We start from the raw sequence: 72,089 nt of genomic DNA, 5'->3' as shown, positions 1-72,089 counted from the left end.
TGTGACTTTTCATGTGTTTTTCATCTCAGGATGTATTTACCTAATTTGAAGACGTTTTAAGGACCAGATATTTTATATTATATCCTGAATCCTGATATGTAAAACCAAAGAGTTCAAGCAGGGTGTACTTAGATTTTCTTATGCCTGTATAAACTCTTTTTTAGTGCGACTACGATCCACACTTGCGCACGAGATGTGCCATGCTGCCTGTTGGATAATCGACGGTGAAGGCAGAGATAACCATGGCCCGTTATGGCAGACTTATACCAGAAGGGTAAATGACATCCATCCCGAGCTGCCGGAAGTGACGATGTGTCACAGCTATACCATCAGCTATAAGTACAACTACCAGTGCTCCCTGTGTGATAACAAGTAAGTAGATTTGATGATTCATCGCGTCATGAAACACAATCACCGTGCAGAGACGTCAGGGCGGTTCTGTTGGTATAAGGCTTTTATACTTTACTACTATCAGAGCGGACTGACGTCTGGGGACTGTAGGGCTTAGGATGCTACATGTTATATTTTCTGTGCTGGGGCCAGTCCTTAATATATTGGTTTCAATTTGTTCTTTTTAACATGATCCATGGTATTAACCAACGTTCATTCCAGTCTGGTAACCAATATTTCTCTTATCTTTGTAGACTTGGGCGTTTTCAAAGAATAGCTGATAATAAATCTTATTGCCGCCGGTGTGGAGGCCGATTACGTCAATTGTCCATCAGCTAAACATGTAACTATTCCTCAGAATATTTAGTCTCTAATTTTGTTTCTTTATAATTTAAAGTTCAGATACTTTTATATATTTTCCCCTGAGTAGCGAGACAATGAGTATTTGTGCTCATCACCAGCACCAGCGATTAGCAGCAAACATTCAGAATCCATCCTCATAGGTTACCATATTAATACTGGATACATTTCCATAACTTGCTGGATATGGAACGATTGATAATTTCCATCAATTATCTACAATGCTTTTGAAAACCTTTTATAATTCCAAGCTTAGTTGGATGTAATTATGTTTCTTTATATTTTCAGGTTCACTATTTGAACTATTTGAACATTGAGATTTGTCTAAATATCATCATCTCATCTACCTAAGATGAAGGTAAGAAAGAAGCCTCCACTATCATCAACAATCAGTAATAAGCTATTTTTAAAATATTGAGAATCTTAAGTCTCTAATTTAGTCTCTTATTGCCGGATATCATTTAAAGTGTAACTACTTTTATATATTTAGCTTTTCTTTCACCACGTAGGGAGACAATCAGCACACGTCTTCATCACGAGCAGCTAACAACAAACATTCAGAATCCACCTATCCTGATTCACACAAAGCTTCCAACATGTATTTTCCAGGTAAATATTTTGTTTTTCCTCCATGACTTCTCTTTAGTTTGTTTTATTTGATAACCGGTATATATTCAAAATTTTTAAAAAAACATGTATTTTAATTGTTTTCAGATTAATGAGAAAGGCGTCTTATTGTTTCTATACAGGCATGAGACATCTTGTTAGAAAGAGGTGAAGACCTGCACCCACCTGCGCTGACAACATGATCAGAAGCAGTTTCCAAGACCTGGAGAATCTCTACATGTGTTTTTTCAGAGCTGCCCAGCAATGGATATGATGGATATGGTGTGGAACATTTGAACATTGTTTTTTTTTTTACATTTAAATATAAAAAACATAAAAAAATATATATATAATTCTTTCTAGTTTTGGATTTTTGTTCTGGAAAGCGATGGTTTTTGCTAAACATATTACAATCAATATAAACCTAAAGAACTTCAACTTGGGTTACTACAACTATCACTGTCATTCATCCCTCCTTTTCAAGTTACCTTGCTTGAATTGTATGTATTTTTTTATTATATTCTAATAAATATATCTTTTAATCATGTGGGGATGTCATTCATTTTGGTTTATATTTATTTCGTCAAAGTGTTTTCCCAGTTACTGCTATGTGGATCCAGTTTAGGATTTTTTCCTTGTTGTATATTACAATCAATACTGTCTACATGTGTTATTCAGCCATCATCTGCCTCTAACAGCGAAGCTCCGTCTCCGTCTGTTAAATGCTGCTGTCAGTCTGTGACAGCAGCATTTAATGCGCGCCGGCAGGGGGGCACACTATTCTAGGCGCCCAATGGCCCCCCCGAGACGTTATCATGGCGCGTCAATGGGTTGCCATCATGGTGGAGAGTCTGCTGAAGACTCACAGGCCGGTCATGATACAAAAGTTCAAATCACCTGTTTTCCCCCGTTAAAAATGATGAAATATAAAAAAATACACATATTTGATATCACTGCGATCATCAAAGTCCATCTATCAATGTATAGAATAAATTATTCCAATCAGTAAATGGCAAGAAGAAAATCAAAACGCCAAAATAGCATTTTTTCAGCCATCGCAACAGCACAAAAAAATGTAATCAAAACATCCTATCCACCCCAAAGTTATATCAGTAAAAACAATGTCTCGGAGTACAAGAAACCAGACCTCGCACAGACCCAAGTCCTGAAAAAAGAAAATGCTGCAGTGCATACAGCTTGAGGCTGATGTTGACGTTCCGGAAATGGAGGGTGAGGAGAAGGTGCAGGAACTGCTGTAGAAGGTGGGGGCAACCCTGATTGAACCAGGGCCCGCAATCCTCGGTGTCGGTAGCACATGTTCCGTCCCTTGGTTGACTGGGTCCCGGCTTCCATAATATTCACCCAGTGTGCCGTCAGGGAAATGTAGTGTCCCTGGCCACAAGCACTAGTCCACGTGTCCGTGGTTAGGTGGACCTTCCCAGTAACTGCATTGTGAGGACACGGGTAATTTTATGGGACTCGTGCTTGTGTAAGGCGGGGACAGCACACCGGGAGAAATAGCGGCGGTTGGGGACCGAGTACCGAGGGACAGCCGCCATGAGGTTGCGGAAAGCTTCTATCTCCACAAGCCTAAAAGGCAACATTTCCAGTGCAAGCAGTCTAAAATGTGGCAGTTTAGTATTTTGGCCTGTAGGCGAGTGGTTGCGTATTTGTGCTTGCGTTCCAAGGACTGGGGTAGGGACAAGCACTTGGTTGCTGACCATGGTTGCAAGTGCAGGTGGGAGGCATCTTCACCTGCATCATGGACAGGGGATTTGATAGAAGAAGAAGCGCATTCAGCTGTAGATTTGGTGCAGGCTGAATAGGATACTATCCTCAGGTAAGGAAATAGATAACAGCCGTACTCAAAGGTAATTTGCAAAGTGGAAACAGTTTATTCAAATATATACATTCACCACACCGTTGAAAACCAACAAGGAGGAGCTTAAAGCGATATGCCGTGATGTATGTACATAGATGACTATAATTATAAAATTGTTAATTCAGCAAGAATAAATAGGGGAGAGAGTGAAAAGGGGAGGTGGGGGTATGCCCTGAAGTTCCCCGAAAAAACGTGTAATAGATGGTGTGATGGATAAGGGTACGAGCTCCAGACCTAAAACTGGCTCCAAAGTGTGGGTCGGCATGTCATGAAGGGCATCTTTTCTGTACTTGTTCTCAGGTCATGATGTCACGGTTTACTATTTAATGCTGGAGGCTCATCAGTATATCAGCTCTGTTCTTCACACACTGTTTTTAATTGTTTTGGTTATGGTATTTATTATATATGTGCCTATATGTACTTAATAAAGATTTTCTACATTTTTTATCCTTAAATCCTCCCTGTTTCTCCTGTTTTTCTTAACAGGGAGAAATGTAAAGTCCTACATCTGGGCAAGAAAAATGAAAAAAAAAAAAACATATACAGAATGGTAGGAATAGGGCTAAGCAACAGCACATGTGAAAAATACTTGGGTATACTAATAGATCACAGACAGAACATGAGTCAACAGTGTGATGCAGCAGCAAAAAAAGACAAACACAATTCTGGGTTGCATTAACAGAAGCATACAGACTGGATCACGTGAAGTAATTATCCCCCTCTACTCCTCTTTGGTCAGACATCATCTGGAATACTGTGTTCAGTTCTGGGTACCACATTTTAAAAAAGACATTGAAAAACTGGAGCAAGTTCAGAGGAGAGCTACCAGGATGGTGACAGGTCTACAAACAATGTCCTATGAGGAACTGTTAGAGGATTTGTGAATGTTTAGCTTGCAAAAGAGAAGACTGAGAGGAGACTTAATAGCGGTCTACAAATATCTGAAGGGACGTCACAGTGTAGAGAGATCATCTTTATTCTCATTTGCACAAAGAAAGACTAGAAGCAATGAATGAAACTGAAAGGGAGAAGATACAGATTAGATATTAGAAAAAACCTTTTGACAGTGAGGGTGATCAATTAGTGGAAAAGGCTGCCACGAGATGTGGTGAGTTCTCCTTCAATGGAAGTTTTCAAACGGAGGCTGGACAGACATCTGTCTGAGATGGTATAGCGAATCCTGCATTGAGCAGGGGGCTGGACACAATGACCCTGGAGGTCCCTTCCAACTCTAACATTGTATGATTCTAAGAGATGGATGGAAAGCAAGCAGGTGGAGAGGTGTATATAAATGACTAGCCCCACCATGAAGCACTGAGCAGTGGAACTTGGTCTGAACAATCATCCTGTGCTGACAGAGTCCCTTTAAACTGCTGCAACATGGCTAACTTTTATTACAGCAGTTAGTCTTGGGTGTCGGTTGTATAGCAGCACAGCTGGCACCCACAATATAGTATAGAGCGCGCTCAGGTTCTGAACCCACTCTATTAACAGTGCACCCAACCGCTATACAAGTACGATAGATGTGGCAAATTACAGATGGGCAGAGTGTGCCCCCCTGGTGCCATAGTTCCCAGCTCTTGCCTGGGTTCATCGGGGGCTGGCACTGGGTATGATCGGGCACAAATATAAAATTGGTGGTAGTCCAACTGATTGCTAAGACATCTCTGTAATACCCGTCACTGTGACTACTGAATACACAGTGTGCAGGTCATTGCCCTTTTGCCTCACCTTTAGTGAAAGGTTATTGATATTATTATTAACCTCATCTTGTTTTTACTTTTTTTTTTATCTTCAGCTCCTCCCCCTCCCCGAACTTTGTTCAAAGGGCCATCACTTTTTTGGGGGTGGAGGCTTTTAGTGCGGGATGGGATATTTTTTTCTGACATTATCATTTATTATATAATGTATCAAAACACAGAAATAAACACATCAATTCTGCCCATCTTTTGTGAATAAAAATTTACAGTAGAATTATCTTTATTCTGCTACTCTGCACGATTATAATGATGCCAGATTTGCCATAGTTTTTGTGCTTTACTGCTTTTACAAACAAAATTGTTTGCACATTTTTTTTTAATGTGGTTGTCCACTATGTGACAACCCCTTGTTAATAGGCCCAAGGAAAAAATAAGAGAATATACAGTATACCAACGATGCTCCACCATGCGCAGCACTGTGTCTCCCGCTTGGACACAGTGTGAACATTGCAGCCAATCATCACCCACTGCACTGATTGGCTGCAGCACACATGGGACTCAAGTATTGAGGTCTGACGTCAGACTGAGAGGTATAATTTTTTTCTCTCATCTCCCAGGATCCATTATTAGGGCGTTGTCCAGGAGAGGACAACCCTTTGATTTGTGTTGCAATTTTCTGAGACACATAACATTTATTTTTTCCATTGATTGAGGTGTGCGAGGGGTTGTTATGGCAGGGCTTCACAGAAGCACAATGATGGTAAATATATGGGCTTTCAGTAGGCCACAGATACCATGACAACTCATTGGCATCTTGTAGTTGTGTCACGAATTGGGGGTCAGTGGGGTGACAGAGGGCGTCAGTGCTATGGTGGATTTTGACAACTGTATCTAAGGAGTTAAACAGCTGCCAAAGAATTTAGCTCTTAGAAGATAGAAGTGGGTGACAACTGTATAACGCAGCCAGTCCGCCATGCTCAGCTTCCGAGCCTGATTTCTACACTAACAAAAAAAAAGGCACCCATGGGCTCACCATGTTGTGGGCCGAAGGGACCAAGTGTGCGAGAGTGACTCGCCCCCTGGGCCGCGTGGGGAACACGGAGCCGGGCCTTCTGTTAGATGCTGGGGGTTGTAGTCTCCGTGTGGCGGTGACTCGGTCCGTGCCCAGGGCGGTCAAACCAGTGGCAGTCTTAATGTTGTGACAAGTGTCCGACTACGCCACCCGTGGATTGCGGTCAATGGGGACCGCCGCTGCGCTGCAGACCGCTGAGGCTGGTGTTGTATGCGCAGCCAAGTATGGGATAACTCCCCACGGGAGAAGTATTGCCTCAGGGCAGCTAGAGTAGATGATGGGAGTGATGGTGTGAGCGTCCCAGTACTAATGGTGCTGGTGCGGCGATGAAACACAGAGACGTGTGGTTGCAGTTTCCAATGCTTTACTCACAGTTCTTTACTGGTCCTAGTCACCTCGGTACCGGCGGTGATTGCCCAAGCTGTGCTGCGTCCACCAGGCAAGGGGCTCGACCAACTCCCAGGCAATTCCAGAGCGTGGCACAGGACTCCCTTCCTTTCCTTTCTCTGGCCGTCCCCACCAGTGACCCACCTTTGTCCAGCTTCCTCGGGCCTTCTGTTGGCGAAACCTATCTCCGGTTTCCCTGACCCTATGCGGTATGCTTTCCTGGTGGATGTAGTGAGGGGTCGCACCAAGATGTGGTCACAACCTCCGGTTTTGGCTGAGGATTAGTCGCCTCCACCAATTTAGGTTCCGGTACCCTGCTCTGCCAACCCTTCACCCGTTATCTCGTGGGTTCTTAGGGTTCCTTCTTCACTCATGTCTCTGGGCCTTTCTCTGTGTTCCTGTTCCTTGCTTCCTTTCTCCTCTGTTCCAGTTCCTTTCTTACTTTCCTTTCTGTTCCTTCTCCTCTCTCTCTCTCTTGGGCCCCGGCCTCCTGACAAGGCCTGCCCGTGGAGCAGAGCCCATGCAGCAGCTCTGCTCCCTGTCACCACTCCTCTGTGAACTGACTCCTGACTGAACTGACTGACCTAAGATGGTGCCCACCTTTTATACCTCCCTCTAACACCCGAGCCCAGGTGACTTGCAACCAATGGGCTCCTACCTATGCCCAGAAACCCACACCTATCTGCTCCTACACCACTGGGTATTCCACCCCCCGCCCCACTCCAGCCAGGGACAGATGCTGTCATGCGTGCACTTCTGTCTAGTGGGAGCACCGTTGAGCTGTCCCTCGGAAATGGGGTGTGTGTGGTGTATGCAGCTTACTGAGCCCTAGTCCACACTCCATCCTTACCCGGGAGTGGAATATCACACCTCTGGTTTGAGGTGCAATACCCCTGTAGCAGCCGAGCCCTCGGGGTGCTACATTCCCCCCTGGTAAATCACAGCACGTCCTCGGGCTGGAAAAGAATAAAACAATTTTCGACGTACAAAATTTTTAGAATGCATTCGCATACAAGACATTTAACCAAAAACTCATCCCTTTATGGGAGGTGCTCTTTTCTTTTTAACGTTACTGGTACTCTTTTTCTTTTCTTTAACATTCTTCTGTCACTAGCTATGGTCAAAACTACCGGAACTCTTTTAGCATATAAAACATCACATAAAACATTTGCATTATTATTCTAGCAGCATATAAAACTTTTTGATTATAGAACACTTGCAAGGAAAACATTAAGGCATTTTCAAGTAAAACATTTTCAAAACATATTCTTGAGTTCTGGCCGCTGTGCAACTTGCGACCAGGTGTTCACTTTCTCTCAAAGGTGCAACAGTCCATTTAATTCGTCCTGAGGTAGACGTTGCAGTTTCGTATAAAACCAGTAGGGGGCGCTTTAAGAAGCGCAACTATATACAAGGGATTGGCCGCTCTCAGTCCTCGGCCAGTGGGGATAAGGGGGTGGCTGCTCACAGTCCTCAGCCTGGTTAGGGATAAGGGGCACACAGGTAACAGTCCCTTTAACAGTTTCACACTAGTCCCAACGGGGACCACACTTCACTCAGCAACAGTTCTTGTACCCTTACGGGTAACTATATACAGTTTGTGTACCATCACCTTTCAGTGGCGATGTCCTCCTTGCGCACCTTCCTCATAATCTTCAGACCGGTCCGGGCCCTCTTGGCACTCAGGGTCCGAGTGGTACCGCTCCTCCTCTTATCCTCTGGACATGAAGGGCATACCATCCCTCTAGGCCTCGGTGTCGGGCGTAGGACACCAAGTCTCCTGGAAACAGATCCCGTTCCGGATGGCCCTCAGGCAGGTGACCCTCCACATCCCTTCTGTCAACATGGATGTCTGTGGCGGTGGCAGAGTCCCGAATGAACCCCCACCCTTTCTTCAGGTGGAACTTCACCACGGTCCCAGGTGTTTTAGGACCGCGTGCTGCATGGGGGTTCCGGGGGGTGCGCGTCTTCTCCTCCGCGCTTCGGGCCTGCAGCTGCTCCCTCTTCCGACGCCGTGCCCGCTCCTCCTCCGGACCTGCCAATTGAGCATACAGGTCCCTGCCCAGGGGTGGTATGGCAGGGGGCCCCGGGTGTGGAGCAGCGCCCGGGGGCACTCGGCCTTGCGACCAGGCCGGTGGTCGTCTGTTGGTCGCGCCCGGGGGTGGCACCGCCAAGGCAGGGGGCGCTGGTGAGGCAGCGGCGCCCGGGTGTACTAGGCCTTGTGTCCCGGCCTGTGACGTCTCCTGCTTTACAGCATCCGGGTTCAGAGGGCACAGCGCGGGGCGTGTCAGCGACGCCTGCAGCCTGAGGCCTAGCTGGCGGTGGTGGAGGTGTGGTATCAGGTACGGTCCCCGGGGCTTCGGGTCCCGCAACGGAGGGTGGGGGCAGGCTGGTGGTCTCAGGGCTTGGGGTGATGACGTCCCCGTTACCTGCCTCGGCCTCCGCGGCGTCGTCCGCAGCCGCCGGTCCATCTTCTCCGCCCTCAGAGGCAGGCGCACTGCTCGGTCCTTGCGGTGTCTCCTGCTGGCCGGTTACGTGCTGCCGGGCCAACTCCTCTCTCCACCCGGCAAACACATCCCGCTGCGCCCGGACTATCCTTCTGTTCAGGTCTTCCAGCGCCGCACGCGCGCAGTCCGGGTCTCTAGGCAGCTGGGCCAGCAACTCTGTCAGGCTGCAGGGTGGCTCAGCTTGCAGCAGGCTGCGGGCCAGGGTGCTGGTGGGGTTCGCTGCTCCCTCCATCTCCGGGTGCAGTAGTTCCAGACTGATCCAGGCCGCACCCGGCCCCACAGTTTTCTTTCCTATCCACCCCCATGGGGGGTGGTCTTGGGGGCATCTGCTGACAATCACCTTTAGGGGCAGCCCCCCCACGTTAATGGACATCCCCACTGCTGTATTCATGGCTGGTGGGGGCGGGCTCCTTCATTGGCGCCATTCTGGGACCTGGCCCACGATGGGAGGCGGCTTCCTGCTGTCCTTTGGTGCGCACATCTTGGCGTCCGCTCTGCCAGGGCGGGAAAAACGGATGAAGATGGCGGGAAACGGTCCAAAATGGCGTCTGATGGCGGGAATCGGCTCCGGATGGCGGGAAACTTCTGGAAATGGCGGGAGACTTCTTTTCAAGGTATATGTACAATCTTCTTCAGGCACGCAATACCCGTTTGTGGCGGGTTGGTCTCGATCCTGCCGACTACGCCAAAGTTGACTCGCCCCCTGGGCCGCGTGGGGAACACGGAGCCGGGCCTTCTGTTAGATGCTGGGGGTTGTAGCCTCCGTGTGGCGGTGACCCGGTCTGTGCCCAGGGCGGTCAAACCAGTGGCAGTCTTAATGTTGTGACAAGTGTCCGACTACGCCACCCGTGGATTGCGGTCAATGGGGACCGCCGCTGCGCTGCAGACCGCTGAGGCTGGTGTTGTATGTGCAGCCAAGTATGGGATAACTCCCCACGGGAGAAGTATTGCCTCAGGGCAGCTAGAGTAGTTGATGGGAGTGATGGTGTGAGCGTCCCAGTACTAATGGTGCTGGTGCGGCGATGAAACACAGAGACGTGTGGTTGCAGTTTCCAATGCTTTACTCACAGTTCTTTACTGGTCCTAGTCACCTCGGTACCGGCGGTGACTGCCCAAGCCGTGCTGCGTCCACCAGGCAAGGGGCTCGACCAACTCCCAGGCAATTCCAGAGCGTGGCACAGGACTCCCTTTCTTTCCTTTCTCTGGCCGTCCCCACCAGTGACCCACCTTTGTCCAGCTTCCTCGTGCCTTCTGTTGGCGAAACATATCTCCGGATTCCCTGACCCTATGCGGTATGCTTTCCTGGTGGATGTAGTGAGGGGTCGCACCAAGATTCCGGTTTTGGCTGAGGATTAGTCGCCTCCACCAATTTGGGTTCCGGTACCCTGCTCTGCCAACCCTTCATCCGTTATCTCGTGGGTTCTTAGGGTTCCTTCTTCTCTCATGTCTCTGGGCCTTTCTCTGTGTTCCTGTTCCTTGCTTCCTTTCTCCTCTGTTCCAGTTCCTTTCTTACTTTCCTTTCTGTTCCTTCTCCTCTCTCTCTCTCTTGGGCCCCGGCCTCCTGACAAGGTCTGCCCGTGGAGCAGAGCCCATGCAGCAGCTCTGCTCCCCGTCACCACTCCTCTCTGAACTGACTCCTGACTGAACTGACTGACCTAAGATGGTGCCCACCTTTTATACCTCCCTCTAACACCCGAGCCCAGGTGACTTGCAACCAATGGGCTCCTACCTATGCCCAGAAACCCACACCTATCTGCTCCTACACCACTGGGTATTCCACCCCCCGCCCCACTCCAGCCAGGGACAGATGCTGTCATGCCTGCACTTCTGTCTAGTGGGAGCACCGTTGAGCTGTCCCTCGGAAATGGGGTGAGTGTGGTGCATGCAGCTTACTGAGCCCTAGTCCACACTCCATCCTTACCCGGGAGTGGAATATCACACCTCTGGTTTGAGGTGCAATACCCTTGTAGCAGCCGAGCCCTCGGGGTGCTACAAGAGCACTGGCAGCGGAAGATAGCAGGATTGACAGAGGCATCTAAATGATTAACAGCAGCGATAGGAGAACTGTTCTAGGTACATGCTGACTATGTAACACAGCCAGCCTCTGCCACGTATGAAGCAAAAATGTACGTCAAGGGTCGTTAAGGAAGCAAAAAGATGTCAAATGTACATTGCAAGCTCCCATCTCTGTCTGAAGGTCAGAAAGTTAGTGCAAATATAAAATAGATGTTATAGACCTGATGAGGCTGGAGTACTTACATATTAAAATTAGCATTTTATGAGTCCAGCTAAAGAGTGAGAGCCATGATTCAAAGTGTATGTAATCTATGCCCAGCCTGGCTGACAACTGTATCTTGTATTGAGCAGTGTAAAATTTCATCAGAAATGAGTTATATTGCCATACTGACAAAATAAGTACACCACCCTCATCGGGTCTAAGAAACCCATTTATTAATATATGCAGTTTTAATTGTGAAACATGTCTGTTAGTTGAGACAAAGATCTCAGGAACAGATTTACTTCAGGCTCATACGTGACTAGGACGGTCTGCCATTACAATTACATGACAGGGACACCTTTATTACATTCTTGGAGAACCCTTTTAAGTATAACCCCTTTCCAACATGTGAGATGTATTTCACACATTGGGTACAGGTATATGGAGCGAGGTCAGATGATTGGCCTGCCCCATATCTTGCAGAGGCCGGTTGTGTTATATAGTCAACATCAGCAGTAGCTCCGATTGCTATTTAATCCCTTCAATGCCATTGTATATCTCTGACAGCAGCAGTTAAAGGGGTTTTCCCACAAACAAAAAGGTCATTTTAATCAATAGATCTGTGAATAGTAATAGATTCCACAATAAGATAATCTTATAAATGTGCCCCTGCTATGTACTGTGTAATGGCTGTGTCTGACCGTACAGGAACATGGTCTGACCATACCACAAACTCATAAAAGGTAAACAGTCTCAGGAAAACAATCAAAATGCCAAATTTTCACATTTTTCAGTGAACCCCCCTCCTGCCCCAGCCACCACCAAAAAAAGCAATAAAATGCAAAGCGTTGTATTTACCCCAAAATAGTTATCAGTAGTGCATGGTGAGCTGTAGCATTTACTATCAATGAAAAAAAGAACGTTAGAGGTCTTCGGAAACGGCGACTTAGGCCAAATTCAGAATTTGCTTTTCAGCAGTTAAATAAAAAAAAATAGAAAATATTTATACAAGTTTATGAATTTCCAAATTTTTTTTTATAGTAAAACAAATAAAAAAAATACAAAACACAAGTTTGGTATTACTTGTACAATCCCAAAGAATCATATCGTCAGGTCAGGTCTAGTGTTGAGCGAGCATGCTCGACACTGCTCGGTACTCGCCCGAGCATCTCACTACTCAGGATGCTCAGCGAGCACCGAGCATTTTCAGGATTCCTCGGGTGGGAGCTCGGGTCTCCGCCCTGCATGTTTGGCGCTCTTTACAGAGCCAATGAACATGCAGGGATTGCCAGCCAGTCACTGTAATGCCGCAGCCATGGGTGTTGTGGGCATTACAGTGATTGGCTGGCAGCACAGAGTCACCTCGAGTATTTAAAACCGGGCGCCGCCGTCTTGGACACAGTTGCTCCGGATCATACAATGTAGGGAGAGTGCTGCTGAGCTAGGGAGAGATTTATACTGCGAAATAGGTAGTGTAGGGTCTCTAAAGCCTGCAAAATCAAACAAACAGTCCTTCTGAGGACTAATATCCATCCCAGATATCAGGCAGGCAGGCAGGCAGGCTGTAGGAGACGCAGTGGTTATACCAACAAACACTGCATTACAGTCCTGTGTGGTGCTGATCAAATTGCTAGACTTAGCCCCAGGTCTCAGGGGCCAGGAAAAATCCTTTTTTTTTCATCTAAATCCTCTTTTTTTTCTTTTTTCCTCAGTCAGACTGTACAAATACCCGTCTTATTAACCTTTTGGTATTTCCCCCTCCCGAAAAAAAAATAATTAAGTGTGTCTGTGAGTGTTCAGACACAAATATATCTGTTTAAAAGAGTCTGGTTTCGGCCAGATAACTAGAACTGTGGTTTTGCAGTTCCATGGTTCAAATCTCTGTATTATCCACTTTTATGCCTTTTTTCCATGAAAAAACAGTTTGAGTGTCTCGCTGACTGTTCAGACACAAATATATCTGCTTAAAAAAGTCTGGTATACGCCAGGAAATTAGAACTGTGGTTTTCCTCTTTCACGGTTTAAATCTGGGTGTAATCCACCTTTTTGCCTTTTTTCCATAAAAAAAACAGTTTGAGTTTCTCGCTGACTGATCAGACACAAATATATCTGTTTAAAAGATTCTGGTGTAGGCCAGAGAAATAGAACTGTGGTTTTCCTCTTCCACGGTTTAAATCTGAGTGTTATCCACCTTTTTGCCTTTTTCCATTAAAAAACAGTTTCAGTGTCTCGCTGACTGTTCAGACACAAATATATCTGTTCAAAAGATTCTGGTGTAGGCCAGAGAAATAGAACTGTGCTTTTCCTCTTGCATGGTTCAAATCTCTGTATTATCCACCTTTTTGCCTTTTTTACATAAAAAAAACAGTTTGAGTGTCTCGCTGACCGTTCAGACACAAATATATCTGTTTAAAAGATTCTGGTGTAGGCCAGAGAAATAGAGCTGTGGTTTTCCTCTTCCACGGTTCTAATCTCCTTTTTATTACCATTTTGCCATTGATAGTGCGAGAGTAAGCTATTTTACTTCATTTACAATAGGCAAGGCGCGTGGCAAGGGACGTGGAACTGGACGTTCTGGTGATGATGCGTGCAGAGGACGGGGCCATGGCCAAGGTGAAAATGTGCCACAACCAACAGCTACATCTTCTCTCTTCCAGTTCTTGACCGAATTACTAGGGAAGCACAGAACAACACCACTATTGCCAACTGATCAGTGTGAACAGGTTATTAATTGGATAGCAGATAATACTTCCAGTCACCTGAGCACCACCACCCTCGGTCTGTCTTCCACACGGTCAAGTCTTAGTAGCCGTGAGTCTTGACCGCATACTCCTCCTCACCCTGATGCTCCTTCCTCCCACCATGCAGAGTGTCGTCAGACAGCAACTGATCCCACAGTTGAACACTCTGAAGAGCTGTTCACTGGTCCATTTCCATATTTGGGCCCCTCACCTGCTCCGCTTGAAGTGGTGGAAGAGGAGATCCCTTGTAGCGATGGCCAAATATTTGAACAGCCACGGCCACAGAAAGGCGACGCTGGCAATTTGTCACAAGAGGTGGACGATGACGAGACACAATTGCCACGAAGTGAGGAGGAGGACCGTGGTGCGGAAGTGGAAGAGGTGGTGGATGATCTAGTAACTGACCCAACGTGGCAAGAGGACATGCAGAGCGAGGCCAGCAGCACACAGGGGGAGGGAGGCAGAGTACCCCAACAGGCAGGAAGAAGCAGTGTGGTGGCCACAGACAGAAGGCGGGCAACCATTCCCCGTAACAGCAACACGAGGGACGGTGCCAGTACAATCGGTAGGTCTTCCAGAGTCTGGAATTTTTTTAAAGACTCTGCTGATAACCCCAAAAAGGCCATTTGTACCACCTGCCAGGCCAGCATCAGCAGGGGTGACAAAACTACCAGCCTGACCACCACCAGCATGATCAGGCACTAGTGATGAGCGAGCACTAAAGTGCTCGAAGCTCGGGCCGAGCTCACAGTGATACTCGGGTGCTCGACCCGAGCAACGAGCCCAATGTTAGTCTATGGGAGACCCGAGCATTTTTGCGGCGGCACCCCCGCAGTCTGTAGAAAGCCTAAAAAGTGCCCAAAACAATAGTGACAGTGCTCAAATGACATTGGGACAACATGGGGATCGCCCCAGGAAGCATCTCTGACACCCAGGTCACTGCCTAAAAGTGTGCCCATCAGAAGTGATCCTTGCTGCATCAGAAGATGCAGACTTGTAACTATCCCCTTGCAAGTCCTTGTCTATCTCTGATGGATATTAGTCCTCAGAAGGACTGTTTGTTTGATTTTGCAGGCTTTAGAGACCCTACACTACCTATTTTGCAGTATAAATCTTTCCCTAGCTCAGCAGCACTCTCCCTACACTGTCTGATCCGGAGCGACTGTGTCCAAGATGGCGGCGCCCGGTTTTAAATACTCAAGGTGACGCTGTGCGGCCAGCCAATCACTGTAATGCCCATAACCAACATGGCTGCAGCATTACAGTGACTGGCTGGCAATCCCTGCATGCTCATTGGCTCTGTAAAGAGCACCAAACATGCAGGGCGGTGACCCGGGTTCCCGCCCGAGTAACCCGAAAATGCTTGGGCGAGTACCGAGCAGTGTCGAGCATGCTCGCTCAACACTAATAGAAACATGTCAGTCACATATATAATAAGTACAGTGACAGTGTTGGTTACTGTACTTGTCATTTAGTGTTAAAATAAAGGATTTATAAACAAAAAAAATTGGCGTGGGGTTCCCCATAATTTTAGTCTCTAGCGGAGGTTAAGCAGATGGCTGGGGCAGATGTTTAAAGCCTGGGAAGGGGGTAATATCCACGGAGCTTCCCAGGCTACTATTATCAGCCCCCAGCTGAATACCTAGCCTTTACAAACTATTAAAATGGGGGACCCCAAAAAAAATAACTTAGGGCAAAGGCTAGGCAGACAGCTGGGGGATGATATTAATAGCACAGGAAGGGTGCCATGAATATTGGCCCCCTCCCAGGCTAGAAACACCAGCCGTCAGCCGCCCCAGAAATGGCGCATCCATAGGATGCGCCAATTCTGGCACTTAGCCTCGCTCTTCCCACTGCCCTGTAGCGGTGGCAGTGGGGTAATAGGGTTGGGGTTGATGTCAGCTTATAATGCCAGCTGACATCAAGCCCAGGTTAGTAATGGAGAGACATCTATAAGACACCCCCATTACTAACCCCATAGTGAAAGTTAAAAAAAAAACACAAACACGCAGAATAAAGTCCTTTAATTGAAATAAAGACACAATTCTTTAATGTTCTAAATTAAACCCTACTTACCGTATCGCCCATTCCTGCTGAAGCCAATGATCTCCTGCAATAAAAGTAAAATAATAAACCAACCTCATCCTTACCTTTCCATGGTTCCCAGGACGGCTTCAGCTCTGCTACATTGATATGACAGGCTGGATCGCAGCAGAACGCTGCCATCCAGCATGCCATGCTGCAGACACTGAGAAGCTCCTCAGTGAAGCTCCTCAGTGTCTGGCTGTGACGGCATCCAGGTGAGCCGAGTTCATGTCCAATGAACTCAGCTTACCTCATGCACGTCACTGACAACGTGGGAGAATTCTCCTGCGCATGCGGTGTCAGCAAATGACGTCACCGCTTGAGCAGGGAATTCTCTCACGCTGGGATGCCATTGATATGGCAGGCTGGATGGTAGCGGAACGCTGCCATCCAGCATGCCATCCTTCAGAGACACAGCAGAGCGCAAGCATGCCTAGTGCTCCATACTCTATACGTGGCCCTGCATAGTGCTCTGGACTGTATACATGGCCCCCGCATAGTGCTCCGTACTCTATACATGGCCATGCATAGTGCTCCGTATTGTATACATGGCCCCGCATAGTGCTCCGTACTGTATACATGGCCCCGCATAGTGCTCCATACTGGTTACATGGCCCTGCATAGTATTGCACACAGTATGAATGGTCCTGCATAGTGCTGCACTCAGTATACATGGCCCGCATAGTGCTCTGTACTGTATACAAGGCCCGGCATAGTGCGACGTACTGTATACATGGCCCCGCATAGTGCTCCGTACTGTATGCATGTCCCCGCATAGTGCTGCACACAGTATAAATGGCCCTTGCTGCACTCAGTATGAATGGTCCAGCATAGTGCTGCACTTAGTATACATGGCCCCGCATACTGCTCCGTACTGTATACTTGGCCCCGCATACTGCTCCGTACTGTATACTTGGCCCCGCATAGTGCTCCGTACTGTATACTTGGCCACGCATAGTGCTCCGTACTGTATGCATGTCCCCGCATAGTGCTGCGCACAGTATAAATGTCCCTCCATAGTACTGCACTCAGTATGAATGGTCCTGCATAGTGCTGCACTCAGTATACATGGCCCCGCATACTGCTCCGTACTGTATACTTGGCCCCGCATAGTGCTCCGTACTGTATACATGGCCCCGCATAGTGCTCTGTACTGTATGCATGTCCCCCTCATAGTGCTTCGTTCTGTATACATGGCCCCGCATTGTGCTCCGTACTACTATATACATGGCCCCACATAGTGCTCCGTACTCTATACATGGCCCCGCATAGTGCTCCGTACTGTATCCACGGCCCCGCATAGTGCTTCATATTGTATACCCGGCCCCGCATAGTGCTCCGTACTCTATATACGGCCCACGCATAGTGCTCTGTTCTGCATACATGACCCTGCATAGTGCTCCATATTGTAAACATGGCCCCGCATAGTGCTCCGTACTATATACATGGCCACGCATATGACTCGGATCCGGGCAGTAGGGGAACGATGGGAGTAGTAGTGGCAACCCGGTTCCGTGGCTCAGGGTGGTCAGGCCAGTGGTAGTCCGTTATGTGCTGTTGATTATGTCCGACTACGCCACCCGTGGATTGCGTTTATTAGGAACCGCCGCTGCATGCAGACCGCTGGGGCTGATGAGGTGTGCAGCTAGGGTAGTATGACTCCCCACGGGAAGAGTGCAACCCCAGGGCAGTATAATGGATGGTGGGAGTGATGGTGGTGAGAGTCCCAGTACCGGTAGTGCTGGAGGCGCGAAGGAGCACACAGACAACAGGTTGCAGTCCAGGGTCTTTACTAAAACAGTTAAACTGACCCATAAACAGTCCCGGCTAGGAGGGGACCTGGATGTCTGAGAGCAATGGGGAAATTGGCCCTGGTCAGGGTGAGGGTGTAGGCCTACCGTGCTTTCTGCGCTCCTTCTGGCTATCTCCTTCTGATAGGGTAACAGCCCACGTTTCCGAGCTTTCCGTGTACTCTCGCCTGTATGGCCTGCGACGTGGGTTCCTTTCTGCTCCCGGCCAGGTGCGGCTTTACTGGTCCCTTCTGTTGTGGCAGAGCTTCCAAGCTTCTTAGGCCAAGGAATATACAGTCCCCTGCGGACTGGTTATCTGCTGTTGGATGTGGAATCCTCCCAGCCTCAGACACCAAAGTCTGGTAAATTAAGTCCGTTATCTGCCAAGACAGGCTCTATTCGCCTCTTGTCTCTGGCTTGTGGCTCTCCTCCTGCCACACTTTCTCTTAGGTGCAATACAACTTTCTGTCCCTGCTCTGCTCCGGGACACGTCTCAGTACTGAGACAGGTCATCCAGTTCTCTCTAACCCTGCCCCAGTACCAGCTTTTATAGGGGCAGCCTGCTCCCCCTACTGGCCTCAGACAGGAGGTACTGCATGCTAATGTTCCCCTGACTAGAGAACCTCCCCCTTGCTCTCAGACACAGCTTTATTTACACTTGTGGCATCCAGGCCAGGGTGACACACATAGTTCTCCGTACTGTATACATGGCCCCACATAGTGCTCTGTACTGTATACATGGCCCCGCATAGTGCTCCGTACTGTATACATAGCCCTGCATAGTGCTCCATACTATATATATGGCCCCGCATAGTGCTGCACACAGTATACATAGATCTGCATAGTGCTGCACTCAGTATACATGGCTCCGCATAGTGCTCCATACTGTATACATGGCCATACATGGTCCCGCATAGTGCTCCATACTGTATACATGGCCCCGCATAGTACTTCGTTCTGTATACATGTCACCCGCATAGTGCTTCGTACTATATACATGGCCCTGCATAGTGCTCCGTACTACTATATACATGGTCCCGCATAGTGCTCCGTACGTATACATGGCCCCGCATAGTACTCTGTACTGTATACATGTCCCCCGCATAGTGCTTCGTACTGTTTACATGGCCCCACATAGTGCTCCATCCTACTATATACATGGCCGCGCATAGTGCTCCCTACTGTATACACGGCCCCGCATAGTACTTCGTACTACTGTATACATGGCCCCGTATAGTGCTACCTACTGTATACATGGTCCCGCATAGTGCTCCGTACTGTATACATGGCCCCGCATAGTGCTCCGTACTACTGTATACATGGCCCCGCATAGTGCTCCGTACTGCATACATGGCCCTGCATAGTACTCCGTACTGTATACATGGTCCCGCATAGTACTCCTTACTGTATACATGTGGCGCCCCTGAGGGTTCGGTCGCCACAGAGGTACTGCACCTCACCCAGAGGTGTGGTGACTCCCTTTCTTTCAGGTAAGGAGGGAGTGCTGCACCGAACCCCAACACCTGCATCCAACACTACACTACCCCAGGCCAGCAGGAGGGGCAAGACGCAATGTATGTTTCTGCTGAGCCCTGACCCTGGCTGGAGTGGGGGGAACCCAAAGGCAGGGGGAACCAGTAGTCGGTGTCGGTGTAGGAGGTAGTTCATGGGAGCACTCATACAGTAAAGATATAAAATAGGGAAGCCATCTTAGGGTGGCAGAACAGTGAGACTAGTAGTTGGAGAGCAGTTTGGAGCAGAGTCTCTCTAGGAGCTCTGCTCCACTACAAGGGCCCAGGACTGAGGCCCAGGAGGGGAGCAGGGAGTAAGCTCCGTTCTACAGAAGGGATCCTAGGGGAGTACGGCGAGTGCAGGAGGCACCCGTACACCCCGAACCTGCCAAGTGTCAGGAGGATCTAGGCCGCAAGAAGGGGACCGGCCCCTGACCCAGTCATGCAGCTTCAAGCCTCGGTTGGAAAATACCGGAGGCTTCTGACTTCTATAGCAGGAGCCAAACTCTCACTTCAATCCCAGTAAGGTCGAGCAGGTCTGAGCAACTCCGACGGACAGGGGGGACCTCGCAGCACCCGATTAGGATTCACAGTGAGAAGCGCAGGGCAGGAGGGAGTAAAGACCCAGCGTCAGTCGGTCTAGGAAGGTACATATGAAAGTGGGGTTCTGCCAGGCGCACTCGAGCTGCCTGAGGAAGGACTGAACCCCTGCCCGGTGAACGCAGTGCGACGCGGGAGGCTTGCACCAGTACTGTGCACCTGAGGAACTTGAACATAACTGTGAGTAAACTCGGATGACTGCACTGAACTGCCTCCGCTCCTTCATTTCGCCGGTACCATTTCCCTCCCTGCACTACAACGCCCAGAGCACCTCTTCCATTTTCTCCTACACTGCCTTGAGGCCTGCTCCACCTGTGGGGAGCCGTTCCATCTTAAGTTGCCCTATCATCTGCCTCAGAGGACTGCCGCAGCGCTGGTGATCCTCACCAGACACCACAGGTGGCGTCATGACAATTTTCCCCAACCAATAATTTCCCTTTTCAGCGACCGCCCTGGGCCACGGACCGGGCCAGCCACCGTGATAATCCCCTGCAAGTAGCCAGAGGCCCGGCTGCCGAGTACCCCACGGCCCTGCGGGCGAGTCAGCTTTCTGGCGTCACGAACAGGATGCGTGACCAGCCCGTACCGTCGGGTGAAGTGTGCCTAAAGAACTGTGTTATGTTACTGAAGAACGGGCGCCATTATGTGCGTGATCAAAGACAACAATATGGAACCTCCCCTCGTGGGCCGGGTCCCAGAATGGCGCCAAAAGCATACCCTGCCCCTTGCAACTGTGACTGTCCGCATAGATGTGTCTGACGCGCCCCTGGGCCTGCTGTGTCGCGTAGCGTCTCGCACACGGGGCTTACCCGGAACCGGATCAGATGAGGGTTGTAGTCTCCGAGTGGCGGGACCCGGTCCGTGCCCAGGGAGTCAAGCTCAGTGTATGGCAGTCTTGATAGATGTTATTTGAGGGTCGACTACGCCACCCGTTGATTTGCAGCTATGGAGCTGCCGCTGCAGGGCAGACCGCTGAGGCCGGTGTAGAATTGTGCAGCGCGATGGTATAACCCCCAACGGGAGGGGTATGGCCTCAGGGCAGCCGACGTGGAAGATAGGGGTAGCAGGAACCACTCAGAGACGGTGCGGTGTAATTCAGGGTCTTTACTTGTAACAACGATAGACCCTCCCGGAGTACTTGCTAGCGATCGGGGCCTGGTCAGTCCTTGAGCAGATGGGATTTCCCCTGGCCAGGCGGAGTTGTAGGCCTTCCCAACTAACTGTACTCTTCTGGCTACCTTGCTAGAGGCGGGTATAAGTAGCCCACGTCCCTGAGTGTACCGTGTGGTTCTCACCCGTATGGCCGGTGACTCGGGGCCTTCTAATGGCTTCTGCTCCACGATGGCGGTGCTGGTCCCACGCTTGTGACCGTGCCTTCGGGTTTCTGGGACAGAGGACCTGCAATCCCCTGCCGGTCGGTTTCTGCTGCTGGGTAGAGATTAGTCCCCACAGCCTCGGACTCCGGGTCCGGTGATACTCCTCAGTCAGGGCGAGCTCTGCAGCTGCCAGCCCCTGACTCTTTGTAACACTGCTCCACAGAGCTCCTGTTGTTGCTTCCTATGCTGCTTCTCTGTCTCTACTTCTGCTCTTCTTCTACTCACTAACCCTGCCTCAGCCCCGGGTTTATATAGGGGAAGTCCTTCCCCTCCCAAGACTGGGCAGGAGGTGTGGCATGCACAGGATCCCTGACCAAAGGACCTCCCACCTGCTCTCAGACATAACATTACATTACTGTGGAAACCAGACCCCTGGGGTGCCACATGTCCGTCAAGGCAGGAAGGCCGTCACAGGGAATGACCGACAGCAAATCGCCATGGGACCGCGCCCAAAAGAGGAGAGGAGGAGGAGAAAAGGAATGGAGACAGGGTGTGGTCTCAACCCGTCTAGCCAGACCGCATCCGGCAGCCGAGATGGAAGGGAGCAAAAGCCAAGCCTGTCAGGACTGCGAATATTTTTAATTACATTTTGGCCATTTTTGCCCTCTTTCAAGATGGTGTCGTTTGTCTCATGTGCCCCTTGTCTTCCTGTTTCATAACTCCACCCCAGCCTCTAATCAGTGCTAGAGTATTCTGCCTGTGACCTGTTCCTGGTGGTTTCCTAGTTCCCTGCTCTGCCCTGCAGCCTTGTGTGGATCTTCTGTTACCTGCTCTCAGAGATTCTGCTGCATTCAGTTGTTACCTGTATTCCTCCTTCTCCTTTCTGCTCCTGCTGCTACCTCTGAGCCTCAGTCTTCACCTGCATTCTGCTAACAAGTAAGCTGGTTTCTGCTCTGACTCACCTGCATTAGATAGCTGCAGAGCACAGGACTGTGCTGCACTATCAGGGACTTCCTACCCAGGCCTCCCTGGATTATCTAATATATATATATTGTATGCACATCCTTGCATGGACTTGGTAAGGACTTCCTTGTTTTCTAGCATCCTCTAGTGTGAACTGTGCTTTACAGATTGCTTTGCTGTTTGCATTTAGAGCACGGGACTGTGCTGCATTATCAGGGACTTCCTTCCCAGGCCTCCCTGGATTATCTAATATATATTGTTTAGACTTCCTTGCATCTATATATATATTTGTGTATGGACTTGATAAAGACTTCCTTGTTTTCTAACATCCTCTAGTGTGAACTGCACTTTACAGACTGCTCTGCTGATTGCATTTTCCCCTGAGTGTTTATGGACTTTGAGTTTTCGTCTGCACTTGTTTGAAACACCGTGTGTTTATAATATACACTTTGACACCTATAAGCTGTGTTCTGTTGTATCTTTGTTCCACGCAAAAAGACTCCTGTGGTATCCATTATAATTATTACAAAGCCTCTACTTCTGGCCTGCCGCTGCACCAAGCCACCTCCTCTACCATGGAGGAAGATATGGAGAAGCTATCCCCGGAGGATGTGGAGTTCCTCGAGAGCGAGGTCCTCGAGCTGGGCAAGCAAGAGCAGTGAGCCCCGCAGGCAGCGGTCGCCCGGTGGAAAAGTGAGCTGCTGGAGAAACTGGCAGCCCTCTGGAAAGTGAGACCAGAAGCCAGCAGCCGCACACCAGTCCCGGCTTAGATCGCAGGAGACCAGGAGGCCTTGTGGAACACAGGAGCAGGTAGGAGAGAATCCCCAGCCCCGGGCGCTGCCAGCGCCGACCTGCTCCTGAGCCTCCTGCCCCAGCCCCTGCCATATGCTGCCGCACTCTGGCCGGAACCATTATGCAGCCTGGAACCTCCACCCCCGGGCGCGGAACCTGAAAACCCCCCACCAAGGGCCTTCCCGGAACCCCCGCCTCTGAGCGCTGCACCGGAAGGTTCCCCATACAGCGTCCTGCTGGAACCTCTAATCCCGGGCGCTGAAGCTACGGGCCTGTTGCTAGGAGCCCTCCCGCTACCTCCACCTCCGATGCTGGAGTGGATCTACGGCGCGCCGGTCTTCGACTGGTCCGCCCGCTTCGAGGATCAGCAGCCGTGCCCGCTCCTCCCAATGCCAGCACCCCCGGTTGCCTGCCCCGGCAGAGAGGAGTTATGCTGGGACAACCGGGGGGGAGATCTGATGGGGCTCACCTATGAAACAGAGTCCGCCGCCCTGCAGAGGAAGGAGTTCTGCAGGCGGGAGCTCCGACAATTGGAGAGGGAGCGACGCGCGCGGGAAGCGCGCAGTGAACGCCTGGAGGCCCGTGACAAGGCCACCAAGGCACAAGTCCGCCAGGCGGAGACAGCCAACCCCAGCCCCTGTGAGGAAGGCCTCATTGTCAAGTTTAACCTCAAGGCTGGGTGGGGCTTCATCCGTAGTCCTGCGTTCAACAGGGATATTTTAGTCAACCGGCGGGATGTAGAGCCTGAGCTGGAAGAAGGCCATCCCGACCGGAACCTGTATCCGGGAGACCAAGTCACGTTCACCCGGCATCATGGTGAGCGTGGCTGGTATGCCCTGCTAGTGCACCATGCCAACAAGGATGCACCGCTGCAGGATGTCCCTCGTGACCTGGCTGGGTCAGGGAAGAACGAAGAGTACCCCAGGAGGGGTCCCCAGTACTAGGCTTAGTACTGGGACTGCACCGAACTGTGTATAGTCACCCGTCCGGTTGCTGAGTTTATGATGTTGTTGTTATAATATGTTTTCTTAGGTACCCGTAAGGGTATAGAGACAATAGGGAAGAGGACAGTGATCTCCCTACAAACTTTCCATTGTAAATAAGTTTAGCACTTCTTAAAGTGCACCCTATTGGTTTTATAAGTGCAATCTTTACCGCAGAACAAAAACCCGTTTGGCGTGGCGGAAGACGAGGTCCAGTATCTGGATCATCTATGCCCTGCAGCCACGCCCAGGGCCTACGTTGAGGGTTTGCGGACGGGTCCCTCATTCTGCTGCTGTTGCACCTTGGTGCAGGAACTTTTGTGAAAATGTTTTATTTATGAAAAATACTCTTATAATGTTTTACAATGCAACGTTTAAAATGATGTGCCTCCCATAAAGGGAAGAATGTTTTACAGTCTTCTATGCAAATGCATTCAAAAATTTTGTATGTCTAGTATCCATGTTTTTGCTTTGTTCCAGCCCGCGGACGTGCTGTGTTTTACCGGGGGGGAATGTGGCGCCCCTGAGGGTTCGGTCGCCACAGAGGTACTGCACCTCACCCAGAGGTGTGATGTTTCCCTTTCTCTCAGGTAAGGAGGGACAGCTGTACAGAACCCCAACACCTGCATCCAACACTACACTACTCCAGGCCAGCTGAAGGGGCAAGACGCAATGTATGTTTCTGCTGAGCCCTGACCCTGGCTGGAGTGGGGGGAACCCAAAGGCAGGTGGAACCAGTAGTGGGTGTGGGTGAAGGAGGTAGTTCATGGGAGCACTCATACAGTAAAGACATAACATAGGGAAGCCATCTTAGGGTGGCAGAACAGTGAGACTAGTAGTTGGAGAGCAGCTGGGAGCAGAGTCTCTCTAGGAGCTCTGCTCCACTACAAGGGCCCAGGACTGAGGCCCAGGAGGGGAGCAAGGATTAAGCTCCATTCTACAGAAGGGATCCTAGGGGAGTACGGCGAGTGCAGGCGGCACCCGTACACCCTGTAACCTGCCAAGTGTCAGGAGGATCTAGGCCGCAAGAAGGTGACCGGCCCCTGGCCCAGTCGTGCAGCTTCAAGCCTCGGCTGGAAAATACCCGAGGCTTCTGACTTCTATAGCAGGAGCCAAACTCTCACTTCAATCCCAGTAAGGTCGAGCAGGTCTGAGCAACTCCGACAGACAGGAGGGTCCTCGCAGCACCCGAATAGGATTCACAGTGAGAAGCGCAGGGCAGGAGGGAGTAAAGACCCAGCGTGAAGTCGGTCTAGGAAGGTACATATGAAAGTGGGGTTCTGCCAGGTGCACCCGAGCTGCCTGAGGAAGGACTGAACCCCTGCCCGGTGAATGCAGTGCGACGCGGGAGGCTTGCACCAGTAATGTGCACCTGAGGAACTTGAACAGAACTGTGAGTAAACCCGGATGACTGCACTGAACGGCCTTTGCTCCTTCATTTCGCCGGTACCATTTCCCTCCCTGCACTACAACGCCCAGCGCACCTCTTCCATTTTCTCCTCCACTGCCCTGAGGCCTGCTCCACCTGTGGGGAGCCGTACCATCTTAATCTGCCCTATCATCTGTCTCAGAGCACTGCCGCAGCGCTGGTGATCCTCACCAGACACAACAGGTGGCGTCACGACAATTTTCCCCAACCAATAATTTCCCTTTTCAGCGACTGCCCTGGGCCACGGACCGGGCCAGTCCCCGTGATAATCCCCTGCAAGCAGCCAGAGGTCCAGCTGCCGAGTACCCCACGGCCCTGGGGGCGAGTCATATACATGCCCCGCATAGTGCTCCGTACTGTATACATGGCCTCGCATAGTGCTCCGTACTACTGTATGCATGGCCCCTCATAGTGCTCCGTACTGTATACGTGACTCCGCATAGTACTCCGTACTGTATATGTGTCACCCTGGCCTGGATGCCAAAAAATGTAATAAAGCTGTGTCTGAGAGCAAGGGGGAGGTTCTCTAGTCAGGGGAACATTAGCATGCAATGCCTCCTGTCTCAGGCCAGTAGGGGGAGCAGGCTGCCCCTATAAAAGCTGGTGCTGGGGGCAGGGTTAGTGAGAACTGGATTGCCTGTCTCAGCTCTGAGACGTGTCCCAGAGTGGAGCAGGGACAGAAAGTTGATTGCACCTAAGAGGAAGTGTGGCAGTAGGAGAGAGCCACAAGCCAGAGACAAGAGGCGAGGAGAGCCTGTCTTGGCAGAGAAAGACTTAACTTTACCAGACTTTGGTGTCTGAGGCTGGAAGGATTCCACATCCCCCAGCAGAGAACCAGTCCGCAAGGGACTGTACATTCCTTGGCCTAAGAAGCCTGGAGGCCCTGCCACAACCGAATGGACCAGTAAAGCCGTACAAGGCTGGGAGCAAAAAGGAACCCACGTCGCAGGCCATACAGGTGAGAAAGCACGGAAAGCTCGGAAACGTGGGCTGTTATCCTATCAGGAGGAGATAGTCAGAAGGAGCGCAGAAAGCACGGTAGGCCTACACCCTCACCCTGACCAGGGCCAATTTCCCCGTTGCTCTCAGACATCCAGGTCCCCTCCTAGCTGGGACTGTTTGTGGGTCAGTTTACCTGTTTAGTAAAGACCCTGGACTGCAACCTGTTGTCTGTGTGCTCCTTGCTCCTCCAGCACTACCATCACTCCCACCATCCACTATACTGCCCTGGGGCCGCACTCTTCCCGTGGGGAGTCACACTACCATAGCTGCACACCTCATCAGCCCCAGCGGTCTGCATGCAGCGGCGGTTCCTAATAACCGCAATCCACGGGTGGCGTAGTCGGACATAATCAATATAATGGACTACCACTGGCCTGACCACCCTGAGCCACGGAACCGGGTTGCCACTACTACTCCCATCGCTCCCTATTGCCCGGATCCGAGTGCCCCACGGCCCAGGGGGCGAGTCAGCTTTGGCGTAGTCGGCAGGATTTCGTGCCCGCAACCACCGGGTACTGCGTGCCTGAAAAAGACTGTTGTAAACTTACCTGTGGAGAAGTTTCCCGCCATCAGACGCCATCTCAGACCGTTTCCCGCCGTCCGGAGTCGTTTCCCGCCATCCGGAGGCGATTCCCGCCATCAGATGCCATCTTGGACCGTTTCCCGCCGTCTTCTGCCGTCTTCCCGCCATCGGACGCCATCTTCAGGACGCCGCGCGGGAAGAAGAGGGGCGTGGACGTCAAAACCGCGCGAGATCCGAAGCTCCGCCCCACGCACCGACGCTGCGCAAGGTCCTGGAAGGGAGAGAGAGCGATGCTGACGTCATCAGGACGCGACGCCAGGTCCTCGTCCATAGGAGCAGCAGCGGAGCCGCGGCCTACAGAAGAGGATCGTCGGAAGGTAGGCCACGCTTAACTAGGGGGGAGGAAGATGTCGGACACAGAGGCGCCCACTACCACCAACGCAGCTGCAGCAGCGGTGATGCCCTTTTCCCTGCCTTACATCCCTGGAACGGCCTGGCTGCCCAAATACTCAGGGGAGCCCCATGCCCTAACTGATTTCAAGGAAAGGCTATACAGTTTGTTCCACGTTTACCCCCTGACAGAGGAACAGAAGGTCAGAATATTGACAGGGCAGTTAACTGGCGCAGCCCAAAGGGAGGTAAAATCATGGCCCACTGAGGAGAAAAGGACTGTGAAGGGTATTCTGGCCCGGCTGCGGGGTACCTTTGATACACGTACCTCCGCTGAGATTAAAATGAGGTTCTATGGATGTAAGCAGCGGGCACAGGACAGCATCAGAGACTATGCCTTAAATTTACAGGAAGCCTTGAGGGCTATTCAACAAACTGACCCTGGCAGTGTGCAGGAAACCGATAAGCTGCTAACAGAACAATTCATAGAGGGTCTGCTGTCCAGCGCCCACAGGGCCCAGCTGCGCCTCATGTTCTTTCAGAACCCCGACCTGACCTTTGCCCAATTTAAGGACAGGGCCATAAGGGTGCTCCGTGAATCTACAACCAGTGGCGCTATAAACCCCCGGCGCCCTGCTATCACCTACCACCAGGAGGCGGCGCCCTCCTCTATGGACTCCGTGGAGGCTGATGCACAGGCCCTGAACCAAGCCCCGTCGAAAGGCCTGCACCTCCAAGTCCAGGAGCTGACCAGGAGCGTCGCGGCGTTGACCAGGACCGTCCAGGCGTTGCAAGTGGACCCGTCAAGACCCATCGAGCTGGCTTCAAGTCCGGAGGATGTCCCGTGGCATCGACAGAGGAGGAAACAGTCGTTCCGAGGGAGGCCCACAGACCGCTACGCAGAGGATGGACAGCCTATTTGCCGTCGATGCAACCAGCCCGGACACATTTCCAGGTACTGTAATTTAAACGGGTCCAACCTGGGGCAGAGGGCCGACCCCCAGGCATAAGATCACCAGGCCCTTACAATTGGCGTGATAAGTACGTTGGGGGGCGCCCGGTTTTACCTGTGGTGCTGGACGGTATCCCCATGAGCGCCTTGCTGGATACTGGGTCGCAAGTAACCACAATCCCTTATGTACTTTTTAAGCAGTATTGGACTGATGCTGATATCACACGGTATCCAGACAGTAACTTGAGCATCATCGCCAGTAATGACTTACCCGTGCCGCAGATGGGGTTCAAGGAGATGACCATTAAAATTGGTAAAGTTGAACTGCCGGCACAGGGAGTGATTATTGTGGACATTGACCGTCATGAAAGTCACCCTAAAATAACTGTGGGTACTAACATAATTGAAAATTGTCTTTCAGAAGTAATTGTAATTCTACAACAGGTGGCGGTGAATGCTAGTTCCAGCCAACAGAGAGTCCTCAACAAGGAGATAAAAGCCCTGATGAGACGGCAGCAGGTAGAACTGTCTGGTGGTGAGATCGGTAGCGTAAGACTCAGTGATCCATTCCCCATTTCCATGCCTCCCAAAAGTGAAATGATGATCTGGTGTCGGACTGCAATCGGGTTGAGAGGTAGAGACTACCAAGCCATGGTAGAACCCGTGTACTCAGACAGCAGGCCCACCATTTTGACAGCCCAGGGGGTGGTTGATGTCCGTCATGGGAGGGTGCCCGTCCGCATCCTCAACATTGGGGAGAGGGAAGTACACTTACCCAGGTACGCTACACTCGCCAAACTGTTTGTCGTCGAACACCAAGCTATCAGGGCCGTGGAACCCTTGCCTCCATCTCCACAGGCGGAGGGTAATGGCTCCCAGAAACAAAAGGAGGACTGGTGCCAGAAACTCCATGTGGGTGCTGACTCCACTCCCCTGCACCAAAAACAAGGAGTCTACCGGGTGGTACGGGAGTACGAGAGAGTCTTTAGTAAGCACCCGCTAGACTTCGGCAGAGTAAAAGGGATAGAACACCACATCCCCACCGGGAGCCACCCACCAATAAAAGAGAGGCACAGACCTGTACCCCCTGCACATTATCAGAATGCCAAGGGTATGCTAAGGGAGATGAAAGAAGCTGGGGTCATTAGAGACAGCTGTAGCCCCTGGGCAGCCCCCTTGGTTCTGGTCAAAAAGAAAGACGGCACCATGAGAATGTGCGTGGACTATAGACAAATCAACCGTATCACCCACAAAGACGCATATCCGCTGCCTAGAATAGAAGAGTCTTTAGCCGCACTAAAATCTGCTAACTTCTTTTCTACTTTGGACCTTACTAGCGGGTACTGGCAGGTTCCTGTGGCAGAGGCTGACAAGGAGAAGACCGCCTTCACCACCCCGATGGGACTGAGTGAGTTCAACTGTATGCCTTTCGGGCTCTGCAACGCACCAGGGACCTTCCAGCGGCTGATGGAATGCTGTCTAGGGCACCGAAACTTCGAGACGGTCCTCCTTTACCTGGACGACGTGATCGTCTATTCGAAGACCTACGAGGACCACCTAAGGCACCTGGCCGAGGTGTTCGAAGCCCTGGCAGGCTATGGCCTGAAGGTGAAACCATCGAAGTGTCACCTGCTGAAACCAAAGGTCCAGTACCTAGGGCACGTGGTAAGCGCGGAAGGAGTGGCCCCCGACCCTGACAAGGTCACGGCAATTAAGAGCTGGCCAAGCCCCTCGAACATCAAAGAGGTGAGACAGTTTCTCGGGTTAGTAGGCTACTACCGAAGGTTCATCCCCGGGTTCACTAAGATGGCAGCTCCTATGCAGGACCTCCTGATCGGACAGTCCAAGTCCAGAAGTCAAAAGCCACCCTTTAAGTGGGATAAACCGGAAGAGGAGTCCTTCCGCCAGCTAAAGTTGGCCCTCACTGGGGATGAGATCCTGGCCTACCCTGATTATGGCCAGCCTTTCATTCTCCACACAGATGCCAGTAATGTGGGACTGGGAGCCGTACTGTCCCAAAACCAACAGGGCAGAGAACGGGTGATCGCATACGCCAGCCGGAAGCTGAGGCCCACCGAAAGGAACCCGGAGAATTACAGCTCCTTCAAGCTAGAATTCTTGGCGGTGGTGTGGGCCGTGACAGAACGCTTCAAGCATTACCTGGCCTCCGCAAAGTTCACCGTGTACACGGACAACAACCCGTTGACACACCTGGACAATGCAAGACTGGGTGCCCTGGAACAGCGGTGGATGGCCCGTCTCTCCAACTATGACTTCGTGATCAAGTATCAGGCAGGCAAAACCAACGCCGACGCGGACGCCCTATCAAGGATGCCTCACTTACCCGAAGGTGACGAAGACCCAGAAGAGCTGGAGGAGGTAGAACTCCCCGCGTTTCACCGGTATGGAGCCGCTCAACACTCTCACCGCGTGAAGGAGGAGGATCTAACAACTGTGATGATGAATCCCCTACCTCACCACAGCTGGGCCGAGACCCAAGATAGTGACCCTGCAGTCCGCCTGGTGAAAGATCTGCTGACCCGGGAAGACGCCCACCTAGATCCAGATGCCCCAGAGGAAGCCAAGCTGCTATGGAAGGAGAAGAGCAAGCTGTTCCTCTACGAAGGCAAGTTGTGCAGAAGGATTGTTAACCACCGGACGCACGAGCTGACCTGGCAAGTCGTGGTCCCAAGGCGAGATGCAGCTATGGTCCTGGGGGCTTACCATGATAGAGCGGGACACTTCGGTTGGAAGAAACTGGAGTTCCTACTAAGAGGAAGGTTCTTTTGGGTCGGCATGAGAGGAGCTGTGGAAAAGTGGTGCAGAGACTGTGGCCCTTGTCACCTAAGGAGGAAGGACCGCACCAGCCAGAAGACACCCTTGAGGCCCATCGTCACCACGCAGCCTCTTGAGCTGGTAGCTCTGGACCATGTCAAATTGGCTCCCAGCCGGTCAGGATACATCTATGCCCTGACAATCGTGGACCACTATTCCCGTTTTCTAGTGGTGGTCCCGGTAAAGGACTTGACAGCCCAAACAGCGGCCAGAGCCTTCCAGCAATACTTCTGCCATCCACACGGGTATCCGGAACAGGTCCTGACAGACCAGGGTCCAGCATTCGAGGCTGAAATCTTCCAGGAGTTCTGCAACCTCTATGGCTGTAAGAAAATACGGACAACGCCTTACCACCCCCAAACCAACGGGATGTGTGAGAAGATGAACAATATAGTCATTGATCTCCTGAAGACGTTGCCCCTGGAGGAACGCAGCCTGTGGCCAGAAAAATTGCCGGACCTGGTAGACATGTACAACAACATACCGGTGAATGCTACAAACTGCACCCCGGCTTACCTGATGCGAGCCAGACCGGGTAAGCTGCCCGTAGACCTGGAGATGGGAGTCCTAATACCTGACGACACCTCCCCGGATGCGGACTGGGATACGGAAAGGCAACTGCAGTATAAGAAGGTACAGGAGAGTGTGGAGAAGAGCCTGGCCCAGGTGAGAGAGAAGCAAGAAAGACTCTTCAATCAACACGCCCCTGCTAGTCCCCTAGAACCTGGTGAGAAAGTCCTAAAGCGAAAAAGAAGGCTACATAAGTTGGACGACCAGTGGGAAAGGGAACCCTACACCGTACTGCAGTCTGACCGCGACAACCCAAAGGTGTGCGTAATCACCAAGGACGGAGGAGAAACCACTAGTGTCGTCTCCAGAGACCACCTCAAAAGGTGCCCCGAGCAACTCCGCAGTGCAGAAGAGGATCAGAGTGACCTTGAACCCGCAGAGGACAAGGAAGAAATGATCAGCACCATTCTCGGAGAGTTCCCTCAGTCCTGGACTCGCATAAATGATGTCATAGTGGTACCTGTCCTGCATTTCCTGCAACCGGCACAGCAACAACCAACACCAGAGCCGGAAGGTGAAGAGGAGCAAGCGGTTCCAGAGGCAGAAGAGCCTGTTCCAGCAGCCCAGGAGAGTCAACCCTCTGCTGACAGTGAGCCTGCCATGCCTGCGGTAAGCCAAAGAACCCGCAGACAGCTGCCTGCCCTACCTGTACATTCAGCTGGTAGCTGTACCCCTAACGCTAGTGGGGAAAGCCAGGTTGGTCCACCACCAGACAGTGGGTTAAGGAGGTCAACCAGAAGCACAAAGGGACAGATACCCGCTCGCTGGAGAATATAGTGTGCAATAAGATTGTAAATAACCCTGTTGCCAAATGTTAAAATGTTTGCCAAAGTTACCTGCATGTTTATTAATAGTGTGTTTCAGTTTCTTGCAGCTACCGTAAGGACTCAAAGGTTATGGACTTTTTATAACCGGGACCTTGTATGGACTGCATTCGGAGCCTAACCAAGGAATGAACTAAGACTGTAAAGGACTTGGGGTAGGACAGACCCCCACCTGGTTAAGGCTCCCCGTTGTTTTGGTGATATGGACACCTGGTCACAGACCACACTGTGACCTAAAGAACTCAATTTGTGCGTCGTCTGTCTATTAATGTTTTATTGTTATGCATATTGTCTTTGTTTATTGTTTAGTCCCGGAGTACTAAATTTCACTAGGGGGGAATGTGTCACCCTGGCCTGGATGCCAAAAAATGTAATAAAGCTGTGTCTGAGAGCAAGGGGGAGGTTCTCTAGTCAGGGGAACATTAGCATGCAATGCCTCCTGTCTCAGGCCAGTAGGGGGAGCAGGCTGCCCCTATAAAAGCTGGTGCTGGGGGCAGGGTTAGTGAGAACTGGATTGCCTGTCTCAGCTCTGAGACGTGTCCCAGAGTGGAGCAGGGACAGAAAGTTGATTGCACCTAAGAGGAAGTGTGGCAGTAGGAGAGAGCCACAAGCCAGAGACAAGAGGCGAGGAGAGCCTGTCTTGGCAGAGAAAGACTTAACTTTACCAGACTTTGGTGTCTGAGGCTGGAAGGATTCCACATCCCCCAGCAGAGAACCAGTCCGCAAGGGACTGTACATTCCTTGGCCTAAGAAGCCTGGAGGCCCTGCCACAACCGAAGGGACCAGTAAAGCCGTACAAGGCTGGGAGCAAAAAGGAACCCACGTCGCAGGCCATACAGGCGAGAAAGCACGGAAAGCTCGGAAACGTGGGCTGTTATCCTATCAGGAGGAGATAGTCAGAAGGAGCGCAGAAAGCACGGTAGGCCTACACCCTCACCCTGACCAGGGCCAATTTCCCCGTTGCTCTCAGACATCCAGGTCCCCTCCTAGCTGGGACTGTTTGTGGGTCAGTTTACCTGTTTAGTAAAGACCCTGGACTGCAACCTGTTGTCTGTGTGCTCCTTGCTCCTCCAGCACTACCATCACTCCCACCATCCACTATACTGCCCTGGGGCCGCACTCTTCCCGTGGGGAGTCACACTACCATAGCTGCACACCTCATCAGCCCCAGCGGTCTGCATGCAGCGGCGGTTCCTAATAACCGCAATCCACGGGTGGCGTAGTCGGACATAATCAATATAACGGACTACCACTGGTCTGACCACCCTGAGCCACGGAACCGGGTTGCCACTACTACTCCCATCGCTCCCTATTGCCCGGATCCGAGTGCCCCACGGCCCAGGGGGCGAGTCATATACATTCCCCGCATAGTGCTCCATCCTACTATATACATGGCCCCGCATAGTGCTGCGTACTTTATACACGGCCTGCGCATAGTGCTCTGTACTACTGTATACATGGCCTCGCATATTCCTCCGTACTGCATACATGGCCCTGCATAGTACTCCATACTGTATACATGGCCCCGCATACTGTTGTTTTGTATACATGGACTCGCATAGTGCTGCACACAGTATACATGGCCCCGCATAGACCTCCATGCTGTTTACATGGGCCCGCATAGTGCTCCCTGCTGTATACGTGGCCCCGCAAAGTGCTCTGTACTACTATAAATGTGGCGCCCCTGAGAGTTGAGTCGCCACAGGGATACTGCACCTCAGATTGAGGAGTGGTATCTCCTCTCCGAGGTAAGGATGGAGCACCTCTCAGGACCCCAACTCATCACTCAACACTACACCACTCCTGTCCTGTAGGGGGCCTAAATGCACCAGGTTGCTGCCCCGGTCCGGGATAGAGGTAATGGGGGGAACCAAAGATAGGGGGAACCATGTAGTGGGTGAGGGTGGAGGACACTCTTTTAGGTTACACTTATTCATTCATATTTAAACTAAGGCCATCTTAGGTTCAAGGTCTTTGATTGTGGTCTTCTTCACTGAACGTGGCTTTCCGGTGGAACCTGCAGCTGATTGAAGATACATGGTCCTCGTGCTCTGGCCTTGAGGCGAGGAGCGGGTTAGAGTTAACGGTTGTCTCTACCGGTCAAGGTCCCTACCTAAGAAGGCCTGGAGGGGAGTAGAGGAGAAAAGCTCCATAGGCAAAAGGATCCCAGGGGGGTACAGATGGAGCGGTATACGCCACCTGTCCTCTTTATTCTGGCCAAGCCAGAGGGACTCCTGCTGCAAGAGGGGACCGGCCCCCGATATCTTACTTCGCTACTTCACGTCTTAGTCGGAGAAGCTCCGGAGGATTAGTGGATCCCACCGGGTAACGGATGGAGCGGCATACGCCACCTGTTCCCTTTTTCTGTGTATTGCCAGAGGGAGACCCAGCCTATCACACGCACCACATAGTGGGAAAGTCTAGGAACACTCTAGTGCGGGGGTCCTGATTCTTACACCCGAACTACCCAGAGTGTGTTGAACCCCCTTTCTGGTGGCCGCAGCGCGCCGTGAGGAGCGAGGAGAAGCCTTGCAGCTGACGCCTAACAACATGAGTAAAGCTTGGAAGACTGCATCCCTGCCCCGGTCCCTTATTTCAGCGCGACACCACACCACCCACTACGACTCCCCTCATCCGTCCTTCTCTGCCCTGAGGCCCTGCTCCGTCTGTGGGGAGTAGTACCATCTGCTGCTGCCACGACATCATCCCACCTCAGAGGACTGCTGCAGCGCTGGTGGCGAATCACCAGGCACCACAGGTGGTGTAGTCATTGAATCCACTCGATTACCACCAACCCTCATAGCCCATAAAATCTTTTATGTGACGGCCCTGGGCACGGAACGGGTCCAGGCCACGACTGCAACCCCCAACATCTGACCCGGCTCCGAGTACCCCCATCTCTCAGGGCAGGGCTGTGAGCGTCACATATACATGGCCGCACATAGTGCTCCGTACTGTATAGACGGCCACCGCATAGTGCTCCGTACTGTATACACGGCCCCACATAGTGCTCCATACTGTATACACGGCCCCGCATAGTGCTCCGTAGTGTATACATGGCCCTAGATTAAAAAAATAAATACTCACCTCTGCCATTCCAATGCTGATCCCTACCTGTGGGTCCACGGACCATCATCTCACCCTTGTGAGCGCATGCGCCATCCCCCTTTCTCTAGCTCCGCGGCCACTCTCCTCTGCGCACGCCCTCCCATCAGGCCACGCGCCCTTCCATCAGGCCCAGGCCATGGAGGCACCGGGAGGGCAGTAGTACTATATGGGGGCACTGAGAGGGCACTAGCACTATACTGGGGCTCAGAGAGGGCACTAGTACTATATGGGGGAACAGAGGGGGCACTAGTACTATATGGGGGCACAGAGTGGGCACTAGTACAATATGGGGGTTTTCCAGACATGTAGGATCCCAAAGTTATTAAGAAGTAAACGAGTGAGTATGACACACGGTATTATCAGAACTACTTCTCACTAAATGTCCTTTTAGCCCTCTAGCACTTTAGATTGGTACTTTCCACATTACTGATTCACAGTGAATATGTCCTGTTAGCACTGTAGCACCTTAGATTAGATTATTTCAATTTATTGCTTCACAGTGACCATTTTCTGAATACTTGCACTTTAGCATTCTGCACTTCTCTTCTTTGCACATTATACGTCCCTCAATGAATGCCATTATTTTGGCTTTTTAGCACTTTATATTAGTTACTAGCTATTGAACCCGTTCTACGCCCAGGTGGCGAGCCTTTTTATTGGTATATGGTCTCCCATGCTGGTATGTGCTGCCCCCCTCCTTGCATTTGTGCTGCCCCCATCCTGTCCCCACCATCCAATCCTGGTATGCATGATACCCCTCACCCCCAATCCTGGTATGCGTGGCACCCCTCACCCCAATCCTGGTATACGTGGGACCCCTCACCCCCAATCCTGGTATGCGTGGCACCCCTAACCCCCAATCCTGGTATACGTGGCACCCCTCATCCCTATCCTGGTGTGTATGGTATCCCTCATCCTGGTATGCATGGCATCCTATCCCTCACTCCCAATCCCGGTATGCGTGGCGCCCCTCACCCCCAATCCCAGTATGCGTGGCACCCCTCATCCCGGTATGCATGGCACCCCTCACCCCCAATCCCGGTATGCGTGGCACCCCTCACCCCCAATCCCGGTATGCGCAGCACCCCTCATCATTATCCTGTTGTGTATGGTATCCCTCATCCTGGTATGCATGGTACCCCATCCCTCATCCCTATCCTGGTGTGTATGGTATCCCTCATCCTGGTATGCATGGCACCCCATCCCTCATTCCCAATTCCGGTATGCGTGGCACCCCTCATCCCCAATCCCGGTATACGTGGCACCCCTCATCCCTATCCTGATGTGTATGGTATCCCTCATCCTGCTATGCATGGGACCCTATCCCTCACTTCCAATCCCGGTATGCTTGGCACCCCTCACCCCCAATCCCAGTATGTGTGGCACCCCTCATCCCGGTATCCGTGGCACACCTCATCCCCAATCCCGGTATGCATGGCACCCCTCATCCCCAATCCCAGTATGCCTGCCACCCCTCATCCCCAATCCCGGTATGCGTGGCACCCCTCACCCCCAATCCCGGTAAGCGTGGCACTCCTCACCCCTAATCCTGGTGAGCGTGACACCGCTCACCCCAAATCCCAGTATGCGTGGCATTTCTCACCCCCTATCCCGGTATGCGTGGCACCCCTCATCCCTATCCTGGTATGCGTGGCACCCCTCATCACTATCCTGGTGTGTATGATATCCCTCATCCTGGTATGCATGGTACCCCATCCCTCATCCCGGTATGCGTGGCACCCCTCATCCCCAATCCCGGCATGCATGGCACCCCTCATTCCCAATCCCGGCATGCGTGGCACCCCTCATCCCCAATCCCGGCATGCGTGGCACCCCTCATCCCCAATCCCGGCATGCGTGGCACCCCTCATCCCCAATCCTTGTATGTGTGGCACCCCTCATCCCCAATCCTGGTATGCTTGGCACCCCTCATCCCCAATCCCGGTATGCTTGGCACTCCTCATCCCCAATTCCGGTATGTGTGGCACCCCTCCTCCTTAATCCCGGTGTGTGTGGCACCCCTCATCCCCAATCCCGATATGCGTGGCACCCCTCATCCCCAATCTCGGTATCCGTGGCACCCCTCATCCCCAATCCCGGTATGTTTGGCACCCCTCACCGCCCAATTCTGGTATGCGTGGTACCCCTCACCCCCAATCCTGGTATGTGTGGTACCCCTCACCCCCCAATCCTGGTATGTGTGGTACCTCTCACCCCCAATCCTGGTATGCGTGGTACCCCTCACCCCCAATCCTGGTATGTGTGGTACCCCTCACCCCACAATCCTGTTATGTGTGGCCCCCTCATCCCTTTCACACTGTACACACATACAAAAAAATAAACAGTTATACTCACCTTTCTTCCCTGTGCTCCAGCGCTGCTGCGTCCTCTTCTGCCGGAGGCCGGGGGAGGAGTGTGGCGCTGGAGCACCGCACTGTCCGGCGCCATTTTGCTGAAGACACACTGTGTCTTCAGTAAAATGGCACCGGATAGCGCAATGCACACGCGCCGGTCCGACGCTTTCACTCCAACCCTGGTCTCCAGCGAAGAGAGGCGCCGCGGCAATGCTCCTCCCGGTCAGGTAAATATGTAAGTATGGCGCCGGAGATCGCTGTATGCGTTCAGTGTCTACGCATCCCGCGATCTCCGGCGCCATATACTCCTCTTACCTGTAACGGCTGGATGCGTGCTCATCTCTGGAGCAAGACTAAGCGTCATGCATGCGCAGTCTATCGAGGCTTCAGACAGAGAGACGCATCCCCGGTTATATTATAGATATTGTCTACACAACATCAGCACTTTTGCACTTTAAATTTACACAACTTAATATGTATTATTGGTGGAATTTCTACATAATGTGTACCATAATGATTATTAAACTCACTGTTATGTATTATTTTGCACTTCTGGGTACCGATGTGTCCTTTAATATTCTATGGGCTCCTGTAGAATTTTAGAATAGTCCTATGGATTTTTTCTTCTGTGTCTGTCCTATTTAATAAAGAACCCCTTTTTTCACTTTCATTGTGTAGGGTGGTTTTATACACTCTTGTGTCACCATATTTAAAAAAAACTTTTTTATTATCACTTTTTATTTGAATGGATTCACTTGAGGGGTATTTTTATGACACTGTAGGATTCACTTGAGATGTATGATTTCGGTGCATCATTTCCCAGTTTTTGAATATTTTCACTCATTGCACTTGATTTGGTGGCTGAATACTAATATGTGAAGAACATTAATAATGTTATGTGTTTTTATGTGTCCATATACATATGTGTGTGTGCACTTGTGTGTGCACATGCACATGTATGAATAAACATTTTTTTGCTTGTGTACACACATGCAGGCAATGTGTTTGAGAGGTATGATTTTGTGTGGTTAGGGACAGATGAATGGATGTATGAATGAGTTATATCAGATGATATTTACTCCCAATTGACAACTTCAGCATATGCATGTGTAAACTTGGAAAAAAAACAAAAAAACATTTATTTTCTTTTAGGGATTCAGTAAGTATCTATGTCCATAGGTTTACATACCGTATATGCAGGTTTAGCTCTTACGAATCTATGCAGTGGTGTTTCCGTTTTGTGTGCCCAGACTCTGGGTTTGATTGTCTGGACATCAATATATATCTTTTGGATGGGATCTTTCCATATTAATATCTCCCTTTGGTTGGTTCCCTATGACCCCTACTACACTCTAACACATATTTTGTGTGTGGCGTCTGAATTTGCCTGTGTGATGCTGTTTCCCAGATGGTGCACATATATACTCTGTGCATGACTTCGGAATGTATGACTATACGGCCTACTATACGCAGCCCACTGAAAACCCCCCTCCTTTTCCGCCATAGCAAGCAGGCATGACACCTTAAGCCTGAGAGTCCCGCCATACCAAAAGTGCCTTTTCAACTCCCCCATCAATGCTAATGCCCACATATCTATGCCAATATCATTCAAATGGACCCCATCAGACCGCAGAAATTCCCTAGACGGAACTTCCAGATCCCGATGACGAACCACAACCCCCCCCCATGCAGAGCAATGAATCGGGAAACCTCCCTATTCACCTTGCTCCGAGCTTTATTTATCCTTTCGACTGACCTGGCGTGTCGCCATGCCAGGCTTGCGACGATGTCCGACCATACGAGCACTAATCCCGGATAGGTTTTCAAAAGCCTCAGGCAGTCAAACGACGTCACGGATCAAGTCTCTAGACGTCCTGGAGCCCAAGTCATTCCCACCCGCATGCAAAACGAGTATATCCGGGGGCCTAAATTAGCATAAAAATGAAATTCGGGCATTACCCGGATCCACAGCAAATCCCTGATACCGATACACCGAACCATCGCAACCTCCTTCGTTGTGCCCAACTGGCGCCCCGCCGGTCTTGCGTTGGCCCGAATGGAACCTCAATATACATACGAGTGACCTAACACCCAGATCAACCGAGGGGGTCCTGAAACATAAAACAAAGGGGGGGGGAATGTAAAAAAGAAAAGAAAATCGTTACCAAATAATAACGCTATCAAAAAATTGGGGGAAAATCTTATAACATATGAGGCCGGACATAAGACCGATACCTCGCCGACTCCCAGCGACCAATCTTTTTCACAGCTTTAACCCCCAAACCCCAGCGAGCAGCCTCAGTGGCAGCCCCAATCTGAAACTAATGAGAACCAAACTTCAAACCATTCAGACCACAACTAGCTAAACCCCGCCTGAAGATGGTAATAAACTGATACACCGATAATGCAGATCCATCTTGATGTAACAAAAAGGCACCCGATGATGGACCTCTCACCTCCAGAAATGCAGAAACCCATCTCACAGGGCATTCAAACAAACCGTCCACAGCCCTCAATTCCACCAAACAACCCTTGCCGACCGTATCGGTTTTTGACCGCCTCAAATAACACCGTACTGCCTCCTCCGAGCACACTACATCCTGTGATAACAGCCCGCCATGACACTTAACATTTCTGCTCACCAATTCGCTTATCCTAAATGCCCCAAAAAACGCCAGAACAAAGGCCACCCCAAATAGCCGACATTCATATTCAGAACTAAACACACAGCTAAGGCAACGCAAAAGCTGACCCAGTATTTCAAACTATACCGGGCGCCGCCAATCTCGTACCGGATAGCTCCTCTGAAATGCCTTCATCGCCTGGCGAACCAAGAAATCCTTGGTAAAGTCCCTCCAACCACTTAACTTAAAGAAGAAGGCCAAACCTGCTAACCTACCAGCTACAGCTGAGCCTGATAAACCCTCATGAAATGCCCTGCCGATCATATACAACAATAAATAGGGACAGTCCGCTTCCGTCACCTGCTCATCTGCCGACTCCTCTAGCTCCTGCCAAAGACGTCACATAGAAACATATCGAGACTAAGTACTGGGGTTAACAGAACACCTCATCAAATTCAACGCTGCACGGACACTAGATCCCACAACCATCGGGGCCAATCGGTCTCCAACTGCTCCGCGTCCGGCGCTAGTTCCCGAAAACGATCCCACTGGAAGCGAGACAATGCATCAGCTATTGAATTCTGAACACCCGGTACATGAACAGCACAAAACCAGACATTAAAATCCAAACACCTGAGCACTAGATGGCGCAAAAGAGACAGAACTGGCAATGAAACAGCTGACAAGTTGTTAATACAATGCACTACACTTAAGTTGTCACAGAAGAAACGCACTTTCTTGCTCCTCAGCTCAGAGCCCCAAACCTCCAAAGCCACCACAATAGGAAACATTTCCAGCAATGCCATGTTTCTTGTCAAACCTGCATCCTTCCATGATTCCGGCCACTCTCCCACACACCATTTTCCACCGAAATAGGTCCCAAAACCATAAGAACCTGACGCGTCTGTAAACAAAACCAGATCCACATTAGAAACGACTTGATCCATCCAAACCGACCTGCCATTATAAGATTGAAGAAAATCCGCCCAAATGGACAAATCCGCCTTGTGTTCCGAATTCAATCTTACAAAATGCAACGGATGTTTAATGCCTGCTGTCGCCTGAGCCAACCTACGTGAAAAAACTCTTCCCATAGGTAAAATCCTGCACGCAAAATTTAACTTACCCAAAAGAGATTGCAGGCGCAATTTCTTTGCCCCCAAACCCTCTTGGACACAAGACTTCAGATCTAACAATTTGTCCTCTGGCAAGCGGCATTCCATCTTGACGGAATCCAATTCAATGCCCAAAAACTTCAAAACCGTGGAGAGGCCCTCCGTTTTCTCCGGGGCCAACGGAATGCCAAAGCGAGATGCTACCTGTTCAACCGTCATAAGCAGCAAAGAACAAACTGAGGACCCAGCTGGCCCAATACACAAAAAGTCATCTAAATAGTGCAATACGGAGTCCAAGCCGGATTCCTCCCTAACTACCCATTCAATAAAACAACTAAACTTTTCAAAGTAGGAACACGAGATCGAACATCCCATCGGTAGACAACAATCCACGTAATAATGACCGTCCCAAAAACAACCAAGTAAATGAAAACTGTCTGGGTGCACAGAAAGCAGACGAAAAGCGGACTTAATGTCCGTTTTTACCATGAGAGATCCTTTTCCCAGTCTCCGCACCCAGTCCACGGCCTTGTCAAAAGAAACATACTATACTGATGCCAAATCTGGATCAATACCATTAACTGAACTACCATGAGGATACGACAAGTGATGGATTAAACAAAACTTGTTAGGCTCCTTTTTGGGCACAACGCCCAGAGGAGAAACACATAAACACGGCAACGGAGGTTCCAAAAAAGGACCAGCCATGCGACCGAACTTAATTTCCTTATCCAATTTTTCCTTAACAACTGCCGCATGCATCCGAGCCTAAATCAAATTCTTAGGCAGCACCGTACGTGGCACAACTGCCGACGGAATCCTGAAGCCAAAATTAAAACCATCCCTCAACAACACAGCTTCTTCCTTATCCGGATACCTACTTAGAAACGGAAGCATCTGATCTATTCTCACTGGTGTCCTCCCTTTTTGAAAAAGAGTCGCTTGATTTTTTCTTTCTTTTCTTAAAGCACTTGGAATGCTTAAACTTACAGTTTGTGCCAAAACGGCATTCCCGCTCGTTAAACTGCCAGCACAGCCCCTTCCTGGAGCCTGACGAGGATGCCGCCGAATTGGCAGAACCCCAGCTACTCTCAGGAAAGGACTGCGAGGCCGACTTTGGTGCTGTCATCAATCGCAACCACAAACTAATCTCCTTGTGGTCCCACCGTAAACTCGGACAGACTGCTTTTCTTTGCCTAAACTGTTCATCATACCTCAGCCAGGCCGTCCCGCCATAAACACGGTATGCTTCACTAATCGAATCTAAATAACAAAATAATGCAGAACAGTTCTCCAGAGCTTTCTCCCCAATGACACTCGCTAGTGTGGTAAACGCCTGCAGCCAATTTTGAAAAGTGCGAGGAATCAGACGATAACGCCTACGCTCCTCCTCATCCTTCTTACTCTCATGTGGATTTACCCTGTCTAAATTAAACTTCTCCAACGGTAGCAAAGAAAAAATTTCCACGTACTCATCCTTCCATATTTTTTCTCGCACCTCCTGCTTTAAATGAGCTCCCAAGGGGCCATCAAAGCACATAAAAACCTCGCCCCTCGCTCTGTCATCCAACTGCACTGTATTCACTGGAGTGGCCGCAGCCGCTGGTGCTGCAACCGTCTCATTAGCTGCAACTGGTGCGGGAATCCCTCCACTCACAACTGCCGGGGTCTCCGCAACCGCCCCTGAACCTCCAGCACCACCCTGCCAAACTCCGCTAGGACCTGCCGCAGGTGACAAAAAAACCCGCACCATGCTAAGAAATTCCGACACAACATCGCAAATCTGGCCCTCTTCTTCAGAGGCAGAGTCAGGCTCGGGGACATCGCCAGGTAAACCAGACGAAGTCAACCCACCGCTAGACCTGGACCTCCTATCCACAATAGCGAGCTGTCTGGGAGGAGGAGAAACTTCAGCTGCATGCCTGCAGCCCGCATCCCTAGCAGCAATCTGCCCTCTCCCATGGACATTGCACCGGTCCTCAGTGCTACCGACATCCCGGGTGGGTCGTCTCCTGGCCCCCCCGCACTGGTCTTCCCGATCTCCGCCGCCGGGGTCCTGCTGATCCTGACGCCTGGGCCCGGTGCGGTTGCACCTGCCGTTCTTCTGGGTCAGCTCCAACTGAACGGTACTCCTTTGCTTTCCCCGCTGCATGGGCCCGGCGCGGCTGTGCCTGCCGCTCAACTGAAATAGCTCCGGCTGACCTATTCACCCTCCTGCCTACTTCTGCTCCCTGGGTCCGGCATCCTTCAGGCTCAGCTCTCCTTCCCCTGGCTGCTCGCTGGGCCTGAAGTGGATGCCCCGGCCGTTCATATAATGTATCTCTCCCTCCTGCAGCAGCAGAGGCCCTGCTCTCCTGAGCAGCCCGCACTTCCTGGATAGTGGTGCCACATGACGGGGATGACCTCACAGGGGTGGGGCGGAGCCAACGACGTCACTCACCCCGGCCTCTGGACGATGCTGACGCTGAGAGATTCTTCCAGAGCAGCGTGCGGCAGATGGGGGCTGGGGTTGTGCCTGTGATCCGGAGGGGTCCCTGGAGGGGCTTTGCAACCGGCGCCTGGTCCGGGGAGTTCTTTCCGGGCTGAGTCTCTCCGGCGGCCTGGACCTCCTTGCACCTCTCTGAGGTGCTGCGGGTGCAGCCACCTCTCCGGCCGTCCCTTCAGTGTTCCATCGCTGCAGCTGATCCTGGAGCCACAGCTGTCCCCTGCTCTCAGCCAAGGAACGGATCTCCTGGAAAAGAGCCTCCATTCCTCAGGACCCGACGTAGATTCAGGTACGTTAACTTTTCCCGAATGGACTACCCCCACCACCCCTCACCTTATATACGCCCCACAGAGATACTTCCCACTAGCCAATCAGATAACCCCGTACTATCCCCCTTCCCCTATACTCCTCCCCTGCAAATTCGCGCCCAAAACTCTATTCCTTACATTAACCCCTTACCACCCCAAATTACGGCCTAGCAGACCTCCTGAGTCATGCGGCCCTCCCCTTAAGGCCCCTATGGGGGGATGCAGTCCGGGCCATACTACCTCTGGAGTAGTCCAGGCAACACCTACTTTCATATGGACTCTCCTTCCTCTGACGTGTTGTCACATGTGGTGGGAATGGATGCACTATTTGGCGTCTGGGGTTGACGGGGCAACACACGCTTCTCCCTCCTCTCGCATGTGACTGCACGGCGGGGAAGCGAGGTGCAACAGGGAGCCCGCCCTGCAGGTGAGCTTGCCGTTTTTTACCGCAATCGATATCTGGTGTATAGGGCTATATACTCCTCATTCTATAAAGGGTTAACATCTCCATGTAACATTCTCATGCAATAATTTTAAATAGCATTTGATGTGTAAGGTAGTGGATTAGCTGTCCAATTACATAAATACCCAGTCTCTGTCTACTCAGTATACCCTTTTGAAGAAGCTTTGAAGCGAAACGCACGTTAGAGGGTTTACTGCAGTGAATATGAATTGCTTGCTGTCCTTTGAAACTTATTTATGTTCAATAGCACTGTTTTAAGGATTTTTCAGTCTGCTGACTATGTGGTTATATTGAGCACTTGTTCTGTTTATAGTTATACTTTTTTCTGAGTACCACTCCTCAGCATTGTCTCATCCTGTTGCCACTACCCTTATGGAGTGAATCCACGGGAATATAAAATCTTTTTTCTATATATTGATCTTTGTGAACAGTTTTATTGTGCGACCATAGTATTTCTATTTGATGAACACTAGGTGGATCACACATTGTGTACTTCTGGCACTATTACTTAGGTCTAAGAGTGAACTTTCACTATTTATATTACATATTTATACAGCCGGGTGGATCCCCCTTGATGTTCATTACTGTTCAGGGCATTTATATGTATATATTTGGATTCTCATCCTTTATATGTTTTTTCTTCATATTGGTCTTTAGTGGCTCCATGTGCAATTTATATTTATATTTGTAACCTGTCCAACTTTCTAGGACAAGTATGCTAATTTGCATTCATCCACCATCTCTGTAGTATCACTTTTTTAATGTTGTCTAATTGATTGTTGAATAAAGATTGACTGATTTTTGTACATGGGAATTCTCTTTTTTGGCTTTTTGTATGAGAAGATAGTATATAAGAGTGGACACTGTCCTAATAAATTTGAGAAGGTTTGGAAGCTTTGGTGTGACCCATACCCTACTGATCCTACTTCTCAATTCAGTCTGGGAGATAATAGTGACACGCCCCTGGGCCTGTGTCGCGCTGCGTTGCGCACGCGGGAGCTTACCCGGAGCCGGATCTGTTGAGGGTTGTAGTCTCGTGGCGGTGACCCGGTCCGTGCCCAGGGAGTCAGACTAAGTGGCGATGTTATAGCAGTAGATGTTAGATGACTACGCCACCCGTTGAGTGCAGCCAGGGAGCTGCTGCTGCAGGTCAGACCGCTGAGGCCGGTGGTAGGCTTGTGCAGCGTGATAGTATAACCCCCAACGGGAGGGGTATGGCCTCAGGGCAGCCGACGTGGATGATGGGGGTAGCAGGAACCACTCGGAGACGGTACTGTGTAGTTCAGGGTCTTTACTGGTGACAAAGATAGACCCTCCCGGAGTACTGGCTAGCGATTGGGGCCTGGTCAGTCCTTGAGCAGATGGGATCTCCCCTGGCCAGGCGGAGTTGTAGGCCTCCCAGACTAACTGTACTCTTCTGGCTACCTTGCTAGAGGCGGGTAAAAGTAGCCCACGTCCCTGAGTGTGCCGTGTGGTGCTCACCCGTATGGCCGGTGACTCGGGGCCTTCTAGTAGCTTCCGCTCCACGATGGCGGTGCTGGTCCCATGCGTGTGACCGTGCCTTCAGGTTTCTTGGCCAGAGGACCTGGAATCCCCTGCCTGACGGATTCTGCTGCTGGGTAGGAGTTAGTCCCCACAGCCTCGGACTCCGGGTCCGGTAAGAAATCTTCTCAGTCAGGGCGAGCTCTGCAGCTGCCAGCCCCTGACTCTTTGTAACACTGCTCCCACAGAGCTCCCGATGTTTCTTGCTATGCTGCTTCTCTACTCTTGTTCTGTCTTCTTTCTACTCCAGGCTCAGGCCCCAGGACAGGGCCTGCCTGTGGAGCAGAGCCCATAGAGCAGCTCTGCTCCCTGTCTTCTCCTCTCTGAACTCTAACCCTGCCTCAGCCCCAGGTTTATATAGGGGAAGTCCTTCCCCTCCCAGGACTGGGCAGGAGGTGTGGCATGCACAGGATCCCTGACCAAAGGACCTCCCACCTGCTCTCAGACATAACATTGCTGTTACTGTGGAAACCAGACCCCTGGGGTGCCACATTCCCCCCTAGCAAAATTTAGTACTCCGGGACTAAACATATTTTAGAAAAACATAACAAGATATAAACATTAATAATACAACAAGAAAATCACATAAAGATGGTCACGGCATGTCCGCAACCGGGTGCAGTCTCTGAAGAAAAGCAAGGTGTCCATTTCACCAAAACAGGGAGACGGTGTCCATTTCACCAAAACAGGGTGAAGGTGTCCATTTCACCACAACAGGGAGACGTAACCAGGTAGGGGTTTGTCCTTCCCCGAGTCCTTAACAGTCTTTAGTCCATCCTGGGTTACGCTCCAACTATGTACAGGGTGGCCGCTCTCAGTCCTCGGCCAGTGGGGAAAAGGGATGGCTGTTCACAGTCCTCAGCCTGGTAAGGGATAGGGACACACGGATAACAGTTCACACTTATCCCAACGGGGACCATATTTTACTTAGCAACTATATACAGTTTCAGTTTCTGCTACTTCCCTTCAGCAGCGGTGTCCTCTCCTTGTCTCCTCCTGAGGATAGTCTTCAGACCCGTCCGGGTCCTCTTGTAGGTTCAGGGCATAGTCCCTTATACTCTCATGTGCCCGCTGTTTGCACCCGTAGAATCTAAGCTTGATCTCGGCTGAGGTGCGGGTATCAAAGGTGTCCCTCAGCCGGGTTAGTATCTCTGCGACAGTCCTCCTCCCAGGTGGCCAGGACTTTACCTCCCTTTGGGCTGCCCCGGTTAGTTGGGCCACCAGGATGCTCACTTTTTGCTCTTCTGTAAGGGGGTACACCTGGAAGAGGCTATCCAGCTTTTCTCTAACGTCATTCGAGGTATGTGACTCCCCTGAGTACTGGGGTAGCCTGGCTGCCCCCGGGATATAGGGCATGGTGAAAGACATGACCGCAACAGCGGTGGCGCTGGCGGCGGTTGAGGCAGTGAAGCTCTCCTCCGTATCCGACATCTTCCTCCCCCCTAGAGGACCGTGGCCTACCTTGCGATGATCCTGTTCCGTAGGCCGCGGCTCCGCAGTGGATCGTCAGGGTTGAGGACCTTCCGTCGCGCTCCTGTGACGTCGGCGTCTGCTGGGCTCCTTCCAGGACCTTACGCAACGTCCGGACGTGAGGCGGGGCTTCAGTTCTCGCGCGCTTTCGGAGTCCACGCCCCTCTTCTTCCCGCGCGGCGTCCTCAAGATGGCGTCCAATGGCGGGAAAACTCCACGGAGGGCGGGAAGAAGGAAGAAGATGGCGCCGGATGGCGGGAAACTTCACCGATGGCAGGAAGAAGGCTGAAGATGGCGCCGGATGGCGGGAATCTTCACCACAGGTAAGTTTGAAAAGTCTCTTTTTCAGGCACGCAGTACCCGGTGGTTGCGGGCACGAAATCCTGCCGACTACGCCAAAGTTGACGCGCCCCTGGGCCTGCTGTGTCGCGTAGCGTCTCGCACACGGGGCTTACCCGGAACCGGATCAGATGAGGGTTGTAGTCTCCGAGTGGCGGGACCCGGTCCGTGCCCAGGGAGTCAGACTAAGTGGCGATGTTATAGCAGTAGATGTTAGATGACTACGCCACCCGTTGAGTGCAGCCAGGGAGCTGCTGCTGCAGGGCAGACCGCTGAGGCCGGTGGTAGGATTGTGCAGCGTGATAGTATAACCCCCAACGGGAGGGGTATGGCCTCAGGGCAGCCGACGTGGATGATGGGGGTAGCAGGAACCACTCGGAGACGGTACTGTGTAGTTCAGGGTCTTTACTGGTGACAAAGATAGACCCTCCCGGAGTACTGGCTAGCGATTGGGGCCTGGTCAGTCCTTGAGCAGATGGGATCTCCCCTGGCCAGGCGGAGTTGTAGGCCTCCCAGACTAACTGTACTCTTCTGGCTACCTTGCTAGAGGCGGGTAAAAGTAGCCCACGTCCCTGAGTGTGCCGTGTGGTGCTCACCCGTATGGCCGGTGACTCGGGGCCTTCTAGTAGCTTCCGCTCCACGATGGCGGTGCTGGTCCCATGCGTGTGACCGTGCCTTCAGGTTTCTTGGCCAGAGGACCTGGAATCCCCTGCCTGACGGATTCTGCTGCTGGGTAGGAGTTAGTCCCCACAGCCTCGGACTCCGGGTCCGGTAAGAAATCTTCTCAGTCAGGGCGAGCTCTGCAGCTGCCAGCCCCTGACTCTTTGTAACACTGCTCCCACAGAGCTCCCGATGTTTCTTGCTATGCTGCTTCTCTACTCTTGTTCTGTCTTCTTTCTATTCCAGGCTCAGGCCCCAGGACAGGGCCTGCCTGTGGAGCAGAGCCCATAGAGCAGCTCTGCTCCCTGTCTTCTCCTCTCTGAACTCTAACCCTGCCTCAGCCCCAGGTTTATATAGGGGAAGTCCTTCCCCTCCCAGGACTGGGCAGGAGGTGTGGCATGCACAGGATCCCTGACCAAAGGACCTCCCACCTGCTCTCAGACATAACATTGCTGTTACTGTGGAAACCAGACCCCTGGGGTGCCGCAATAGTTTTTCTTGTATTTCCCCTATAAACACCTGTGTAATGTGTATTGCTGTATTCTTTAAACTTGACTGACTTAATGTGTATGGAGATGTATATAAAGAGCTAATAACAGATATGATGTTGTTGAATAATTATGTATTTTCATTCTGGAACCATTGTTATTCTTTTTTTCCTGTTATGCAATCTCTCAATTACTTGAATTAAAAAAAAGATAATCTTGGAGAGGTGACGTCTAAGAAGGAAAAGAGATTTAGACATGGTCTATTCCAACTTGGATGGAAGACACCCCTTGCCAGAAAAAGAGCGAAAACTAACACAGGACACAAGCAGAGGTGCACATGAATGAAAGTGATCAGAGAGACATCTGCGTTTTAATTTTAAGACTACGCTAAACTCCTTTGCTTCATCAAATATTGGTGAACATCTCCTTTAATATTGGAAGTGGCTGGTGTGAATTGTCAACTCTGATCATGGACCTAAAGGAAGTTGTTCTTCATTTGTATCTGGATCCTCAATGAAATGTAAGACATGTTTAAATAATTCTGAAGCCCCCACTACTTTCTTACCAGAATGGTTTTATACCAGGGAGTGGAAATGATTCATTTGAGGAAAGTGTTTAACAATATTAGGAGACGGAGACCACCGCTCCATCATGGCATCAAAGGCCACAAAGACTTGTAACAGGGTGGTGTAGGAGTTCTTGTGGAGGGTACTCAAGATGTTTGGGTTCAGGGAGAATTTTATCCGGTGGATCAAACTATTATACCATTCACCCCAAGCCAGAGGTACAAAACGGTGATGCCCCCTCTCTTATCTTCTCACTGTATTTTCCTTGAGGAAATCAGTGGTTTTGGCAGCAGTGGAGAGGGGGAAAGATATTGATCTATGCAGATGATATTCTGCTGATTTTGTTAGAGATGGGGAAATCTTTCCTGTGGACCATAGAGGTGACCATGTCTTTTGGTGCCCACTTTGGCTTGGATAGCAACTGTAGTATATGGGTTTTATTACCATTTGATGAAAAAATCAGAAAAGCGTGAAGACATTTACAGACTTTAGTAAAAAGATGGCTTTGAATATTTAGGGATAAATATCACATGGGAGCTTGTGAGTTTTGTATCGCTTAACATTATATTGTTCATTAGGAAATTAAAATAGATGTTGATGTGGATGCTGCTGCCGATATCTAATGTGGATAGAATAACCCTGATTAAGATGATGGTCTCTCGCCTCTAGTTCATTATGTCCTCAGCGTCTGCCCGGTATGGGTAAATGAGAAAATTTTTAAATAAACAGAAGCTCTTCTGAACGACCTGATTTCTTGGCGAGAGAGGGTGAGAATAAAAGTAACTATCTTCTGAAGTCTCAGACAGAAGGAGGCTTGGCCGTCCCTTATTTCCACAGATATTTCTGGGAAGCCCAATTACTTAAATTTCAGGAATTCTGATTTTGAAAGATTTTTACTAAATAAGAAAAAAGGGGATTTTGTAACATTTATGAATTTTTGAAATCAGGGATTTTTTTTCAGGGGAATCTAGGAGATGACAAATGTTTTATTCTTGCAATTATACTTGATTATTTAAAGAAGATATTAAATATTAACACGTCAATTGGATAATATAAATATATATAGGATAATATAAATATATATAAAATTGTTAAGATACAGGGTTTTGGAAGAGAAAAGGTTGCATTTGGTTAAACATCTAATCCATGAAGATGAGTTGTTGCCATTTAATGTGATGAAGACACAGTTTAGCTTAAGTAAAGTGCACGATTTTAGATATTGTCAAATTCAACAAGCGATGAAGAGTATGAAGGAATCAAATTGAGGAATGGATTATTTTTTGATTGGTTGCCATTTAAAAAAGAATCTATCTAATATTAATAAACTTATATATTTTATACAATATTCTATTATATAATAAATATAATATTAATAAAAAGTTAACCGTGATTCCTTATATATTTAATGTTTAAGAAGAAGATTAGTTGAGAAAGTAAAGAGTAAATATTGCAGAGGCTCAATATATATAAAAACAAAAGTGGGATGTCAATTAATCAAACTATAAATTAATCCAATTGATCCATTAGTTCTATTATTTTCACCGGGTACTATACAGAATGGAGAAGATAGCTGACAATACTTGTAAGTTGTGTAAGAAACAAGGGCAGAATTGATACATTTATCATAGGGTATAAAGATATAGAGGGGAAACTGGGGACTTAGATCTCCATTGAGGTCAAATCAACAATTGTAACCTGCTCTCTGGAACGGAAGAGATGAAATGAGGAAGAAGAGTTTGTAAGTAGGCGACTTTATACAGCAAGAGTGGATTTGGTTAGGAAATGGATAGGGAAAAAAATTGAATACTACAGAATGGAATAATTTTTTTCAGAGAGTAATAAAATACAAGAGGGCGTGGCTTTGCTCCTCAGAGAATTCAAAAAATTGGGAGAAGATTTTGCAAAAAATGTAGCGTAGAGCATTAAAACTTTGGGGAGAGGGATAATCAATCGCCTATTTTTTTCGGGGTTTCTATGTTTTTTTAAATCTTGTTTTTTGTCGACTTTTTTGATTGTTATTTTTTTTCTGAACAATTCAAAAAAGGGCAGGAGTTAGGGAATTAGAAGGATTGTTGTTTTTTTCTGGATTTATGTTTTGTATTTCTGCAGTACGTTTTGTAGATTTAAATAAAGTTAAGTAAAAAAACAAACAATCTCATCATTCCGATGATGCCACAATGACTGGACGATATAGAACGCCCCGTCATCCAGAGTTCCGCTGAGGGATTTTGTAGGCGTTTGTGGAGAGAGGAGTGTTGTAAGTGATTTTTGCAAATATGATGAGAAAAAAGCGATTTAAGCGCATTATAGTTCTCTCTGACACCGAGGACAGCAGTGATGATGACGATTTCCATCAGGTGAGCGTCATTTTTATATTTTTAAATAATGAGAATACATTTGCGATAAAAATCCCATTAAAAACAAATGGTGGAACCAAAAATAGAGCTCCAGGAAGAGGCATGATGGGGCGATAGTTTGGATCATGTTTCCAGAGTAATGACTGCCTTTAGTTGTGGTATTTGTGTCAACATGTCCATGTACAGAGTACATAATAATATTGTATGAAGACACGTAAATGTCACCACCGCCCCCATCCATATCCTAACCATAAGTGTCCCGCACACCCGTCCTACTCTGCACATGAAGTAAGCGCAGGCCAATGGTAACTATATTCATATAGGCATCTACCTGGGGTTTGTAGAATGTAAGCTTGCGAGCAGGGACCTCACTACTGATGTAACTGTTTAAACTGTCTCCCCTTGTATTGAATTTATTGTTTGTACATGTCCCCGCTTAATTGTAAAGTGCTGCGGAATATGTTGGCGCTATATAAATAAAAATTAGTATTATTATTATACCTGTAAGTCAGTGGAAAATGGAGGAAGATTATAAATTTGAGATGCTCATGCTCATAGATTCTATCTGACATGTTTGACAATTTTTCAGTATCATCCACGAAAGAAGCCAATACCGAGGTCTCCAGGCCAGGTTATCATCAGTGGCTTCAATTCGTGCCCGACTCCGAATTTACCAGGTACTGTGCTCCGATCCAGTAACAGCTCTGATATATTGATGTGTCATTATAGTCATTGGGTGCAGCTCATTGTGGTCAGGGCTTGGATTTATCTCTATTGTACGTCTAAGGTAATGAGTTCATATTAAACATTTCTTTTCAGCATTTGGTCAGGAATATTTATGCAGGCATTATAAAGTCAGACAGAAATGAGATTTGGGGATTTCTTCTCATGGTGGCCATGTACAGGGCAGGTTACTGTACCTGAATGTGGTGTTTTGCTCCTTGTACATATAGGGGTACACTGGATACATTATTAGGATTTATTTCTTTTGACAATATTCTAATAAGAGATTTATGTTGTGTTGCCCCCACAGATCTGATTTTACCACCTTCAGATCCTGATCCGGACAGTACCACCTGGTAAGACCCACGTCTCCTCCATTACTAGGTATATGATGGGGATTAATGATTAATAGTCAGCTCATTATTTGTTACCTTTATTTCACAGCTCCGATGCCATCATTATTAATTATGATGAGGATTCCAATAGAGCAGGAACTTCCGCATATAATAGTAAGTGATCATTTCTAGATACAATCAGGGGAATGTTATTGTAGAAAAAACATTGAATTTTCTGTACTGTCACAGATCAGTTACAAAATGTAACAATTAAAGGCAAATTATAAATGGGTCTGTGCATTTTTAAATTAAAGATACATTAAAGGGGTAATCCTAGTTTAGATAAGCTTTATTGGTGTGAGTCCTATGTCTGGGACACTTCCATAGTGGCAGAACAACATTTCTTTTCAGCAACAGGAACATTATTCATGCATTCGCTCTATAGTCGGTCAGGCTTGGGATTCGGGGATTTCTTCTCATGGTGGCCATGCACAGTGCAGGTTACTTTAGCTGAATGTGGTCTATTTCCCAATCTACATATAGGGGTACACTGAATACTGTATTAGGATTTATTTCTTTGATGTTCCTCTGTAGTTGTTATTACAATATTCTAATAAGAGATTTATGTTGTGTTGCCCCCACAGATCTGATTTTACCACCTTCAGATATTGATCCGGACAGTACCACCTGGTAAGACTCACATCTCCTCCATTACTAGATACCTGATGGGGATTAATGATTAATGGTGGCTCATATTCTGTTACATTTATGTCACAGCTCCGATGATGACATCATTGTTATTACTGACGATGACGATTCCAATACTGGAGAATCTTCCACATATCATGGTAAGTCATCATTTCTAGATACAACCAGGGTTATGTTATTGTAGAAAGAACAATGTTTTTTTGTACTGTCAGTGTCCAAATCTAACAACTAAACGCAAATTACAGTTGGGTCTGTACCTTTAACCCCTTAGGGACTGGTCAATTTGTAGTCTACTTATGTCTTTTCCTCTCCTTCTTCCTTGAGACTTATCTGTTTTTATATTTCCATCCACATAGACATATAATGGGTTGCTTTTAGTGCAATGAGATGTTCTTCTCAATGGCACAATTCACATTACCATACAATGTATTGCAAAATGCAAAAAAATTCCAAGTAAGGGAAAACTGAAAAAAACAACGGATTTTTTGGAGGGTTTTTGATTTTTAAGGTCTTCATTGCACAGTAAAATGAACCTGGAAATATGATTCTTCAGGCCAGTGTGATTATGTCCATACCAAACTTGCAAAGTTTTTCTTTTTAAGTGTGAAAAACAATTCTGATATTATTAATAAGTATATTTGATTTTGTCGCCATTTTCTGAGATCTGTAACATTTTTATTTTGCTATTGATGGAGGCGTATGAGGGCTTGTTCTTTTATAAGGCGGCTCGATGTTTTTATTGATAATATTATGGGGTGGATGTGACATTTAAATTGCTTCTTATTGCATTTTTTGAGTAGTTGCAGAGAGAAAAAAAACCACAATTCTGGCATTTTGATTTAGATGTATTTTCACTTTACAGCATTTATTATGTTTTCTCTCTAGCATGGATCTGCATTCTGACCTGTCTGATTACAAATTTTCATTCTTCCATATTTCTGTACAGATAATTTACCATCTGATAGTGAGGAGAGCTCCGCTACAGAGGAGAGGTGAGTTATGCCGGATGCATCTACCTCTGTGGAAAACCATGAACTAGGTCAGATGTTTCCTTTGGATTTATTTCTGATTCCTTATCTTTCCCAGGACACCACTATGTAACATCCCCGGCTGTTTCCTGGAAGACATTATTTCTCCATCTTCCATCTACGTTACCCACTTTCAGGTAACAAAGGAGAAGCTGGTGGAGCGACTGTACCATCTATACAACAGGACAGTCTTCGAGAATAAGGTATCTTATTATCGGTATCTGGGCGACACATGACTTATCCATTATCTCCACCTTCAAACAATCATTTCTATCATTCTAAGTTTCTGAAGAGCACCCTAACTCCCTTGTCATGGTTCTGAAATCTCAGGCAAAACTCACTTAGTTTGGTAAATGCCATCACCTTCTTCTTATCTGTGGGATGAGTGGAGACCTTACATGATCCATCATGCAGACATATAGAGATTAGCAACTTTTTGTAGTTCACAGGATTTTACATTTACATATAAAAACCAATTTGTTGACATCTGGACATTTTAGGAAAGGTTTATTTTTATTTTTGTTCTCACATGTTGGACTTCTCAGTAGACCCCATGTCCCATACAAGGAGACTAGTGCTGTAAATCACACAGGAGAGTTGGGTGCTTTGTTAGAATGGGGTCAAAGAGTTTACAGATTTAGTGGAATTTGTTTCCTCTATTTTAGCTCCCGAGGAAACTGGACGTAGTCTGGAATAAGAGGCTGACATCAGCATCCGGTCAATGCCGTCACAAGTTGGAGAACAACCACCGTTCCTCAGTTATTGAGCTTTCCGATAAGGTCTTGGATTCTGCCGGTAGGTTTCATATCACGTCCATCCTGCAGCTTTATGAGACAACCTCTATAGGTTGCAAAACTGCTACTTGTGATGTAATACATCTTATAAATTCATCGTACATGCTGTCATGGGAAAAACTAAGTACACCCTCTTTGGAATCTAATGTTTTCCATATTAGGACAAAATCAAAAAAGCATCAGGTCCTTAGAAGATCTTAAAAGTAAGAAAATACAATCTCAGAAAACAACATGATAAATAATATAGTGTAATTATTTATCTAACAAAAAGAAGGGCAAAATGCAAAAGCAGTGTGTGATAAATTAAGTACACCCTTGCTGCAGCTTCAAGTTATTATCAATAAAGATCATTCTAAAAGCTAGTGATTCATGGGGTGTACTTATTTTTCACTCTCTGCTTCTGCATTTTGAAGTAGTTATTGGTAAATAAGTAATGGCATGTTGTGACTTTTCATGTGTTTTTCATCTCAGGATGTATTTACCTAATTTGAAGACGTTTTAAGGACCAGATATTTTGTATTATTTCCTGAATCCTGATATGTAAAACCAAAGAGTTCAAGCAGGGTGTACTTAGATTTTCTTATGCCTGTATAAACTCTTTTTTAGTGCGACTACGATCCACACTTGCGCACGAGATGTGCCATGCTGCCTGTTGGATAATCGACGGTGAAGGCAGAGATAACCATGGCCCGTTATGGCAGACTTATACCAGAAGGGTAAATGACATCCATCCCGAGCTGCCGGAAGTGACGATGTGTCACAGCTATACCATCAGCTATAAGTACAACTACCAGTGCTCCCTGTGTGATAACAAGTAAGTAGATTTGATGATTCATCGCGTCATGAAACACAATCACCGTGCAGAGACGTCAGGGCGGTTCTGTTGGTATAAGGCTTTTATACTTTACTACTATCAGAGCGGACTGACGTCTGGGGACTGTAGGGCTTAGGATGCTACATGTTATATTTTCTGTGCTGGGGCCAGTCCTTAATATATTGGTTTCAATTTGTTCTTTTTAACATGATCCATGGTATTAACCAACGTTCATTCCAGTCTGGTAACCAATATTTCTCTTATCTTTGTAGACTTGGGCGTTTTCAAAGAATAGCTGATAATAAATCTTATTGCCGCCGGTGTGGAGGCCGATTACGTCAATTGTCCATCAGCTAAACATGTAACTATTCTTCAGAATATTTAGTCTCTAATTTTGTTTCTTTATAATTTAAAGTTCAGATACTTTTATATATTTTCCCCTGAGTAGCGAGACAATGAGTATTTGTGCTCATCACCAGCACCAGCGATTAGCAGCAAACATTCAGAATCCATCCTCATAGGTTACCATATTAATACTGGATACATTTCCATAACTTGCTGGATATGGAACGATTGATAATTTCCATCAATTATCTACAATGCTTTTGAAAACCTTTTATAATTTCAAGCTTAGTTGGATGTAATTATGTTTCTTTATATTTTCAGGTTCACTATTTGAACTATTTGAACATTGAGATTTGTCTAAATATCATCATCTCATCTACCTAAGATGAAGGTAAGAAAGAAGCCTCCACTATCATCAACAATCAGTAATAAGCTATTTTTAAAATGTTGAGAATCTTAAGTCTCTAATTTAGTCTCTTATTGCCGTATATCATTTAAAGTGTAACTACTTTTATATATTTTGCTTTTCTTTCACCAGGTAGGGAGACAATCAGCATACGTCTTCATCACGAGCAGCTAACAACAAACATTCAGAATCCACCTATCCTGATTCACACAAAGCTTCCAACATGTATTTTCCAGGTAAATATTTTGTTTTTCCTCCATGACTTCTCTTTAGTTTGTTTTATTTGATAACCGGTATACAGTACAGACCAAAAGTTTGGACACACCTTCTCATTTAAATATTTTTCTGTATTTTCATGACTTTGAAAATTGTACATTCACACTGAAAGCATCAAAACTATGAATTAACACATGTTGAATTATATACTTAACAAAAAAGTGTGAAACATCTGAAAATATGTCTTATATTCTAGGTTCTTCAAAGTAGCCACCGTTTGCTTTCATGACTGTTTTGCACACTCTTGGCTTTCTCTTGATGAAATTCAAGAGGTAGTCACCGGAAATGGTTTTCACTTCACAGGTGTGCCCTGTCAGGTTTAATAAGTGGGATTTCTTGCCTTATAAATGTGGTTGGGACCATCAGTTGTGTTGTGCAGAAGTCAGGTGGATACACAACTGATAGTCCTACTGAATAGACTGTTAGAATTTGAATTATGGCAAGAAAAAAGCAGCTAAGTAAAGAAAAACGAGTGGCCATCATTACTTTAAGAAATGAAGGTCAGTCAGTCCGAAAAATTGGGAAAACTTTGAAAGTGTCCCCAAGTGCAGTTGGAAAAACCATCAAGCGCTACAAAGAAACAGTCTCACATGAGGACCGCCCCAGGAAAGGATGACCAAGAGTCACCTCTGCTTCTGAGGATAAGTTTTTCCGAGTCACCAGCCTTAGAAATCGCAGGTTAACAGCAGCTCAGATTAGAGACCAGGTCAATGCCACACAGAGTTCTAGTAGCAGACACATCTCTACAACAACTGTTAAGAGGAGACTTTGTGCAGTAGGCCTTCATGGTAAAATAGCTGCTAGGAAACCACTGCTAAGGAAAGGCAACAAGCAGAAGAGACTTGTTTGGGCTAAAGAACACAAGGAATGGGCATTAGACCAGTGGAAATCTGTACTTTGGTCTGATGAGTCCAAATTTAAGATCTTTGGTTCCAACCGCCGTGTCTTTGACTCTACGTGCCTGGTTCCCACCGTGAAGCATGGAGGAGGAGGTGTGATGGTTTGGGGGGGGGGGCTTTGCTGGTGACACTGTTGGGGATTTATTCAAAATTGAAGGCATACTGAACCAGCATGGCTACCACAGCATCTTGCAGCGTCATGCTATTCCATCCGGTTTGCGTTTAGTTGGGCTATCATTTATTTCTCAACAGGACAATGACCCCAAACACACCTTCAGGCTATGTAAGGGCTATTTGACCAAGAAGTAGAGTGATTGGGTGCTACGCCAGATGACCTGGCCTCCACAGTCCCAGTCCTGAACCCAATTGAGATGGTTTGGGGTGAGCTGGACCGCAGAGTGAAGGCAAAAGGGCCAACAGGTGCTAAGCATCTCTGGGAACTCCTTCAAGATTGTTGGAAGACCATTTCCAGTGACTACCTCTTGAAGCTCATCAAGAGAATGCCAAGAGTGTGCAAAGCAGTCATCAAAGCAAAAGGTGGCTACTTTGAAGAACCTAGAATATAAGACATATTTTCAGTTGTTTCATACTTTTTTGTTAAGTATATAATTCCATATGTGTTAATTCATAGTTTTGATGCCTTCAGTGTGAATGTACAATTTTCAAAGTCATGAAAATATAGAAAAATCTTTAAATGAGAAGGTGTGTCCAAACTTTTGGTCTTTACTGTATATTCAAAATTTTTAAAAAACATGTATTTTAATTGTTTTCAGATTAATGAGAAAGGCGTCTTATTGTTTCTATACAGGCATGAGACATCTTGTTAGAAAGAGGTGAAGACCTGCACCCACCTGCACTGATAACATGATCAGAAGCAGTTTCCAAGACCTGGAGAATCTCTACATGTGTTTTTTCAGAGCTGCCCAGCAATGGATATGATGGATATGGTGTGGAACATTTGAACATTGTTTTTTTTTTACATTTAAATATAAAAAACATAAAAAAATATATATATAATTCTTTCTAGTTTTGGATTTTTGTTCTGGAAAGCGATGGTTTTTGCTAAACATATTACAATCAATATAAACCTAAAGAACTTCAACTTGGGTTACTACAACTATCACTGTCATTCATCCCTCCTTTTCGAGTTACCTTGCTTGAATTGTATGTATTTTTTTATTATTTTCTAATAAATATATCTTTTAATCATGTGGGGATGTCATTCATTTTGGTTTATATTTATTTCGTCAAAGTGTTTTCTCAGTTACTGCTATGTGGATCCAGTTTAGGATTTTTTTCTTGTTGTACATTACAATCAATACTGTCTACGTGTGTTATTCAGCCATCATCTGCCTCTAACAGCGAAGCTCCGTCTATGTCTGTTAAATGCTGCTGTCAGTCTGTGACAGCAGCATTTAATGCGCGCCGGCAGGGGGGCTCACTATTCCCAATGGCCCCCCGAGACGTTATCATGGCGCGTCAATGGGTTGCAATCATGGTCGGGAGTCTGCTGAAGACCCGCATGCCGGTCATGATACAAAAGTTCAAATCACCTGTTTTCCCCCATTAAAAATGATGAAATATAAAAAAATACACATATTTGATATCACTGCGATCATCAAATTCCATCTATCAATGTATAGAATAAATTATTCCAATAAGTAAATGGCAAGAAGAAAATCAAAACGCCAAAATAGCATTTTTTCAGCCATCACAACAGCACAAAAAAATGTAATCAAAACATCCTATCCACCCCAAAGTTATATCAGTAAAAACAATGTCTCGGAGTACAAGAAACCAGACCCCGCACAGACCCAAGTCCTGAAAAAAGAAAATGCTGCAGTGCATACAGCTTGAGACTGATGTTGACGTTCCGGAAATGGAGGGTGAGGAGAAGGTGCAGGAACTGCTGTAGAAGGTGGGGGCAACCCTGATTGAACCAGGGCCCGCAATCCTCGGTGTCGGTAGCACATGTTCCATCCCTGGGTTGACTGGGTCCCGGCTTCCATAATATTCACCCAGTGTGCCGTCAGGGAAATGTAGTGTCCCTGGCCACAAGCACTAGTCCACGTGTCCGTGGTTAGGTGGACCTTCCCAGTAACTGCATTGTGAGGGCACGGGTAATGTTATGGGACACGTGCTCGTGTAAGGCGGGGACAGCATACCGGGAGAAATAGCGGCAGTTGGGGACCAAGTACCGAGGGACAGCCGCCATGAGGTTGCGGAAAGCTTCCGTCTCCACAAGCCTAAAAGACAACATTTCCAGTGCAAGCAGTCTGGAAATGTGGCAGTTTAGTATTTTGGCCTGTATGTGAGTGGTTGCGTATTTGTGCTTGCGTTCAAAGGACTGGGGTAGGGACAAACACTTGGTTGCAAATGCAGGTCGGAGGCATCTTCGCCTGCATCATGGACAGGGGATTTGATAGAAGAAGATGCGCAATCAGCTGTAGATTTGGTGCAGGCTGAATAGGATACTATCCCCCGTAAGGATATAGATAACAGCCGTACTCAAAGGTAATTTGCAAAGGTGGAAACAGTTTATTCAAATATATACATTCACCACACCGTTGAAAACCAACAAGGAGGAGCTTAAAGCAATATGCCATGACGTTTCGACCAAAAGTGGTCTTTTTCAAACATCGGTATAAGAGAAATATAGAAGCATTAATCGCATATAAAAGCACATGAAGGGTTAATAAACTTCTGGAATGTGGTTTTGAGCACCTTGAGGGGTGCAGTTTTTAGGAGGGTGTCACTTTCGGGTATTTTCTGTCACATAGGCCTTTCAGTCACTTCAAAGGTGATGTGGTTCCTTTCAAAAAAATTAAAAGTTTTATTGGAAAAATTAGAAATTGCTGATAAACCTTTAACCCTTCTAACTTTCTAACAAAAATAAATTGTTTAAAAAATTATGCAGAAGTAAAGTAGACATGTGGGAAATGTTAGGGAAATTAGGGAAACTATTTTGTGTGATATAACTCTCTGCTTTAAGAGCATAAAATTCAAAGTTTGAAAATTGCTGAAGTTTCAATATTTTTCACCAAATTTCTGATATCTTCACAAATAGATGCAAAAAATATTGACCTAAATTTACCACTAACATAAAGTACAATATGTCACAAAAAACATAGGGTTGGAGTATAATAATGACTTTGTGGAAGAGCAATGGAATAAAAACAAGCACAAAGATATAAGGGGTAAAAAGAAGATTTTATTTATAGATGGGGATTATTTTATATTATAATATCATGTATGTGTAAATTATTCATCTATCAGACTAATCCTATTTATGGGCCGTGTTGATCCAGAGGAAGGTGAAAACCCCCTGTGAGGAATAGGCCAATTGTCCTCATATCAGGGGGGAAAATTCCTTACTGACCCCAAATAAAGAATGGCGGTCAGAATAAATCCCAGGATCAAAGGCTGAAATCGAACCTGTGAAATGTAAGTGCAAATTAAAAACAAACAGAAACAAATGATTTTTGCATGTGTGCACTAATTTATGTCTATATTTGGCTTAGCTAACATTTTTTTTCACTAATATTTTATTTCATACCTTATTCTTATACTCTCAAAGTATGTACCCACTTATTAACCTCTCACACTAAATGTATGTAGGGGCCGTGTTGATCCAGAGGAAGGCGAAAACCCCCTGTGAGGAATAAGCCAATTGTCCTCATATCAGGGGGGAAAATTCCTTCCTGACCCCAAATATGGCGATCAGAACGAATCCCAAGATCAAAGGCCAATACCTGACCTGTGTAATGTACCTAACCTGTGTAATGTATCTAAGCTGTGTAATGTACATGACCTGTGTAATGTACCTAAGCTGTGTAATGTACCTGACCTGTGTAATGTACCTGACCTGTGTAATGTACCTAACCTGTGTAATGTACCTAAGCTGTGTAATGTACCTGAACTGTGTAATGTACCTAAGCTGTGTAATGTACCTAAGATGTGTAATGTACCTGACCTGTGTAATGTACCTAACCTGTGTAATGTACCTAAGCTGTGTGTAGCGTCGGCGTCCCTGCCTCCTGCTAGGCAGGGACGCTGTTTCCCTCACCTCTCCGCTCCGTGCCCAGCGTCTTCCTCCCGCTCTGCTAGCAGCGCGCGCTCCTTCCCGGCCACGGTGCTTAGGGCGCGCGCGCGCTCCCCCTCTCTTAAAGGGGCCGCGCGCGCCGTCCTAAGGAGTCCCCGGCCAATGGCCGGAGGACTTCACCATATGTAAGGCACCTCCTCCAAAATGGAGGTGCGCGAGCAATGTTGTAGCACAGTTCATCACTCTGCTTCAGCCCTCAGGTCCCGTTTCCAGTTACCTGCCAGTTACCTGCCAGTTTCCTGCCAGCTTCCTGTCTGATACCTGCCTGTCTCGTGTCAACCTGCTACTATTCCTGCGGTCCGACAGTCTGCCTACCAGCCCTGCCAGTCTGTCTATGGATCCGTCTGCCCGCTCACCTGGGAGCGCACATCTGCTACCTGCCTGCTAGCCTACCTGGAGGCTCCACCGTCACGTGCTGTGACCACCAGCCTGTCCAGAGACTCTTGCCCGCTCACCTGGGAGCGCTCACCTTCTACCTGTCTGCTAGCCTACCTGGAGGCTCCGCCGTCACGTGCTGTGACCACCTGCCTGTCCAGAGACTCTTGCCCGCTCACCTGGGAGCGCTCACCTTCTACCTGTCTGCTAGCCTACCTGGAGGCTCCGCCGTCACGTGCTGTGACCACCTGCCTGTCCAAAGACTCTTGCCCGCTCACCTGGGAGCGTCCACCTGCTACCAGCCTGCTTGCCTACCTGGAGGCTCTGCCGTCACTTGCCGTGACCACCCGCCTGTCAAGAGACTGTCCCGGTCACTTGCCGTGACCACCTGCCCGTTTACCCAGAGACTGCCCCGGTCACTTGCCGTGACCACCTGCCCGTTTACCCAGAGACTGTCCCGGTCACTTGCCGTGACCACCTGCCCGTTTACCCAGAGACTGTCCCGGTCACTTGCCGTGACCACCTGCCCGTTTTCCCAGAGACTGTCCCTGTCACTTGCTGTGACTACCTGCCCGTCTTCCCTGGGCGCCACCCGCTTTCTTACAAGGGCCGCCCCCTTGTATAGTTGCTCAGAGGTTCCGCCTCCCAGACCCGTTACACTGTGTAATGTACCTGACCTGTGTAATGTACCTAAGCTGTGTAATGTACCTGACCTGTGTAATATACCTGACCTGTGTAATGTACCTAAGCTGTGTAATGTACCTGACCTGTGTAATGTACCTGACCTGTGTAATGTACCTAAGCTGTGTAATGTACCTGACCTGTGTAATGTACCTAAGCTGTGTAATGTACCTGACCTGTGTAATGTACCTAAGCTGTGTAATGTACCTGACCTGTGTAATATACCTAAGCTGTGTAATTTTCTAAGTAACAAAAATTATTTACTAGTACTAATTATCATTTATATTTGAATAAACTAATTTTTCTTTTTAACTAAGAAAATGTTATTTTATTTTTTATAATTTCTTTTCTTCTGTGTGAATCTACTTATTAATTTATGATACTAAACCTATGTAAGGTCGTGTAGATCCAGAGGAAGGCGAAAACCCCTATGAAGAATGGGCCAATTATCCTCATATTAGGGGGAAAAATTCCTTCCTGACCCCGAATATGGCGATCAGATTAAATCCCGATCAAAAGCCGAACTATGTCCTACATCTATGTGCCAAAATTACTGTGTGCACTGTGTGTGCCTATACTAATCATGTAGTGTGTGTAGCTATACTGATCATGTAGTGTGTGTGCCTATACTGATCATGCAGTGTGTGTAGCTATACTGATCATGTAGTGGGTGTGCCTATACTGATCATGCAGTGTGTGTAGCTATACTGATCATGTAGTGTGTGTGCCTATACTGATCATGTAGTGTGTGTGCCTATACTTATCATGCAGTGTCTGCCTATACTGATCATGTAGTGTGTGTGCCTATATTGATCATGTAGTGTGTGTGCCTATACTGATCATGTAGTGTGTGTGCCTATACTTATCATGCAGTGTCTGCCAATACTGATCATGCAGTGTGTGTGCCTATACTTATCATGCAGTGTGTGTGCCTATACTGATCATGTAGTGTCTGCCTATACTGATCATGCAGTGTGTGTGCCTATACTGATCATGTAGTGTGTGTGCCTATACTGATCATGCAGTGTGTGTGCCTATACTGATCATGTAGTGTCTGCCTATACTGATCATGTAGTGTGTGTGCCTATACTGATCATGCAGTGTGTGTGCCTATACTGATCATGTAGTGTCTGCCTATACTGATCATGTAGTGTGTGTGCCTATACTGATCATGCAGTGTGTGTGCCTATACTGATCATGTAGTGTGTGTGCCCCTATACTGATCATGTAGTGTGTGTGCCTATACTGATCATGCAGTGTGTGTGCCTATACTGATCATGTAGTGTGTGTGTCTATACTGATCATTCAGTGTGTGTGCCTATACTTATCATGCAGTGTCTGCCTATACTGATCATGTAGTGTGTGTGCCTATACTGATCATGTAGTGTGTGTGCCTATACTGATCATGTAGTGTGTGTGCCTATACTGATCATTCAGTGTGTGTGCCTATACTTATCATGCAGTGTCTGCCTATACTGATCATGTAGTGTGTGTGCCTATACTGATCATGTAGTGTGTGTGCCTATACTTATCATGCAGTGTGTGTGCCTATACTGATCGTGTAGTGTGTGTGCCTATACTTATCATACAGTGTGTGCCTATACTGATCATGCAGTGTGTGTGCCTATACTTATCATGCAGAGTCTGCCTATACTGATCATGTAGTGTGTCTGCCTATACTGATCATGTAGTGTGTGTGCCTATACTGATCATGTAGTGTGTGTGCCTATACTGATCATGTAGTGTGTGTGCTTATACTGATCATGTAGTGTGTGTGCCTATACTGATCATGTAGTGTGTGCCCCTATACTGATCATGCAGTGTCTGCCTATACTGATCATGTAGTGTGTGCCCCTATACTGATCATGTAGTGTGTGTGCCTATACTGATCATGTAGTGTGTGTAGCTATACTGATCATGTAGTGTGTGTGCCTATACTGATCATGTAGTGTCTGCCTATACTGATCATGCAGTGTGTGTGCCTATACTGATCATGTAGTGTGTGCCTATACTGATCATGTAGTGTGTGTGCCTATACTTATCATGCAGAGTGTGTGCCTATACTGATCATGTAGTGTGTGTGCCTATACTGATCATGTAATGTGTCTGTCACGGGTGTGTTGCCACGAAGATCGTCACGAGTACACAGCCTGACTTCTCGCAGCTGACTTGTTGGTGCTTTGTGTTTTCTCGGCAGTGAAGGAGTTAATTCTCTCTCTCTCTGGGCTAGCTGAGGTCCAGCCTCGCCCAGCTGCAATCAATGCTTCGAGACTCCTTTATATTCCTGCAGGTCTGTTTGTGAGGTGTCGGTGAAAGCTTTTCATTCAGACTTACAGAGCGGATCGTGGTGTTTGGAGTTGCTGAGATAAGTGTATTTGAAAGTGTTATTTCCCTTTCCTCGCTTTATCATTTATCTCCTTTCCCGTTGGTGTTCCCTCTGTTGTAGTTTTGTTGAAGTTGTATGCAAGGTGGTTTTGGTTTTTCCCTTGTACTGCCTCGTTCGTCTAAATACTGTGTGTGGGCATATTATCGCTGGTTCCCAATTGTTGTGATCGGGGTCCTTCTCAGGACTAGATTACTGTGGTGCAGGGATCCTCAGGAGGTAGGGGTTACGCTGGCGGCCTGGACCTCTGTACCTTTAACAGTACCTCCAGGATGAGGGATTAGTCAGGGCCCCAGCTTAGGGTCAGCTTAGGCCCCCTACCTCCAGTATTCTGTGACAGTGTGACATTTTCACCGACCAACTTAGTTTTTCTCCAGCTACCATGGATCCAGTAGCCGGTCTAGCTCAGCAGTTGCAGAGTTTGTCCATGGGGCTGGCGGACGTTAGGTCCAAGGTTTTGCATCCTCTGGAGCAAGCCAGACCAGAACCTAAAGTAGCTCTCCCTGACAGGTTCACTGGGGGGCGGGACAAGTTTTTTGTTTTCCGGGAGGCATGCAAATTGTACTTTCGGCTGCGGCCTCGGTCATCGGGCAGTGAAGAACAAAGGGTGGGAATTGTCATCTCGCTCCTACAAGGGGACCCACAATCTTGGGCGTTCTCTCTTCCCCCTAGCTCCCCAGTTCTCCAGTCAGTGGATAGGTTTTTCGCTGCTTTGGGACTCGTATATGATGACCCAGATCGGATCTCCCTTGCTGAGTCTAAGTTACGTAGGATTCAGCAGGGAGATCGTCCGGCGGAGGAATTCTGTTCGGAGTTCCGTAGGTGGGCCACGGACACCCAGTGGAATGACCCGGCTCTTAGGAGCCAGTTTTGTCATGGTTTATCCGACAAATTACAGGATGTGTTGGCACAGTATGACTCTCCCGCGTCACTGGAAGCCGCTATGGCCCTTGCTATTCGCGTTGACAGACGGCTTCGGGAGAGGTGCGGGATAACTCTACCCCCTGTAATGTCTCCACCTCTTACAAGGTCCCCTCATATGGTGGTTCCCCTGGTCAGTCCGGAGGAGCCTATGCAATTAGGAGGGACATCATTTCGGGGAAGGGGACCGGTGGTGCGCCATAAGACAGGAAGGTGTTTCCTCTGCGGGAAAAAGGGACATTTTATTGGGGGGTGTCCATCCCGCCCCTTGCTGAGTAAAGAGTCGTCGAAAAAACTGTTGATCCCAGGTTGTGTGGTGGACGGCAATCTGGGAGTAGGTATTTCGTCCCTAGGTTCGTCTCAGTTTCTCGTACCGGCGGAGGTGGTGGTGGGTACGAGAACTGAGAGGATATCTGTTCTTCTGGATAGTGGGGCCGGGGCTAATCTGGTTGATGCTCGGTTTGCCCGGGTTCAAGGTATGCGATTGAGTGAGTTGGCTAAACCCATCCCCATATTCTCGATCGATGCCAGGCCTCTCGGTCAGGGAAGTTTTTTGCAAGCTGTGCATGGCGTAAAACTTCAAGTGGGGGCAATACATAAAGAACTGTTGTCTTGCTACGTGTTGGAGGGTCTTCCCACTCCTATAGTGTTGGGCCTTCCTTGGTTAGCTAAGCATAACCCTGTTATTAATTGGCAAACCAGAGAGATAAGCCAATGGAGTAAATTCTGTAATAAAAACTGCATGAACACGGTCATCGGTGCGGTTACTCCTTGGGTCTTACCTCCATTTCTGGCAGACTTTGAGGATGTATTCTCGGAGAATGGGTGTCAGGAACTACCTCCTCATCGCGAGTATGACTGTTCTGTTAAACTGCTCCCTGAGGCCAAGTTACCTAAAGCTAGGTTGTATAACCTTTCTGGTCCTGAGAGGCAGGCCATGAAGGATTATATTTCTGAAAGTCTGGCTAAGGGGCATATTAGACCTTCATCTTCACCGGTGGCCGCGGGGTTCTTCTTTGTTAAGAAGAAAGATGGAGGCCTACGCCCTTGTCTGGATTTCCGTGAACTTAATCGGATTACGGTCCGAGATCCGTATCCGCTCCCACTTATTCCCGATCTCTTTAATCAGATCGTGGGCGCCAAATGGTTCTCTAAGTTGGATCTCAGGGGGGCGTACAATTTGATTAGGATGAAGGAGGGGGATGAGTGGAAGACGGCTTTTAACACTCCGGAGGGGCATTATGAGAACCTTGTCATGCCATTCGGTCTGACTAATGCCCCGGCGGTGTTTCAACACTTTGTTAATGATATTTTTCGCCACCTGGTGGGACAGTTTGTTGTCATATATCTGGATGATATCTTAATTTACTCGCCGGATCTGGTGTCTCATCAGGAGCACGTTAGACAGGTGTTACAGATCTTGCGGGATAATAAACTGTATGCCAAGTGGGAAAAGTGTGTGTTCGCCGTACAGGAACTCCAGTTTTTAGGCTTCCTGGTTTCTGCGTCCGGTTTTCGTATGGACCCTGGGAAAGTGCGGGCAGTTCTTGAGTGGGATCGGCCGGAGAATCTTAAGGCACTACAACGTTTCCTGGGGTTTGCTAACTATTACCGGAAGTTCATTCGTAATTTCTCGTCCGTGGTTAAGCCTCTCACAGACATGACTAAAAAGGGGACGGATTTTTCTAGGTGGTCTGACAAGGCTTGTCAAGCATTCTCCTCCTTGAAAAAATGTTTTGCCTCGGCACCCATACTCATTCAACCTGATGCGTCTCAGCCATTCTTTGTAGAGGTAGACGCTTCCGAGGTAGGGGTGGGAGCAGTATTGTCACAGGGTTCGTCCCCTGGTAAGTGGCATCCGTGCGCCTTTTTCTCTAAAAAATTGTCGTCCGCTGAGAGGAATTACGATGTCGGCAATAGGGAACTCCTGGCCATTAAGTTAGCTTTTGAGGAGTGGCGCCATTTTTTGGAGGGGGCAGTTCATCCGGTCACCGTCATCACCGATCACAAGAACCTGCTATATCTGGAGTCCGCTAAACGTCTGAATCCCAGACAAGCTAGGTGGTCATTGTTTTTTACCAGGTTTAATTTCGTCGTTACATATCGTCCTGGGTCTAAAAATGTAAAGGCGGATGCCTTATCTCGTAGTTTCCCTGGGGCCGGGAATACGGACGACCCGATTCCTGTTCTTCAGGAGGGGGTGGTGGTTTCGGCAGTATGCTCTGAGCTGGAGGAGGAGATATTGGAGGCTCAGGGGGACGCCCCTGTTGGACCTCCGGGGAGACTGTTCGTTCCAGATCAGTTGCGACAAAAGGTGATCGAGGCACACCATAACTCAGTTTTTGCAGGACACCCGGGGAGTAAAGCAACTGTGGATCTCCTCTCGCGTCGGTTTTGGTGGCCTAACTTACATAAAGAGGTGGTAACTTTTGTCGCGTCCTGTGGGGTTTGTGCGCGCTCTAAGACCTCACATACCCGTCCGTCTGGGGCCCTCTTACCTTTGAAGATCCCGGAGCGTCCTTGGACTCATCTGTCTATGGACTTTATTACGGACCTCCCTCCGTCTTCGGGTAAAACGGTCATACTCGTTGTAGTGGACAGGTTCAGCAAGATGGCACATTTTATCGCTCTTCCGGCTCTCCCTAATGCTAAAACTCTTGCGCAGGTGTTCATTGGGGAGATTGTGAGGCTTCACGGGGTACCCTCCGAGGTGGTGTCTGATCGGGGGTCTCAGTTTGTGTCCAAGTTCTGGAAGGCGTTTTGTGCACGGCGGGGGATGCATTTGTCATTCTCGTCGGCTTTTCATCCTCAGACCAATGGTCAGACGGAACGTATGAACCAGAGCTTGGAGACATATCTTCGGTGTTTTGTGTCAGAGAACCAGGAGGACTGGGCTTCTTTCCTACCTCTGGCAGAGTTTGCTCTCAATAATAGGCGAAGCGAGTCCACTGGTAAGTCCCCGTTTTTTGGGGCATATGGTTTTCACCCCCAGTTTTGTACTTTCAGTAGGGGGGGCTCTTCGGGGGTTCCGGAGGAGGAACGATTTTCCTCATCTCTCGCTTCAGTATGGAGAGGGGTGCTGAAGAATCTGAATACTATGGGGAACCGATACAAACGTATGGCTGATAGGAGGAGAGTGTCTGGTCCGGACCTAAGTGTGAACGATCAGGTATGGTTGTCTACCAGGAATATTAAACTTAAGGTTCCCTCCTGGAAACTGGGTCCCAGGTTCATCGGGCCGTACAGAATCAGTTCTGTTATTAATCCGGTGGCATTCCGTCTTGACCTCCCCCCTACGTTTAAAATTCACAACGTGTTTCACAGATCATTGCTTAAGAGGTATGTGGCGCCGGTGGTACCGTCACCTTTACCTCCCCCTCCTGTGGTTGTCAATGGTAACTTGGAGTTCCAGGTATCGAGGGTCATTGATTCACGCTTTAATCGCCGGTCCCTTCAGTACTTGGTTCATTGGAAGGGGTATGGTCCTGAGGAGAGGATGTGGGTTCCTGCGTCGGATATTAACGCAGACCGATTAGTTCGGGCCTTCCACACGACTCACCCGGATAAACCTGGCCCTGAGGGTCCGGAGGCCCCTCGTAGAAGGGGGGGTACTGTCACGGGTGTGTTGCCACGAAGATCGTCACGAGTACACAGCCTGACTTCTCGCAGCTGACTTGTTGGTGCTTTGTGTTTTCTCGGCAGTGAAGGAGTTAATTCTCTCTCTCTCTGGGCTAGCTGAGGTCCAGCCTCGCCCAGCTGCAATCAATGCTTCGAGACTCCTTTATATTCCTGCAGGTCTGTTTGTGAGGTGTCGGTGAAAGCTTTTCATTCAGACTTACAGAGCGGATCGTGGTGTTTGGAGTTGCTGAGATAAGTGTATTTGAAAGTGTTATTTCCCTTTCCTCGCTTTATCATTTATCTCCTTTCCCGTTGGTGTTCCCTCTGTTGTAGTTTTGTTGAAGTTGTATGCAAGGTGGTTTTGGTTTTTCCCTTGTACTGTCTCGTTCGTCTAAATACTGTGTGTGGGCATATTATCGCTGGTTCCCAATTGTTGTGATCGGGGTCCTTCTCAGGACTAGATTACTGTGGTGCAGGGATCCTCAGGAGGTAGGGGTTACGCTGGCGGCCTGAACCTCTGTACCTTTAACAGTACCTCCAGGATGAGGGATTAGTCAGGGCCCCAGCTTAGGGTCAGCTTAGGCCCCCTACCTCCAGTATTCTGTGACAGTGTGACAGTGTCTGCCTATACTGATCATGTAGTGTGTGTGCCTATACTGATCATGTAGTGTGTGCCTATACTGATCATGCAGTGTGTGCCCCTATACTGATCATGTAGTGTGTGTGCCTATACTTATCATGCAGTGTCTGCCTATACTGATCGTGTAGTGTGTGTGCCTATACTGATCATGTAGTGTGTGTGCCTATACTGATCATGTAGTGTGTGTGCCTATACTTATCATGCAGTGTGTGCCTATACTGATCATGCAGTGTGTGTGCCTATACTTATCATGCAGTGTGTGCCTATACTGATCATGTAGTGTGTGTGCCTATACTGATCATGTAGTGTGTGTGCCTATACTTATCATGTAGTGTGTGTGCCTATACTGATCATGTAGTGTGTGTAGCTATACTTATCATGTAGTGTGTGTAGCTATACTGATCATGTAGTGTGTGTAGCTATACTGATCATGTAGTGTGTGTGCCTATACTGATCATGCAGTGTGTGCCTATACTTATCATGTAGTGTGTGTGCCTATACTGATCATGTAGTGTGTGTGCCTATACTGATCATGTAGTGTGTGTAGCTATACTTATCATGTAGTGTGTGTAGCTATACTGATCATGTAGTGTGTGTGCCTATACTGATCATGTAGTGTGTGTGCCTATACTGATCATGTAGTGTGTGTGCCTATACTGATCATGTAGTGTGTGTGCCTATACTGATCATGCAGTATGTGCCCCTATACTGATCATGTAGTGTGTGTGCCTATA

Source organism: Phyllobates terribilis, unplaced genomic scaffold, assembly GCF_046119375.1.
Source record: "Phyllobates terribilis strain yellow unplaced genomic scaffold, ASM4611937v1 Scaffold_3__8_contigs__length_932513732, whole genome shotgun sequence".
NCBI lineage: Eukaryota > Metazoa > Chordata > Amphibia > Anura > Dendrobatidae > Phyllobates > Phyllobates terribilis.
This window is presented reverse-complemented; position numbering follows the sequence as displayed.